The sequence below is a fragment of the Phyllostomus hastatus genome, unplaced genomic scaffold, assembly GCF_019186645.2.
Source record: "Phyllostomus hastatus isolate PE091 unplaced genomic scaffold, TTU_PhHast_1.1 phas_scaffold_114, whole genome shotgun sequence".
In the NCBI taxonomy this organism is placed as follows: domain Eukaryota; kingdom Metazoa; phylum Chordata; class Mammalia; order Chiroptera; family Phyllostomidae; genus Phyllostomus; species Phyllostomus hastatus.
The window spans coordinates 12,928,417-13,000,505 of NW_025334006.1; the positions used below are offsets into that span (position 1 = coordinate 12,928,417).

General features: G+C 36.2%; 1 long non-coding RNA gene across 1 annotated transcript; it reads right to left on the reverse strand.

Moving 5' to 3' along the window:
- Window positions 1–3,901: 3,901 nt before the first annotated feature.
- On the reverse strand, window positions 3,902–55,625 carry LOC123829845. The gene is made up of 3 exons (XR_006787654.1): window positions 55,502–55,625; window positions 55,294–55,355; window positions 3,902–4,195 (listed from the first exon to the last, which is right to left on the reverse strand). It is a non-coding gene; the product is annotated as an uncharacterized LOC123829845 (long non-coding RNA).
- Window positions 55,626–72,089: the final 16,464 nt, after the last annotated feature.

The window sequence follows — 72,089 nt, forward strand, 5'->3', positions numbered from 1 at the left end:
TTAATATGACTAAAGAACTCTCCCTCCACAGCTTGGTGCTTCTGGTTCCGATAGATGAGGAAGGCTGAGCCATCGCAGGGTCAAACAAAAATAAAAACATAGCTCTAACTCAGGAAGAAACAAAAGAATAAAGTTCTCCCTTCTCTTCTTTGCAATTTTAGAGCCAATTTACATGCTTTTCAGTGCCACAGTGATGTGAACAGTATTTGGCCTTTCTTATTAAAACAAGTACAGTCACTTTATAAAAGAGATGCATGCAGACTGGCTTTACCTTCTGGTGTCTCCTCTGTGGAAAGAGGAAAAAGTGTTATAAATCATCTCTCAACAGTCCTGTTGCACAGAAGTGGCAGGGCTTGGCAATGAGAGGGAGGTGGCTGGGAGAGCGCCAATGTTCTTGCTCACTCTTGTAGACAAAGGTGCCTACGTGTGAGCTGTGCAAGGGGAGGCATGTGCAGAAAGAGCTGTGATAGGGGGTCCGATGCAGAAAAAGAAAAATAAGTAACTGGCAGATGCTTTTAATGATATGTATATACTCAAAACTACAGATATTCCGACCAGATAAATATCTTATTTCTGAACTTATGAGGGTATTTCTTACTTAAAGGAAATAATGAAAGCTTTTGTTTTGCATACATATACATGTTTATATATGTACATTTATGGACATATGTATTTAAAATATTAAATACAAATGCACAGATATTATATATTCATTTGAATAAATTGTGACCATGGCATACATCCATGGAACCACTAAAAATATATACAAATACACTTCTTATTTCCAGTTCCCCATGTGTTCGGCTTGGGAGTTGCTCATCTAGACTAAAAACAAGTAAAAAGCTGAACAGGCTGAGAAATCAACATTTCTCTTCAGGTCCCTAAGAGAAGGGAAGACCCACAGCAAGCCACTGCCCCCAAGATTAGAGATACAGATTAAATCAGGGAATCACAATTTATCACAACAGAAACCTATGAGCTGAAACCACTGCGGAACCCAGTGCCAGGGCAGGAAAACCTCACTATAATTATTGAGTTGCTGGAGGCCCTGTGGAGGGTTCTGAGAATTAAAAGCTCCCGGAGGACCCAGTCATAAGGGAACTCACAAAAATATTGTGAGACTTACCAAGGCAAGCCCAATGAGGTTCCCATAGTAAATATCAGATAAAAATCCTCTGCTTCTGGCAGGAACAGGGAAAAATAACCATTTTGAAATGTGCCAGAGCACTCTGTTCTTAACAAGCCTGCCCACAGGGAAAACTAGTTACCCAGAGCCTAATGTGCTGAGGTATTATCAGAGTCTAACTGAGCTGGGGAAGGAAAATACCCAACTCCTGACCACTCTAACCATCCTCACCACCTAACAGGGAGAAAACAAAAACCCCAAGAAATGCTTGTGAAGTTCACAGTTCAGAGGCACAGGCTCAAGAAAGGGCTGAGACCTATCACAGGAGTGTAGAAGGCTTCCCCTGCCTCCACAGCTCTCCACCACAGAAAGGCTTGTTTACAGTGGTTCCTTTTAGCCAGTACATCATTTCAGGCTGTTGTGAAAATATTATAAGTGTACCAAAAGGCAAAAAAAAACACAATCTGAAGAGATAGCATTGGAATTTAAAATGGCAGGGCATTGGAATTATTAGACTGGGGATTTAAAACAACTACATGCTAAGAGTTCTAAAGGGTAAATTAGCATGGAAGACTAACTGCGCAATGTAAGCAGTGATGTAGAAGTACTGAGAAAGAAGCAAAAAGAAAAAACTAGGAGAAAAAAACATTGTAACATTTTTTAAAATGCCTTTAAATGGCTTATTAGGAGACTGCAAATGACTGAGGAAATCTCTTAGCTGGAAGATGTGAGGTCTGTCCAGAAGGTATCCAACCATGTAATATGAAAAATAGAGACATTTATTGAAGAAGATACAAGAAACACTGTACATAGGACAATGATGCCTCAGTCCCCCTCAAAGTAGGCACCTTGGGACTTCACACAGTTCTCCGAATCACCATCAGGTGCCCCATCGTATTTTCCTGAATCTCATTGACATTCTGAAATCTCTTCCCTTTAAAGGTGATTTTGGTTTTGGGAGATGCTAGGGGTCACAGGGTGCCAAATCTAGGCTGTAGGGGGGCTGAGTCACCTAGGCAATTTGATGTTTCACAGAAAAACTCTACATGAGATGTGCTGCATGAGTGGGAATAGTGTTGTGATGAAGCTGCCAATCACCAGTTGCCCATAAGTGTGGCCTTCTGAATCATCTGAATAGTTCAAGCTTAATGCAAAATTTGATGAAGAGTTGTTGCTCTACTGTCTGGGTCATTTTGAATGTGACAGCCACACAATAAATACACATGCTGACTCGATGGTGTCTACCACCACCACTGACTAGTACAGTGAAGTCGTCATTGTTCATGCTTACACATTACAGTCCATTGTTGTTGTCTGCCAGGTCACATCAATGTTGTGCAAATCATTCTCATCATAATAACAATGGCTGGACTTTTTCTGGACAGACCTTATATCAATAGAATCCTCAAAAAACAAAAAGAAAAGAGAAAAATTACTGGAAAAAAAAATCCAAGGACTGTGGGACAACTAAAGAAGAGGAACATGTAATGGGACTACCAGGGGAAGACAGAGAAAGAGACAGGAGGAATATATGAATCAATAATGATTAAGAATTTCCACAAGCTTAGAGAACACCAAACTGCATAAATGTAAAAACAAACAAACGAACCATATCCAGGCATATCATTTTACAACTATAGAGAATCAAAGATAAATAATCCTGAAAGAAGCCAGAGCTGAAAACAAACAAAAAACAGACAAATAAACCTAAAAAGTCACCTTCTAATGAGGAACACTGGATTACATTCTCAGAAACCATGCAAGCAAAATAAAATATTTAAAGTGTTGAGAAAAATCCTGCAAACTGAAAACTCTGTACCCTATGAAATTTTCTTTCAACAATGAAGAGATAAAGGCTTTCTCAGACAAACAAAAGCTGAGGGAATTTGTTACCAGTAGACCTGCCTTGCAAGAAAAGTTCTTTAAATAGAAGGACAATAATATAAGTCAGAAACTCAGATCTACATGAAGTAAGGAAAAGCATTGAAGAAAGACAAATAAAGGTAAAATAAAAACTTTTATTTTTTTTTAGTCTTCATTGCTCTAACAGGTAACAATTTTTTCAACCAGACATCCTCACCTTCAATTTGATTCTTTTGTAATTTACATGTGCTTGCTAAAATTTATCATTTCCTTCCTATTTTCCATCTTTTCCATTTTCATCTTAGTAATGTGAATGTCTTTGATGAATAATCTCAACATCTGGGCCATGCCTGTATTTGCTTCTATTGACTATTTTCTCTGTTGAGAATAGATTGCATCTTCATGCTTTTTCATGTGCGTCATAATCTTTGATTATATGCCTGCAGTTTTAACTAAAGGAACAGTAGACACTGAAGTAAATAACACTTACCTTTGGAAAGTGGCCCCACTCTCTGCCATAATGCTGGATTGGGTGCTGAGTCAGTCTTCACAGGATCTCTGGGCAGCAATAATTGGACTAACTGCACCACTGCCTTTACATTTTTTGTGGGCTGGATCATTGTGTTCCTTTCAGGGGAACCCGAAATCTAGTAATGGTGAGACTCCAGAAAACTTCCCTTGCTTCACAGCTGAGTAGCATGCTTTTGTGAGTGTGCGTACTCCTTGCTCTCCAGCTGTGCTTTGGAAATTTCTTTCAGCTGTTGCCCTTCCCACAACTTCCACTACCACCACTCTGTCAAATTTTAGAAGGCTTTGAAGTTGCTTATCTTAGCTGTCCTGCCTTGCCTGCAGTCTTTGGTAGCTGAAATTCCAAAGTGCCTCGGGGCAGGGTTTTTTCTGAGCTCTCTTACCCTCTCTGCACCAGAGACTGCAGACATTGGAATGAAAGGATCTCGGAGTGCATCTAATGAGTTCCTCTCACCTCTCTCATGCTGGCCTTGCCTTGGGAGAAGGAAGAAGCTTGCACTTGGGTGAAGCCCACATGCCCCATGGGAGGTCTTTCTCAGCTCTTTTTCTAACCCCTTTTGATATATTTCCACTGAAATTATATAATTACCCACGGGGAAGAGCTGCTGAGTGACTGCAGACTAGTTCTGTAAGAGGAGATCCTTGGATATCCAATCCGGCACACAGGTTCACAGGAGACTGTTAAAAGCAAACTTAAAATTACACTGGGTTTAAAATATTTTTAAACATCAAAATCTTTACTCTCTGGGGGTAAAATATTATGTATCATTCTCACACTTTGAAAGACGGTCTTGCAGGTACCATCCCCTTCCCTTCCCTCATATCATTCCCTGGGGATCTACTCTAGTAGATGCTTTCCCTGGTATTTATTTTCCCATCGCTACAGATTTCATTTCTGCTTCTTACAGGTACACATTTGTCAACATAAGAAATGTCCAAACCTGTAAAAATGTTTAGGAGTTTATTTGAACCAAACTGACAACAATTGCTGGGAAGCAAAATCTCAACAGATTGAGAAAATCCTCCAGAGAACGGCACTTAGGCATGTTATTTTCTACATTACAATCAAAGGAGGAGACATAAGGGGGTTACATGAAATCCATTGGTAAAAGATTCGGGAGGCAGGAAAAAGTGAAGCAAAGTGGGGGATGGGGGAAATCTCTGGGACAGGATAAAAAGTTAAATAAATAGACACATACTTTTTTGACATTTGTGGGTATAGGAGAGTTAACATTCAACAATTAACACTATAACATTAACAATAAGGCGATTTGTGTCTCTGCTCTCATGGGTGGTTTTGCTTTGAAGTGTCCCACAAAAGGAAATTACTTTGTTATTCCAAAGGTATGTTATCTTAGATGCAAAAAGACAACAGACAGGCTCAGTTAAGGTGAAGGTTAACCTTTGTTAGGGAAAAAATATCACTCTAGGACATGACTACCTCCCATAAACTTCTTTTAGTTGGAAAGTTTTAATTTCAGACCAACCTATGTGATTACTTTGGTCACTGTGTTTGTGAAATCACCATTCAGACTTCCTTGAGCTTATCAGGTTTAGTATGTGGTCCCTTTTTTTGTCCAGGGGTTACAGTACAAGGTTTGTGCACCCAATACTTGTAAAGAAAGGCCAATATTCAATACATCAGAGTTTGGTTAAGGAAAGGTTTACTGATTGAAGGCACATCTAGAGAAGATGGGAGTGCCTTATGAGTTCTCAAAATCTATCTTAAGATAACCTAGAATTCAGGCATCTTTCCTGTCAAGGCAAGGGGCAAATCAAGAAGTGTGTGAGGGCCATAAACAGTGAGATAGCAAGGTTTGCCTGATGAGATCCAAGGAAGAGGAAAAAAGAGCTCAGACTTTCTGAATCCCTTTGTCCCTGGAGGTTCATTGACACTTTCTCCACCCCTCTATCCCACCCCACTTCTTCCACTCACCCACTTGTCTGATTCCAGTTCTGGAGACTAAAGGGTCATTACTTTTGCCTACTTCCCCACCTCTTCTGGAAAGGCGCCCTCTGACAAGGGGCTGCTCAAGCTTTAGCAGAATTCCTCTAGTTAATTAGCATATCTGAGGCAGGAGCTATTAGCCCAAAAGCCTTGGGAGAAATACAGGCTAGAATTAAGACAGAGAAAGAGAGAGCTTTTCCCTGTTATAATTGTCCAAGCTCCCTCAGCTGCATATTTAGTTTGGATTGCTAACATGAAACTGGAATCATGACAGATGTAACCTCTTGGGTTTCCCTCAACTTGCTAATTTGTAGTGTACTTGTCACATACAAGATCAATGTCTGCTTCTTGCACATTAACTTGGGTTTAGAACCTTGTTATGAAAGCTTACAATCAACTCTGAATCTGCAGAAGACAAAAATAGTGCCCACAGGACACTACAGGGCCAAGATTGGAGATCACAGTGATAGCTTCTTCCTCTTCCTCCAGCTGTAATGGAGGGTAATGGAGAAATAATTGAATCTCGGAACCCAGCATTCTCATTTACCAACAGCAAATAACACAGATGTTAAATCACTTGGGAGCATTTATTAGAGACTCTGAGGCACCTGCCTTCTTTCTTCTATGTATGTGGGTTGTACCAGCAGACTCTAATTTCCAGGCTTCTACTGGAATGGGAAGAAGGTAATGCATGCCTCTCCCATGCATACCTAGTCTACTGTTAGGTGAAAATTTGGAATTTCCAGGAGCACTGACCAGTGCAATAAAACATCCACTCATGATATTCATTCAGAAAATCTGATAGATGAAAGAGACAACGAGCCATTGTAGGACACATTGCTTCATGTCCACAAAGCTATTCTGGAATTATGACACTGCAAACACCATTCTATAAAGAACTCTGAGAAAACTACATAATGCCCTGCTCAAATTTTCTGAATGTTCCAGCATTCTGGATTGGTTTATTTTACACTAATAATATAGTCATAACTGGTGTTTTATCTTCAACTGCTGCTTGGTATGCTAACACATGCAGCATCATGCATATTCCTGGAACTGGAATAGTGGCAAATATGCACCACCCATTGAAACCTACAAGAGCAACTTTTTCTTTTATAAAATATGCCATAGAATCCCATTCTGCAATAACAATATTCTACATAGATTCTCATTGTACAATGCTCAGTCCCGTGGAAACTTTGTTGGTCCTTACCTTAATTAAGCTGCACCATAACCACAGTGAGAGATACGTATATACTCTACACAGGTTAAATTCCAGGATTGGAGTATTAGAACCTAAAGCAGTGATAAGCTTGGGGACAATATTCTAATCCTAGCTCTTGATCTCACTCTAATGTATTTCTATTCAAAAGGACTTTGCAGATACAGCATTCTGCTAAAGAAATCAAAGAGAACAATTGTGTTGAAACTGCATAGAAGGAAAAACATTAACTCCCTGATGCTTAATCTCACAAGTATGCACACTTACTTGAAGAGGCTGTGTAGAAGGAGAAAGGAGATAAAAATTGAGAGGAAACAAAGGAGAAGACAGGGAAAGGTAAGTAGTAGGGAAGCAGGCAGAGGCCAAAGTTTTCAATAATTCAAAAACTTCCATCATGAGAATTAAGATTTAATGCAACAGCCTAACTAATAACATAGCCAGGGAAATAATGGAACATTTATAACAGTGAAAACTACCCACTTGCAAAACTAAATGTCATTTCAGGAAGAAAGAAATAGGGCTTAGGAATTAGGGCAACAGAGAAATCTTTAAAAAGAGAGAGAATGAGACCAAAAAATGCATGATCTGTCAGATGCACATAATCCATTAAGAGATAAGTGAACAAAATCCTGACTCCCAATTCCTTTATATTATCAGTCTGTTAACATTTAATAATTTAACCAGAAAACAGAAAATAGTATTTTGTCTAGCAGTTACTAAAGCTAAAGCAGATGGGAGCACCTTATACAGACATATTAAGACTATAACACACAACTTTAATGTTTCTTCACTTTTATATCATTTATAAAACTTATTTCCTGAGTACATGGATATTAAGTGAAATCAGCTATTAAAACACCATATGCTACACTCCTACTCATGTCCAAAATTATATTTTTCTCAACACAGATACTTTATTCCTTTGGAATTTAAATGGCTAAGGGTTATCCCTGTCAATCAAAGTCCTATTCTTTTATATGGATGACATGCTTAGCAAGAATGCCTCCAAGCATCTTTATTAATATGAAGAGTGTTTCTCTTTATCCCACACATAGTGAACAGAAATCTCTGATACTGATGACAGGGAATCTTTATTAAGTGATTTCCAAGAGACTTGAATGCAGCTATCCTGGCCCTGGTCCTCACACTGACATTTAGAATCACTCTTCAGAGCTCCATATTGCCCATGATAGTCATATACACATCATGTGTTTAGCTCCATCACTGCCTATCCTCTTTCCAGTTCCCACTGGGTTCACATTTTGACTGGGTCCCCCAGTGACCAAACTCAGTACTCACTAAACTCCATTTTTAATGTGTTAACCAGGGAGTTCATATAAATTATTTGTAATATGTAAGGACTTAATTCTTCACTCCAAGCCAAGGACCCCAAATGCCTAAAATGGCAAAGCCGAAATTTATTTCATATCTTTGGAGACTAATATTGGATTGATTTGCTATGATTAATACTCAAGAAAATAGTCTTTCTTCTATTGTTAAGCCTCAGTGGATGGAGTTTAGGTCCAACATACTGACAACCCAGAAGCTGATACTCTGAGACCATACTAACATCCTATGTAATTGAGTCAGTGTGGTCAGAGAAGAGAAGTGAACCCAAACATTTCAAAGGATTATTCTTTCTCAACCTACTTACAATAGTGCACGTGATGCCTTTTACCACTTTGAGAAGCTATTCCTACAATATGTGCCTCTAGCAGTCCACACAGAATAGCATAATTTAAAAAAGAGGTAAGTAGATGCTTCTATATTATGTTATAATCATTATATACTAGGACAATGAGAATTATCACAGTTAACTATTGCCAGGTTTGGTCTTCTGGTTGAATATTTTAGAAAGTTCAGTGCATTTTGAAGATGTTTAAAATTTTTAGACTTCTGTTAATAAAGCAAAACTTAGAGCTTAGTGTCGACTTTTTAAAAGAGAACAAATTCAAATCCTTAAAAAATATGTAGTTGAAAACCAGCATTGTTACTGCATTAGTGGAAAAATTTCATTAATTCATTCAAATCCTTATCAGTTGGGAAGGCCAAATGGAAGATTCATCAAAATATATGTGATCAATGTAGAAAACACACACATACACACACACACACACACACACACACACACGAAGTTTCAAGACACTCAAGGAACCATCACAGTGTCTTTTGGACATAAGATCAATATGTGTAATAGTTGGAGATTATATTAAGATTAAAGAATGCTATAAAACAAGAGATCAAATAGAAAAACACACTCCTGCTTTTCAGGTAAAATTTTCTAGGTAATCTAGAAGTATAACCATTTAGTCAAGCAAGTGTTTTCAAGAAATTGCCCTTCCTGTGGCAAGAACCATAATTAGTAATCCTGTCACTTGACTAAATAGATGAAAATTTAAGAAAAAGATAGGCTACGTCTAGATGACCATGTAAACTGCTTCCTTCTTTACTATTAAACATTAAGATGGCATCACATAACCACATGGGGTACTGTTAAATAGATTCAACAATGACTTTTAAATTAGAAATATATATTTTGTGCCATACAAGTAGAGGATGAAAATATGTAAGCACGTTTGATATGACCCAGTTAATTAATTGAAACTTTGGGAGTATATTAGGAAGACTAACAAAACTTTATCTGCCAATCACATGAATCAAATTGTTGCTGAGTGTAAAATAAAGTTTATTGCATTTGCCACTGTGATTTTGAAGTATATGTGTCCTCTACCTTAATAAAATTCCTATACCCCACTGAATGTTATTTGGAGTGCTTTCTAATCACTCTGGTTCAGCAGAGAGTTAACCAAATTTCCATCCTTGATTATTTCATGACATAAAAGATGGTTTTCTTAGAGATTAGATGAGTTTTAGCTAGAGAAGTATAGAAGTGAAGCAATGAATGTCGTTGCCTGGGAAATAAAGAAATGCAAGAGGTAATCGATTTCTTCCAATCTTTATTTTGTTCTCCCACTTGACTTGAAACCACATATTAACAGTTAAGGCATCCATCTTCTTGCAACTCAACCAGCATTATAGAGTACACTCAGTCTTGAGTATATTGAAAATCCCATCATAAAAGATCTTCTGAGGCATCTGTATTTAAAATAACAGCTTTTTCTAATTAAGCAAGCAGATTTAAACACATGGAAATAAAGAAAATACTGGAGAATTAGCCCTCTGGTGTAAACTATGCTTAACTATGTGTATATTTATTCATTTATTTTACACAATCTGCTCATTGCTTCAAAAGTAGACAGTTGGTTTCAATGTTCCTTGTAAGCTCTGTTCAGTTTCACTTCCTTACTGTGCCTTCTTGGCATCTGCTTTTATGGAAATAATAGCTGGTCATTAACACAGCATTGCATGCCTTACAACTGCGTTGTTTTCTTTGTAAAATAGGCATCTGTAAAATAATTACAGATGGGAAAGTATGCCCCATGGAATTTTTTCTTCATTACAAAATTACCCTGTTCCGATCATTTTATATCAACTTCATTATAAGTAGAAAATACAGGGAAAATAAAATATGTCAGTTAAAACAGCAATCATCAGGGTGTTTGTTCTTTCCAACTGAGAAGTAATGGATTATATATGAAAGAATTATCATGGAAATATTTACTTAATAAGGGAGTTCCAATCCCTCTTCTCTCAACATTCTCTCCATTCTATAAGAACAATCTCTCTCAGTCACATATGAGTCTCCTGTGAAAGCTTCCAAATGTTATAGTCATGGTGGACTTGGCAGCTAAAATCTAGAAGAGGAGGATTTGCCACACAGTATTGTTTAGTTATTATTGTATCCAGCTTCCCCTTCCATCTTTTAGTAGGATAACTCTGAGCTGAATGTTCTTCAGATGTTAGTTCAGATCAGTTTTCCACCTTCTCTGCCCTGCTGATTGCCTCAGAAAATTGACCCATGTAGACTACATCAACTGAAATCCCTTGTCTCCCAATTCCCTGTAAGGTTTCACCATTGGGAAGCAGTAGCAGGTGATTTCAGAGAAAGAGGAGGTCAAGGATGTGTTCTCCTGACTGTCACCACTAGGCTTCAGCTGGCAGTTATCTGTATCCACTCACTGAAGCCCAGAGCTCCCATTGGGCAGCTCTTCCTTACAGCTTTCAGTCCTCAGGGGTTCTGGTATCTGCTTCTTCTCTTTACAAGTCAAGCCTCATGGTGGCAACGTCTTCAAACTGGAGTTAGCTGTAGGCTTTGTCATCTTTTCTTGGTGTCCTTTGCTCACATATTGTTTACAATCCTTTTACTTAGTCCTCCCATTGCCTTTATTGAGAGTGCTATCTGTTTCTGGAACAGTACAAGCCCCTATTCATATTTTGTTTCTGTGGAAATAGAGACACAAGAGGACTGAGACCTCTCGAGTTACAGGACGACGGACTGTTAGAAGTGGAAAGAAGTTTCAAACACTTGACCATGTTGAAAACAGGACCCCAAAATATCTGGTATTCTGCTCAAGTCACATAGCTAATTGGTTGAAAAGACGAGGCCCAACCAGCCTTCTAACTCCCAGTTAAGGTTGTTTTTTCTTCCTTACCAAAATATGTATTTAATAATCTATAATCCAAACATGAGTTGAGTGAACAGGGATAATAATTTTGGTTATTTCTTTATCTTATTTTTGTTTGTTTTTTAATGTATTACTTGAGGAAGATTTGTATGAACTGTGAAATGAGGGAGATAAACACAATACAGAAAAAATGAAGAGGATAATAGTTAAGGAGCACATTGTAGGAACAGTGATAGTTGGCTTTTTAAATTTGAGTCATTAGCAAAATTCACTTTAGCATCCCCAGTTTATCTCTTCAGTTTATGCTGAGAATGAATAAACCATGCATGCAGAGTTAATTCTGTATCAAAATATATAATGCACAGCTGCCAACCTCACTTACAAGGTTTCATTATTTCATAAAATGGGCTCAAGAGAGTCTTCGAGATTGTATTTCAATGATAAAAAACATATTTTTATTAGATTATTAGCCTTCCAAAGATAGACATAAAACTCCCAGAAGCAAGTACTAATATAAAATTTTCACTTTTCTCATGTGTAAACTATCAATTGTTTTATGTCTTGTAGAAGTCTACAAATATTCCAAACACTCAGAAATAGTTCCTAAGGAGAAACCTTAGCACCTTTTATTATCCCTCATATTAAGCGACTTCTAAAAATAGAATTAAAATATATATTTTTTTTTTTGCTTTCCTATACGCAATGACATATGTGGGGAATGAAAATAATCTGGTTGGAGAAAGCTACCCTTTAATTTGCAACCATGATTGTATATGTGGAATTCAGTAATTCAACAACAACAACAACAACAAAACAGAAAAGACAATTTATAATGCATATACATGAAGTAGTCCTCCTTTATATAGTTATATCTTATTATCATTCTAATGAGATAATTCAACTGCTAAATGTTGTTTTGACTGAATTCATCAAGCATATGCCACACATACAATGTGAATCACAGAAAATGTTTTGCCATGGAATATAATTCAGGCGGTGACTTGAACAAAGATGTCAGTTGATTTTACATTTAAAGAAGGTTCACAGTAAAATAACCAATATCTGTAATGAATAACCTTGGGCCTTGAGTCTCATTAAAGCTCTACAGCATTGAATCTGGCTTTGATATAAGTTTAAACACAGGCTACATGAATATATACATCAAAAAGAAATTAAGTGGGAAAATACACAAATCAGCAATCCATCAATAATAAAACAGATACCAGAAAAAAACACATGAGACCGAGAAGAAAGACAACTCATTAGGGACCTGGCACATTTCTTCTAACAAATGAGACTACTATGATGGTGTTCATCAGGAGTTGGCTGATGGTGATACAGCCCTCACTTGCATTAATCTGGCCTACAGGATCCAAGATGCCCTTGAGCATCATGTACTGGTCCAGAGAAACCAGAAAGTGGCTGCAATCAATCTAACTGGTGTTTTCCCAAATCATGTGGTTTCATCATTATTACTCAACACAAGCTGAAAAGCAACATGAAAAATCGCAGCTAAGATTACATGTGTTTAGAGGGTTCATCTCATTTACCTCTCTATTGCTAATACCTAGTGTGGTGCCATTAAAACTGATATATACTTACAGTCAAGTCATTAAATGTTAGATTGCACTGAATAAATTAACTAGAGCCCTTTCATCGCTAGGATTCTGTTATATGTTATATGAACTATAACAAGTTGTTTCAACTCTCTCAGTTTCAACATCTGAAAATTGGGAATTATAATAGTACTATCTCCTAGGTTTTCCCCCCAAAATAATTAAATGAGATAATGTGCATGAACATACTTTTTATATATTAACATACCATTAAATATTTAATGTTTGTGTTTGTGCTGCTTTTTAAAAATATTTATAGATTAAAAAGGAGTGCTAATTTTGTCATTGGCATTCTTCTGTTTGATACATGATTAGATTTATCTAACAATTGTTAAGTTATATTTTGCTCAGGAAATTCAATAATATTTTCAATATAAATGAGAACTGATTTGCAAACACTTTTATTTTTAACATATTTGCCCTTAGCACTAAAAGATTGCTCATATTTTTCCAATATAAATGAGAGAGAGAGAGTTCCATAAAGTACAAAAAACAGAGAGCTATGATATCTGGCATTTCAGGACATATCTACACAGCTGATGTTTCCCACAAGGAAGGTCCTATTGACATGAAAGACCATTGAACTTTAACTGTGAGAAAATAAGTGAACACATTCATTCACACAGAAAGCTCCCATTGCCTGTGACAGCCAATCTGTGACAGGGCAAAAAAGGAAGTGGTTTATATAGTGCAAAGCAGTGCAGTCTTGGCAGCTGAAGGGAATTCTCAAATAGCTTAATAACTAAAAATTTCTAGAAGTGCTGTAAGCAAATTTATCTCTGAGAGAGAATGAAGTCCTTTGTCCTTACCTCTGGAAAAAATTGTAATGTCTTGTGAAACAAATCAGTGTTAGTGATCATAAAAAGAGCTACAAATTGGAAACAGAAAAGTAGCTATGGATGAGAAGTGAAGGCAGAGGTGACAAAAAATTAACAATTAAGTATTGTTGGTGACAATGGGAGAAAAGACACCTTGAGACAAAAAAAAAAAAAAAGACGATAGGGGTACCTTGAAATACATGTGAGTATTTCTATGTTTAAAACAGATATTCATCTCTGGGAACTGGGAACATGATGTGAGAATTCCCTAAATCTTAGGCTATTCATAAATTATCAATATTCTTCATACTCCTTATTATAGTTAAAAACTCACTACTTTGAAAATACTGTTTAATAGTATTTATAAAACTTTTAGCTCTAGCAAATATTCAAAAACTGGAAAACACAAGCAAATACTATTGTCTACTTTTCAAATAATAACATTAACATTAGCATCTCCTATCAAGGTTAAAAGTATTATTTCATTTCCAAACTGTATTACTTCTTGAAACACCTTAGAAGATCTGTAAAATGTATACTATGCATATAAACTTACTAATTTCAATTTTATTGGCAAGAATAACTTACCCTTGGCAGAAGACAGGACAACCACAAACATATACACAATACAGAAGGAGTTATGAGCAAGATGGGCTAATAAGGAATAAAGAAAGACAGGAGCAAGCAACATCCATGCAGAGATTAGGGAGACCAAGTAGCTCCTAAGAAATGACAAGAGAACGTTTCGTTTCCTACTTAGTTTTATTCCCAGTAAGACTGTCTCCTACCTTTAGATACAACTGCCTGTTATATATTTATAGGAAAATACACTTCCTCTTACTTTTTGCTGGAGTTAGCTGGGGAGGTCTCTCTTTCATGAAACTAAAAAGACTGAAACTGGAACAGTTCATGTTATTTGAGAAAGTCCTTGCATGTTTGTTTATAGGTGTGTGTGTGTTTATAGAGAGTCTGTTTTTTACCTCAAGGTATTAGTTTCTATTTTGTTTTAGATACACTTTTATCTGCTACCTCAGCTGGAGAAATGATAAATCTTGGCTGTGATCTCTTGCTTTTAGGAAAGGAAGAAATTAAAAAACATAATAAGAAATAATAGGAATCACCATTTATTTGTTACCTCCTCCTAAACTCAGTTATATAACCTGAAAACTCAGTTTTACAAATGAGAGCAACATCCACCACACAGCTACAATTACTGAAGAAATTTAATTTTGCAGAAACAAGCAATTAATGCAAATAACAGAAAATCAGAATCTCTTAAACATATATTTTATAACTTTTGTATTAAATATTTTATTGTTATGCTATTAGTGGTGTCCCAATTTTCCCACTTTGCTCTCCTCAGCCTAGCCCACATCCGCTTCCAGAGTCATCCCCCACCTTGCTGTCCATGCTAAGTCATTCTTACATGTTTCTTGATTAGTCGCTTTTCCTTTCTTTCCACTCTTCCCCTTTTCTCCTAATCCCTCTTGTCGCTGTCAGTCTGTTCCTTGTTTCCATGCCTCTGGTTCTGTTTTGCTCATTCATTTATTTTGTTCATTAGGTTCCTCATTTTGGTGAGGTCATATGGTATTTGTCTTTCAACCACTGCCTTATTTCACTCAGCATAATGTTCTCTAGTTCCATCCATGCTGATAAGAAAGGTAAGAGTTCTTTCTTTCTGCTGCATAGTATTCCTTTGTGTAAATGTACCATAGTTTTTTGATCCACTCATTTACTGATGGGCACTTAGGTTGCTTCCAACACTTGGCTATTGTAAATTGTGCTGCTATGAACATTGGGGTACATAGGTTCTTTTGGATTGGTATTCTTGGATTCTTAGGGTATAATCCCAGCAGTGGAATTGCTGGGTCAAAAGGCAGTTACATTTTTAGCTTTTTAAGGAAATTCCATACTGTTTTCCACAGTGGCTGCACCAGTCTGCATTCCCACCAACAGTGTACTAAAGTTCCCTTTTCTCTACATCCTCACCAGCATTTGTTTGTTGATTTAATGATGGTCATTCTAATTAATATGAAATGATATCTCATTGTGGTTTTAACTTGCATCTTTTTGATGGCTAGTGATGTGGAGAATCCTTTCATATGTGTATAGGCCTTCTGCATGTCTCTCTTGGAGAAGTGTCTATTCAGGTACTTTGCTCATTCTTAATTGGATTATTTGACTTCCTCGTGTTGAGTCATATGAGTTGGAATTTATATATATTTTGGAGAGCAAACCCTTGTTTGAGGTATCATTGGCAAATATGTTATTTCAAACAATCAGTTCCCTTTTCATTTTGTTGATGGCTTCTTTAGCCATGCAGAAGCTTTTAATTCAATAAAGTCTCTTTTGTTTATTATTTCTTTTATTTCCCTTGCCCTGGGAGATATATCAGCAAAAATATTGCTGCATGGGATATCTGAAATTTTAACACCTGTGTTTTCCTCTAGGACTTTCATGGTATCATGACTTAAGTCTTTTATCCATTTTAAGTTTATTCTGGTGTATGGTGTAACTGGCTGGTCAAGTTTCATTATTTTTGCATGTACCAGTCCAGTCTCCCAACACCATTTGTTGAAGAGGCTATTTTACTCTATTATACGTTTATGCCTATTTTTTCAAATATTAATTGACCATAGAGACTTGTGTTTATTTCTAGGCTCTCTATATTGTTCCACTGATCTATGTGTCTCTTCTTATGACAGTACCAGACTGTTTTGATTACAGTGGACTTGTAGTATAGTTTGATATCCTGTATTGAGATTGCTCCTACTTTGTTCTTTCTCAAGATTGCTGAGGCTATCTGGGGTTGTTTAGGATTCCATATAAATTTTTGAGGTATTTGTTCCAGATATGTGAAATATGTCAATGGTATTTTAATAATAATTGCATTGAATCTATAGATTGCTTTGGGTAGTATGGACATTTTAATGATGTTAACTCTTCCAGTCCATGAACATGATGCTTTCATTTATTTTTAACTTCCTTAAGTTCTTTCTGCAATTTTCTGTAGTTTTCTGAGTACAGTTTACCTCCCTGGTTAAGTTTATTCCTATGTCCATTATTTTTCTTGTTACATAGTAAATGATGATTTTTCCTATTTTCTGTTTTTAAAAATGCACTGTTGGTATATAGAAATGACCTCAACTTCTTAATAGTGACTTTGTATCCCACTAATTTGCCAAATTCATTTGTTAAATTGAATAGTTTTTTGGTGGAGACTCTAGGGCTTTCTATGAACACTATCATGCTGTTGGCAAATAATGATAGTTTTATTTCCTCCTTTCCAATTTGTATGCCTCTTATGTCTTTTTCTTGTCTAATCACTGTGGCTAGAACTTCCAGTACTATGTAAGTTCACCATAAGAATGGTGAAAGCTGACACCCTTGTCTTGTTCCTAATTTTAGGGGGAAAGCTTTTAGATTTTGCCCACTGAGTATGATGTTTGCTATAGGTTTATCATATATGGCCTTTAATATGTTGAGGTATGCGCTCTCTACTCCCACTTTACTGGGTGTTTTTTTATTAACAATTGGTTTTGGATTTTATCAAATGCTTTTTCAGCATTTGTTGATATAATCATGTGATGTTTTTCTTTCATTTTGTTTATGTGATATATTACATTTATTGATTTGCAAATTTTGTACCATCCTTGCATTCCTGGGACAAATCCCACTTAATCACAGTGTGTGGTATTTTTTAATGTATTGCTGAATGCAGTTTGCCAATATTTTGTTGAGGATTTTAGCATCTATGTTCATCAGAGATATTGGCCTGAAGTTTTCTTTTTCTGTTGTATCTTTACCAGGTTTTGGAATGAAGATAATACTGGCCTTGTAAAAAGAGTTTGGGAGTGTTCCCTCTTCTTAAATTTTGGGGAATCGTTTGAGAAGGATAGAAGTTAGTTGTTTTTTAAGCATTTGGTAAAATTTTTCTGTGAAGCCTTCCATTTCAGGAATTTTGTGTTCTGGGAGTTTTTTGATTACTTCTTCAATTTCACTAGTTGTTATTGGTCTATTTAGGCTTTCTACTTTTCTTGATTCTGTTTGGGAAGATTGTACATTCTCATAAATTGTCCATTTCACCCAGGTTGTCCAAATTCTTAGCCTATAGTGGTCCATAGTAATTTCTTACAATCCTTTGTATTTCTGTGATACTGGTTTTAACCTCTCTTCTTTCATTTCTGATTTTATTTATTTGAGTCTTCTCTCCTGTTTTCTTGATGAGGCTGGTTAAAGGTTTGTCAATTATGTTATCTTTTCAAAGAACAAGCTCCTGGATTTATTGATTGTTTGTTTTTTTTTTATCTCTATGTCATTTGACTCTCCTCTAATCTGATTGTTTCCTTCCTTCTACTCAGTCTAGGCTTTGTTGTTCCTCTAGTTATTGTAGATGTAGGGTTACATTGTTTATCTGAGATTTTCCTCTGCTCTAGGTAGGCCTGCGCTGTTATGAACTAGCCTCAGTTCCTTGTAGCTTCTGTAGAGCTCCTTGTAGTTTTCACTGAGCTCCTTGAACATCCTTTTAACCATTATTTTGAACTCTATGTCTAATAGATTGCTTGCCTCAGTTTTATTCAACATTCTTTCTGGGGATTCTTCCTTCCCTTTCTTTTTGATTGGGGGTTATTTCTTTGTCTCCCCATGTTAGGTGACTCTTCTTGTTTGTTTCTGTGTATTAGATTGATTGGCTTTGACACTCTGTCTTCATGGGGTGACCTACTGCAGTAGGAGACCTGTGGGACTCAGTGGGTCAGTCTCTTTGTTCTTCTGGAGCTGGATAGTCTTGGAATGCCTTTTATGCTGTTTATGTGGTTCTGTTGTTATAATTGGATTTTGGTTGTTGTTGGGTCATTCTTTGGTGGGTTCCTCCCTCTGCTTGGCTAACTGAGAGTCATATAGCCCACCATGTCTTGTATGATATTGTAAAGGTGCTGCCAGAACAAAACAAATCATCCCAGGAAACAAAACCCACACTTTCAATAATAACCCTCATCCATAACCATATTATCAACAGCAAATGAGCAAATATTAATAAAGTGTAAAGAGATTAAGACTACTATAAGAAATGAAAAAGGAATATGAGATGACTAACTAAAAGAAAAATGATTTTGAGAGGGTAAAGGAGAAATAATAAGAGTAGGGGATAGAAACAAGGCAAAGAAAGAAAGAAAATCAAATTTACATCATAAATAAAAAAGGGGGAAGAAGGTAAAATGAAGAAAAGGGAATAATATAGTATGAGGTTTAAAGAATAACTTTTTTAAAATAGTGAAAAAATAGGAACCAAATTGGAGGAAAAAAATCACCACAGCAATATCAATGACAAATAAGCTAAGATTAATATAAGTGGAATGAGACTAAGAAAGAAAAAAGAAAGGAAAAGAAAAGCTTATGAGATGTTTAAAGGAAAGAAAAGGATTTTGAGAGGACAGAGGGAGAAGAAATAATATGAGTGAGGGGTGAAAACCAAACTAAGAGAAGGAAAAAGTAAAATTTATAACAAACAAAAAGAAAGAAAGTAAGGGCTGGAGGAAGGCAAAATAGAATAGAGGGGAATAGTATAATTTGAGGTTTGAAATACAAAAATAGTGAAGATCTATAAATAAAATTGAAGAAATGAAACAACATCCACCATATCAACAACCAATGAGCAAAGACTAATAGAGGTGGAGAGAAAATAAGAGTATTTTAAGAATAGGAAAAAGAATGTATGATAACTAATGACAAGAAAAATGGTTTTCAGAGGCTGGAGAGGGGGAAAATAGTAAGTGTCAGGATGGGCAGGGTAGGACAAGTGGGAATCTAGTTACAATTAGCATTTTGGACTACAAATATGGCCACCATTTGGACTACAAGTAATATGGCAACTGAACTCTGACCCAGAAGAGGTGACTGACATCAGACCAGGAGCCACCAATGCTAAGTTGCTTCTTTGTTCACCAAGAACCAATCCTTGGCTCCCGTGCGAAGTCCAGCCATATAAAACTCCCAGCCTTTCCCTTCTCCCGCATGGTCTTTTCTTAGCCCCTTCTCTGGGCGGGGAAAACGTCGCCCGGGAGCACAAACTTCCAAAATAAAGCTCATCTGCCTGTTTCCATGGCTAATTGGCTGTTTATTTCCTTGGCGGGGTCTAAGAAAACCTTATAGTAAGAGTGTGGAAGAGAAAGAAGTCATAACAAGAGAAAAAATAAAATATAAAACAAAAATGAGAAGAAGGAAGAAGGCAAAAATATGAATTTGACATAAATTAAATTTAAAAAACTAATGAAATATTAGGAACAAACTTGAAGGAAAATGAATGAATGATGAAAAGCTATGCAGGAGAGAAAGTAACTCAAATAATGAAGAAGATTGTGGTGGAATTTATCTTACCATAGTTCAGTATTTGCCACTGTCTTCTTTCTCTATCTGTCCCTGGTAATGTCAGATGGTGTCCTGTGTGAGACTCCAAGTGATCCACAGTCTATGGCTGTCTCCTTCAGGTTTGGCTGGTCCTCATGGTTCTGCCCTGCCAGCTTTCCATCAGCCCAGTGGCAGTGGTGGTTCATTTAATGACCCAAGAGGACTGCCAATACCTCCTCCACCTGCCTCCAGAAGGTGCCTCTGGTACAACTGAGAGGGTGTGAACCCTGGGTCACCCCCACGGGTGCTGTTTAGTCTTTAGGGGAGGTGGTGGGAGTGTTTCCTCACCCCCTTACCACACATGTTGATCTGTCCCAGATCCTTTCCATAATATATGGGTTCTGGTGAGTTAGCTGTCTGTTTCCTATGAGCGGCCAAATGATATAAAAGAGGAAGCTCTACTTAAGCACCAAGGTTGGGTGGGGCCCTGAGTACCTCTTGTTGTACCTCTTGTCTCTAATCTCTCTGTTCTGCTGGTTTCAGTGAATCAGGCCGTGAGGAACAGTGTGACTGGTGGTATCTGGTAGAAAGGGCCCTTTCAGAGCTTTTCCTTCTTTCCCCTGCAGATATGTGCCCAGCAGGGGACTCCTGAGCCTGGCTTCACTGACCTGCAAAGCCTGTAATACCCCAGTTGGGGGTTGGGTATGCCTGCCTGTAAGGGGACCTCCCCAGCTGCAACAAATCTCAGGCATTCAGCTCCTGGCCAACCAGTCCCCAGCTTGCTACTCTCACAGGATGTTTGAGCCTGAACTCTCTCCTCTTCCTGATACCTTGCTCACTAGCCATGTTAGATGGGTCTCACAGTCCCTTCAGCATGTTGCTATCACTTTGGTCTTTGTTGGCAGGGCCATTGCGTACTTGTGTGCCCACAAGCATAGGGTCACTGCTGAGTCTCCAGTCTTGTCTCATCTCCTCTTTTAAAAGAGTTTCTATGTGTCCCCCACACTGCAGCACCAAGTCCTGTGGGGCTTGTTCTCCAAGCACTCCCCTTCTCCAAAAAGCACAAAGATTTTCTTGGTCAGGGCTGACCACAGCTTGCCAGAGTCTCTGACAGTTTTACATAAAGTTTCTCTCTGGATCTCTCTCTTGATGGTGCTGGGAAGAGTCCAGCAGCAATACTATAGCAACGGGTCATAGCTGGGTGTTCTCGCCACTCCCTCCAGTGTGTCTCAGACTTGCTGGGGTCTGCTCCTGATAGGGGACTCAAGACTTGGAAAACTTTAGCTTAAGGTAAAATGCTGTAAGTCTAGCAAGTAATGTGTATGTTAAGCTTTTGTTTCAGAAACTACAGATAAGGCCCATCCTGGCTCCTGAGAAAAGCAGCTGACCTCCTGGGGCACTGGTAGAGATTACTGCCTGGGGTCATGTTGGAGGCATCCTGGCCTTTTGTGTGACCATCACCCCCTTTAGGAACAGCTAACTGCTGAGAACAGGAAGGCTGCAGTTTCCTCACTTAATTCTCCCTGAATTTCAAAGCCCTTGCCACACCTTGTTTGTCCCCCGCCCACCCCCCTTATAAAAGATCTGGCCAGGAAAGAGAAGGGAAGATGGTTTGTTAGAGTATGAACCCGCCATCTTCTCAGATCGCCAGCCATCTGAATAAAACGCCCATAAAAGATTCAATCTCTGTCATTACTTATTGGATCTGGCAGTGACAGGCAACCCGAACGCCGGTGTCTTTTCCAGTTATACTCCCACTGCCCTGTCTCTGCAGCCAGCACCACCCCAGCTGTCTCTGATCCTGGAGCTTGCAGCTCCTGAGCCAGTCCACAGCCTCCTCAGTCAGACTCTGTCCCAGTCACTGTTCCTGTGGCACCCAGGGCCAGGGAAGTGAGAGCCCACTCCCCAATAAGTACTGCAGTCCCTGGATACTGGCTCCTGGTGGTAGAGGGGCATGCAGAGGCCTGCCCGGGGCCAGAGGCCACAAAGACACGTCTGGGTGCTGAGGTGTGGGCATTCCAGAGGCTTCTTCCCAAGGAGGATATTTTAAATTCCTCAAAATGGCTCTGACCCCTAATATGGGCAGCCAGAAGTGCCAGGCTGAGGCAGCTGCTCTGACAGGAGAGCCCGAGCCACCTGCTCCCGAGTGCCCTGCAGGCAGGCAGGCTCTTGCCCACTCACACACACTCCCCTCATACTTGTACGAGCACACAGTCACTCACACACACTCTTACTCACTCTCAGCTGGACTGTTCTGTGGTTTAGCTGTAAGACTGGTTTGGGTCTGAGAGCAAGTGGATGGAGCTTCCAGCTACTCTGCAGCATCTTGGATCTCCCTCTTAAACATATTGTGAAGAATGCATTTCTCCATGTCATTTAATGCAAGTTTTTGCTGCAATTACTAGTGTTTCCTTGATTTAAGTTAAGAACTTTTATTCAAAATGAAAGTTGCACAAACTAATGTCAGTTTGTAACCTCTGATCCTGATTGCAGAAGTTAAGTTTGTATGGAAAATATCTTCATGCAATTGTAACCAGAAAAGACACCGGCATTCAGGCTGCCTGTCACTACCAAATCCAATAAGCAATGACAGTGATTGAATCTTTTATAGGCACTTTATTCAGATGGCCGGTGATCCAAGAAGATGGCGGGTTCATACCCTAACAAACCATCTTGCTCTTTCTTTCCCAGCCAGATCTTTTACAAGGGGGTTGGGGGAGGGCAAACAAGGTGTCAGCGAAAGCCTTTGAAATTCAACAGTTGCCTCCAAGGGAGGAAGGGTAGTCACTTGCTTCTTCCTGGTACAGATATCTCCAGGCAAGGTAGTCTCCAGCCAATGCCCCAGGAGGTCAGCTGCTTATTTTCAGGCACCAGGATGGGACTTATCTGTAGTTACTGAAACAAAAACAACATACACATTACTTGCCAGATTTATGACTATTTACCTTAAGCTAAATTTTCCCAAGTCTTAAGCCCCTATCACAATGGAAATGTACATAAAAGGCAAATATGAGCAATGACTGACATTAAACAGAAGGATATTGTGAATATCAGACTTGAACTGGACACTGGCCCTGGTGCTGAGTGGTTCTGCCTAGGGCCAGCTGGCAGTGTGTGGGTTCTTGACTTCATGTTGGAAATGTTTCACAAGTCCAGGTGACTAGGAGGACACATTTATTAAAACTGGGGCTTAGCACAGAAGCAGCAACAGGAGAGCCTGGATGGGGCTGCCCTTAGCATACTAGAAAGTCAGAGAAAAGGGGCTCTTGGGGACAGGTTCAGGGGATCAGCCTGGGAGAGGCTGCCACTGTCCATTGCTTTAGAATTTAGGCGTCTTGTGCCTGTTGAGAAAGGAGTGGGGGAAGAAGAAGGGAAAGGGAATGGTGTAAGCTGCTCCCAAAAGGGAGAGCTCTGTGCTCTAGGTCCTTTGTCTTCTAACTCTCTCTTGTAGGTAGGAAGCTTAGGGGAGGTCTCAGGAGTGGGTTTCAGTAGAAAGATTTCCAGGTGCTTCTTTTCAAGGTTGTGGTCTTCACCTATTAGTCAGTGACAGGTCAGGGGGTCGTTAGTTATTGAAGCTGATCCTGGTGTTGCCCACTTCATTTTGCTGGTTTTTGGGGCGTGGAGCTGAAATCCAACTGAGCCCGACGTGTTATTTCTAGGAAGGTGGCCTTCTGTATCTGGCTGTAAACTGCTCGCCCATTTTGTTCAGCTGTGTGTCTTCGTTTCCCTATTTCACTTGCCATGGAATTGTCTTAGATTTTTACTATTCTGTCTCAAGACTAACCTAGAAAAATTTTGCTAATTAAATGCCGTGAATCTAAAGGATTAAGATTAATATCTTTATGTGATTTAATAAACCCAATTTAATTATTTTATATTCATACTACTAGAACTCTGACCAAATTATAAAGTGTTGTTATTCTGGCTAATGAAAAGCAAAGACAGGTTTTTCTGATTCTGAGTGTTTTTAGGCATGGAAATATAGATGGTAGCTGGGTTTCTGGATAATATGGACAGAGGGAATAAAATATGCAATATAGGTTTACGTGTTCAAGCAGGAGGAGCCAAAAATGCAAACCATTAACTCAGTCCCCACCCAGGGGTAAAGTCACTTCGACAGGTTATTCATAGAGACATTCAGTCAACAGTCACCCGTTTGCCAAGGGCAGGACCTTAGTTTTCCTGTTAGGACTTTCTGTAAATACAAACTGCGGACTGTGTTCCCATAGACCATTTACTTCAGCAGTTATCCTCTGGTCCCCCTGCTCTGTTGTCTCCTACTGTTCCATTAATCTCTTCATGGATCTTGATGAGATCCTGCAGGTCACCCCCAGAAGCCCAAAGCTGTTGTCAAGATCAATGCTAGTCCCTCTCACAGTCTATACTCCTTGGCTGATGGCCCCCTGAAAGAAATGCAGAAGCACAGCCGTATTCTCTGGGCTGTCTTGGTCAGAATGGCTTCTCCTTTTACTACTAGATCTCCTGTGTTGGTTTCTATCTTTAGCCAGAGAGAAGCATTTTCATTAATTTGTGAAGTGAAAGGGAGGGAATGGTCAGCCTTGTCCTGGAGGCATTGTTTACTGTGCCCTTGGGAGCATCAGCTGAGAAGAGCCTACCCTACCAGGCTTTTTCCTCATCACTTGTGGCAATATTTTCTTAGGAGCGTCACTGACTCTTCTTTCATTTTGACTTTTTCCGTAGAATCCTGCGTCTGTTAAGCTGGTTTCCCTTATTCCGCATCTGGGTATGTTCTAGGATCTGGCCCATGATGCTGTCCAATCCACACAAATAATGAGCCTTGGGATAATTAAAGAGATTCCCAAGAATACAATCACTGTTAAAGATGCTGCCTGCCTATAACAAACAAAAGACATGCAGAATGAGGGTAAGTGTTATAAAGAGAAGGATATTAGGTGTTACCTAATTTTTCATGCACACAAGAACTAGAGTTTCTGGTAGAAATTTCTGGATAGAAATTGTAATTATAAAACACTTTAGTAACCTCGTAACTCCATGTAAAATATTGCTACTTCCATTCCATTGGAGTTGATATAATGTGAATTTAAATCTTTGAGGCTTCAAGGTCAAGAGATAACAACACTGAAGATGAATCTATTGGTAAGAATTAAACATAGGAATTCAATTTCTTCTTAACTTCACCATTCTTGTTTTCTCCACCTACAACTCTGTCAGAACCTGTGTTTATGCTGAAGATAATTTTAAGCTCTAGTAGTGGATCAAGGCATATAATAGCTTAGCAAGTACTTCTAATGAGCAATTTACACAAAAAAATAATGGTCCTTTTTTCATGACTTAGATATTGGCATTAACCAATGTGTGTGTGTGTGTATGTGTGTGTGTGTGTGTGTAAATTTTATTAGAAACTAATTAGGAAGTATTAACTAAGTTTAAAAGTAAAATAATCTCTCCCATCATACAAAGAATCTTTAGATATAAATTAAATATTTAACACCAGCTTCTTATATCAATAATGTAAAATGTCCTTTCCTTCTTTTCTTAAAAATACTGCTTTTCACAGACCAGTTTATTATAATGTATTCATTATCTTCTTTCCCAAAATGTTTTTCTCTTTCAAGTTCCTTTTCATCTTTATCACCACTACCACCCCACCAATCCCAATTTTGTACATCTACATTATATTTGATTACTCTCCCTTCCTATTCAATAAAATACCAAGTCATTTTTTAAAGCCAGCTCAAAAACATCTTACATTTACCTATTTACCTCTTTTTTTCTTTATCCCTGCCTTCATTTTAATTGGGACTCATTATTTCAAATTTAGGGTATCTACGCTGTACACTGGTTTTCCCTGCTGGTACACTGTGTGATTGCCTGCAGCACAAAATACGGTGCTTTACATTTAGCAGATCCTCAGTTTAAAAAAAATATTAACTGGTCTTTCCACTTCCATTTTCTTCCTTGTTTTCTTTTCTCCTGCACATTTAGATGCTGGATGGTATTGCCAAGCTCTATTGTGTTTTCATCACATCATTTCTTTCTTAAACAACTTCCAGTTGTTTCCTACTGCCCGTTGAAACTTCTCTGCTTAATCTGTTGCCTTGCCAAAGTCAGGACCTACCAAACCAATTAAAATTCTTTTTCTTTTTTTTAAATTTATATAACACCCATCAGCAGACAGCAGAGAAGTTTGAGGGACTGCCTGTATCTTGTATTAAAGTATTTAACAGCTTCCCAGCATAAATTGTGCTTTAGCAAAGCCAGCCCTAACACAGCCCTTTCAAGATGGCATGTTTATGCCCGATTCCATTACTTCTGCTCCATTAAGTAGTGCACTTAATTGTGCATTACTACTTCATGGGAGTTTTCATTATTTGCTTCATCAGTGAGAAAGTAAGCATCTCGGTGGCTACATACTTACTATAAGTTTTACAGAAACTTATGGCTGGAAATGACCCTGGAAACCAACTAGGTCAATCCTTGCATTTTAAAGCTGATAAATCTGGGGTTCAAAGTAGTTAGCTGACTTTTAAAAGGCCATAGAGCCTTTAGTGACAGAGTTAGTAATAACATCCAATTTAGCTCAGTACATCGCACAACATATATACTATGCATAAACATACATACATGCTTCTTTATACACATATATAGCACATAAGTGCTATATGTACTGTATTATGATAAAAATATATAAATATAAAATCACTATTCTTGATTTACATTCAATTGATTCTTTATAGTTAAAAAATGGTGGTTATTTTCCCAATGAAATAGCCTTCAAAGCTGACAGTTTTCAAAGTGTCCTGCTGTGACAAGAAATGAAAAAAATTAAAGTAGAATGTTATTTATTTACAAATAGCTATTGTTTTATGAAGAGAATAGAAATGCAGATATCTTTACTGAGTAAGAGGATATACATAAACAATCAAATTTGAAAACTAAAAAAAAAAGCTATGAAACAAGAGAATTAAAAAGCAAGAAGAGATGGGGAACAGAATGAAATATTTGTAGTAAAATATTAGATGCTGTGTGTAATGTCCCTTACTTTGTAAATATTCCACAAAACTTTAACAAATTAGTCATATCACTCACTAAATTTTAATAATGTATGAAAGTGCTGATGCACTGTTTCAAGGTGAGTGAAAAGGAAAAAGCCTAAGGTTTCAGGCACATGCATTGCTCTGCAATAATCAGCTACCTTTTACATTTTAAAGTATTTGTCTTATTTTTAATACCTAAAAGACCCTAGTCTAATTAAAATAAGATAATTTACAAAGATTTAACATTTTTAGATATTTTATGGATGATCTTATATATACACACCAAAGAAATGTTTCAATGATTACACAAAACTTCTCATTCGGGTAAAAAAAAAGCTATAAATAAAATTGACAACTTTTCTGAAAAAAAAACTGAACTGGTAAAATTTTAAAATGAAAACTGATTTTAGAACAGTGTTTTCCTACAGTTTTGATAAGTCATCAGGTGGTACATTAGTTGATGAGTATAATTTAGACATAGCAGAAACATTTAAAAATGTTAATTATAGATGAAAATTTTTAGCTCAGTTAATTATAATATATTCCTCACCTAATAAGTACAAAATGTACACATAACTATTGATATCATATTTTACTTGATTGGTGATTTATATAGTTTTGTGCAGTTCATTTATAACTGAAACTAAATGGAAACTTTTGGCATGATGCTTACCCCTTTCCACACACCAGAAATATCTGCAATAATATTTTCAGAATGTCATGCATGTTGACCATTTAAACTTACATTAATGTTCATAATCTCAGATAAACTAACACCATAAAATGTGCTGTTCTGTGAATTATTCTTTTACATAAATTTAGTTGATTATTTGAAAAAAATAAACTCTCAAATTTTTAGACTTTGTTTATAATTGAAATTAATTTAGTCAATATGCCAACACACTGTGTTACTTTTTAATTGTTGCTTTAACCATTTACCACAAACTTAGTGGTTTAAAACACTTCCAATTTGTTATTTTAAATTTTTGGAGGTCAGAAGTCTAAAATGGGCTAAAATCAAAGGGCTGTAATCCTTTGCAGATTCTATGAAGAATTGCCTCCTTGCCTTTCCTAACTTCAAGAGTCTGCCTGCATTCCTTGACTTACCGCCTCTTCCACCATTTTCAAAGCATCATCAAGCATTTTTGATTCTCTGTCTTATGCCTCCTTCTTCCACTCAAGGGAAAAAAACATTTACTTCCCATCCACTAAAATAATCCAGGATAACCTCACATCAGGAGCAGTCAATTAGCAGTCTAATTCCACCTGCAACTTTAATTCCCTTTTGCCATGTAGCCAAACATATTTACAGAGTCCAGAGATTATGACATGGATGTCTTTGCGAAACCACCTGCAGTCACTGAGAAAATTGAAGTTGTTTTATTTTACAATTTCTATAGCTCTGATTTTCAAGCATGTGTAGTTCATTTTTAGATTGATATCTTACCATAAACTATTATCCCTACAGACCTGTAAGACAAATTTTTATGTTTGAATGGAATTGATCTATTTTTGTATTAAAGATTCTCCACTATCTTTCAAAATTGGGAAGACACTAAACAATATACCAAATCTTGGATTTGTGTGCATTGCTAACTTAATAAAGATTGACTACGACCTTACTATAAAATTTCATAGCAAATAAATGTCCAGAGAGAGAGAGAGAGATTTTTTTCCTACCTCTCCTCTACCACTCTTTGGCTCTACAAGTTATGCTATAAATGTTGGAATCTGCTTTCTATAATTCAGTTTTTGAAGTTTCTGTAGTAACTGAAATTTAACAAAGGGTGAGCTAAACCATACACCTAAACCTTACAGGCAAAATGTGATTTCAAAATAATGGAAATTTAGTATTGACTTAATAAAACACCACTATATTGCAGAAAGTTTTTATGCTGTTTATTGTAATACTGTATTTCATACTTGGCATTTACAATTATAAAAACAAATTTAAGTTTCAGTCCACATGAAATTTATATAGTTCAATTATGCTTAATACTGGACATTACTCTCTAAACACATGTCTTTATAAGATCTAGAAGATAAGTACTTTGGAATGAATTATTGTTATAGAATAACTTTGTAATAGTTCTCCTTTAGTTTAATATTCTGAATGTTCCACAAATGAAAATTGAGGAATGACTATGGTTAAAAATATTTTTGTAAACACTGATTAACCTGACTTGGGTATATTGATTCTAAGGGGATCACAATAATTTCCCTGTGGTCTTCTGACTTAATAAATATAGTCCCATAGTAAGATATCCAGTATTTGACCTCGATAAAATGTAGAAGTTTATCTAGTGGCAGAAGATGCCTACATTGGAGAATACTATAACGGTAATAATTGTTGACAATTTTTTGCAGTTTATAGACATGGAAATATATGAACTTTCACTCAGGCAGACCTGGATTTACATCCCAGATATGCCATTAATTACATGTGTGGCTTTTCACCTCAGTTTTCTCATATGAAGCTATCAAGAATAATGTGACCCTTCTAAGAGTGAAGATGAACTATAATGTAAATAAAATATGAGTGCTTAGCATATGCACATGCATTTTACTTAACTCAATAAATGATAGCAACTTATGAAATTAAAAAACCTGCCCCTATATTCTGTTGGTTAGTGGAAAACTGGTAACAAGTATGGATAATGAATATATCTGGTCTTTCAATCTAATTATGATAGAGAAATTAGTCCATAACTAGTCATAAACAAATATAAAATAAAAAAGAACATACAACTTTATCTAGAATTTATTAATCAGTGGATTATCTGTTTAGTATTTAATCATATTTGGAAAAAAGTTTATTATTTTCAAATATTTTCCCATTCTCTAATTCCTTTCTTCTGTTTTTTTTTGTTTTTGTTTGCTTTTTTGTTTAATATTAGGCCATAACACATTGAGAATAAATTTATTTTATCTCAACCTCTATTCTCAAAATGAATTTTAATATCATAATACTGTATGTCAATTTTTTGCTCAGTGCATTTGATTTCACTTTTGTCATTTTAGTCAGTACAATTTTTATAGACTTTCCTACTATGTCTGATCTGTAAAGCTCACCAAGTAAATTATTTTTATTTCAAATATCATATATTTTATTTCTCAGTTCCCATTTCTTTTAGAGGTTTTATACCCTTGTAATATTTACATATTCTTATCTATATCTCATTATATATATATATTTCCACCATAGAAACATATTTTACAGTTTTTTTATAGCTTTTGTCTCTCAACTTCAACATCTGTGTCATTTGCTTGTCCTTTTTTCCTTACTTTTTAATCCCTCTTCATTATAGCTTTATTTTCTTGCTTATGTGTACTATTTTATTTTATTCTGGGTATTGCAAAACTACATTGTAAAGATTCAGAATTCTTTTACACTCCTCTGAAGATTACTGAACATTGTCCAGCAGAGATTTTGTTTTCCATTTTGCTGTGGTGCATTTATTCTGGTTTTGCATTTAGGTCTGGGCAAAAATAACTTCCTGGGTGTATGGTTTTTATTCTTAAAATGGAATCATTCTATGGTTTTGCTAAAAGCCTGAGTGTTAAAATGTGCTTTCTATTTTGACAAAACTTCAACTTGAACTCTGTATTCCCAGAAACTGAAAGCTTCTAAAGAGTCTACTCAGTTTCTTAGTTTTTTATATGTTCCTTTTTTTTCTGTCTTCCCTGAAGCTGTGCTTTACTTTGCTCCCCTTTTATTCAAATCTTGTACCACCACTAGCATGTACTACGAGCAAATGTTTATAGCAATTTTATTTACAACTACCAAAAACTAGAAGTAAATAAGATGGTCATCAATAGATGAATGAATAAACACGGAGTGGTACATCTACCCAAGGAAATCTCATTCAGTAAAAGAGAAGAAATGAGCTATCGAACTATAAAAATACAGGGGTGAACCATAAGTGAATATATTGCTAGTGAAAGAAATCAGTTGTAAAGACTAAATACTGTATGATTCCAATGAATGATTCTAGATAATGATATGAATTCTAGAAAAAAGCAAAATGGAAGTTATAGTAAAAAGATCACTGGTTTACAGGAGTTTGTCAGGGGAAGGGGAGAGGGTGTAATAGGTGAAGTACAGGAGATAATGTAGGATGATGGTGAAGCTATTCTGTGTGAGAATGTAATGATGCATGCAAAACATTGCATATGTCAAAATTCATAGAACTTTACTGCACAGAGAGTAAACCTTAATACATGCATATTTTAAAAAATCATTTAGGTCAGGGGATCCCAGAACAAAATGTGGAATGTAGCAAAACCATCTAACTGTTACAAATGTAGGAAAAGACTTGATTGAGGAGGGGGTGCTGAACTAAGTAACTTTGGAAATGCATACAGTGTCCAAGACTATAGACAAAACCAACTGTGTGTAAGTGCCATCTCTAATTGATACAGCTGTTCCCCATCAAGGTATGGATAAGTAATCAACACTGCTGCATATATTTTACAGGAAGTGATGATTAAGTAAATGTTCTGTAGATGGCAGGTAACGGGTTTCTCACTGTTGGTGAGGGAAGTTACAGATAAGCAAAGAGGAAAGTCTACAATAATCCATGTGGTTATGCATCAGAGTTGGAGACACATATGACCTCATGTTTGGCCTAATATAGAGATGGTTATATAGAGAAATATTTGTAGATTTATGTATATACATGTTAGTACATACACATATATCTGTTTGCTCTGTCAGCTAAGTGAGCAAGTGACCACATTCCTGTAACATTGAACACACCTGGCATAGAGTTCTTGTTTTCTAATATTTTCTCAAATTTTAAAACCAGTGTTCTTTGTAAAAGCCCATAATGTACAAGATGGGCTTGGAGCATTTTGTTGTGCCAGAAGGTAAGGAAGTACTAAAACAAAGCAAAATAGAAATAGAAAAAAATAAAAAATAAATTTCAAAAAAATACATGATGTGGGTATGTTAAAGGGACACAGCAGCCAATTGAAAGTGCTTCCAATGGTTAAAGCCGGATCCATTTGAGAAGACAGGAAGATAGAGAGAGACAGAGAGAAAGGCAGACTGAATTATACTCCAAAGTACAAAGTTAGTATCAATGAGTTCATAATGGTATAGATGATTATCTAAATAAACAAATGTGGAGAACAGATTGCTATTACCTTTTCCCCTCTTTTCTTCCTCACAGAAAAGCAAGAGTGATGGATAAAAAACAAATCAGAAAAAAAAATTTCTTTTTAATTTGACCATGACTTACTCTGTTTATACTATCCTTTTTCACATATAGGGATGGGAATTGGGAGAAATAGGTTATCAACAGTTAACTTTTATTATGACTATATAATGAATTTCCTCCTTAAACATAGTTAAATATGCAATGTTTTTTTTTCTTATGCCAAGAAACCTATTCAGACAAGAAGTATTTCAGACAAGAGACTAGGAATGCCAATAGTGGCCATCAGAATAAGCCCCGAAGAGGGAAAGGGGTTAAGGCATCTTCAGTGGAAGGGGAAGAATGCACATCTGGTTGGAAAATGGAGGGATTGCACCTAGAGACAGGGCTACAGACAACTTTTTCAAAATGTTCTGCCATCAACTGGGACAACTCCAGTGAAAAGATTTCAGATTAATGTAGGTTTGTTTGTTATTGTAATAACAAAAGATACTTGAGCATGTATTTGGTCTCCGACACTAAAGCTGAAATACTGACCATGCTTTTTAATACAAATTGCATATTACCAATTAAAAAAATACTTCATCTGGGACTGAGATAGTTTATGTAGCAGAACAGCTGCAATCGATAAAAGCTACAGGAGCTGTCAAAAAGAAGGTAGGCCACCCCTTACCAGGTTTACACCTTAAGTGTAGGAGACCAGCTCAACCCAACACGGCCAGTACTTTCAACTGACCGTACCCCTAACCTTGTTACATGCTCACTGTAATACATCGGCATGCTGGATGACACACACCCTGCTGCTATGATGGGGAACAAAAAGCCCATATAAGGACATAAGGTGGCCAACGGAGCTCCTTTAAAAAATCTCCACCTTTCCCAGGGAGATCCAGAATGCTCCTCCCCTTATTAAATATCCCATCCCCTGATTAAATGAATCTCAATAGAGGAAGCTAATTCTGCTAAAGGGATGCTGCTCTGCCTGTGGGGTAGCCCACTCTCCATCTCATTGCTTCACTAATAAATCATTTTCACTTTAAAAATCTCTGCTGTCTCAGGTTTGAATTCTTTCCTGCACAAAGCCAAGAACCCACAGAGGGTTGCAGACTGTGGAGAAGTTTGCGTCAGAGTTATCCTGGATGGATAATGCCACATGGAAACTGTTTACTTTATCTGTCCACTCCTTCATTTCTTCATTTGAGGGACAGGGATGCAGTTTGCTGTTGCTCAATATAGTCCCCACTCTGATGGCTGTCATAAAGTATAGTGTCAAAAATTACCTTTTGTTTTTACTAGTAAAAGATACCAACATGGTGAGAGAGAAAAATCTGGAAATGAAAAGTACTCAGCCACTATTGTATGTGTGATCAGTGAGGTCAGAACCTAATTACTCTAAACTGCAGGTCTAAGAGAAGTCTGAGCTAAGACAGATTCTGTTGATAGGTACCCGAAGCCTGAGGCTCAAGTTTATAAAACATAGGAGAGGCCACAAGCTTGACAGTCAAGAAATAGAATGAGTCAACTAGTGGAGGGTAGACCTAAGCTTAAAACACGGGCTGTCAGTGAGAGGACTGAATCCTAACCGCTTGACCATTAGACTGGTACATATGTAAAGTGCAAGACTCCTCAGCCTTAAGGAAAGACAAAATACTGCCACTTGCAACAACGTGGATGGGCCTTGAGGATATCACGCTGAGCATAGTAAGTCAGCCAGAAAAAGCTAAGATCCATATGATGGCACACATTTGTGGGATATAAAACTGAAACTCACAGACATAGACAACAGTATAGTGGTTACCAAAGGGAAGGTGGTTTGGGGACAGTAAAGGGTAAAGGGGGCCAAATATATGGTGACAGAAGATTATTTGACTTGGGGTGGTGGGCACACAATGCAATACACAGATTGTGTATCATTGAATTGTTCACATGAAATTTATATAATCTTATTTACCAACATCACCCCAATATACATAATAAAAAGTGGGCTCTCAAGAAATACAATGAAATTGAGGGGAGACCTAAACAGAGGGAATTTTTCTTTCCTTGAATCTCTATCCTGTAGTAATTAGGAACAAAGAATGAGTCAGCAACATTAGTATTTAATGAGCAAGGATTTTAGTCAAAGGGGCTGGTGCTTCCCAGGATATTTTATTCTATGTATGTAGAAGCCTGATTCTAATCTAATTTTTTTACTGTTAGTGATGAAATGTTTCATGAAATGTAGAAGATGTTGTCTCTGCTCTCCCAGAGGATACAATTCAGTCAGGACTAACATCAGACAATGAAGAGATATTTCTGTCATTTATTGTTTTAGTTATAAAAGTAAAAGGCCAACCTCAGCTGTTCAGAGATACCCAAGTGCTGAAGGGAGTTGTTAGAGGGATGGCAGCAGCTGAGATGGGCTTAGTCTGGGAACGCTCCGTATTTCTAATTCCCTGGGTGATTTATCCTCTCCTTACAACAACCTTGAGTTTCCTGCTTTCTTTTTGAAATTTAACCTCAGAGTTTATTCCCTCTGGTTCTTTAAAATACACACTTTTCAGTGTGGAAAAAAAAATCAGCTTATCTAAAGTTGACAGAGAAAAACTTTGGAACAATTTCTAAACAATGTTTAGAAAAAACGATTTATCTAAATTTGTTAGCGATTTCAATTATATTGTCTTACTTTCCTGATTCACTGGGGTTAGTCCAATTTACTGATTACCCTTTTCACACACTTTATTTCTCTTTAAAATTGGAGAAGGGCTTATTTGAATATCAGTGACAGAGGGTGGAAAGAAAGTACGAATACATTCTGGAGAGGAGGAAATAAAGTAGAGAAGATTGAGTACTAGATCTCCAGCTTTGGTGTTGCTATGGCAACACCAATGGCAGAGCTCTGAGTGTGCCTGTGAGAGAAACCCCAAGGGCATCACAAGGAAAGGAGAATAAAAACTGCGAAAGAGAGAAAAGAATGGAAAATACAATGTAAGGGTTTGCAGTGGTGTGGTAAGAGGTGAGACATTCAGTTTTTCCAAGTCTGACCCTAAAATAACTAGTATATACCACCCATTGTTTATCAGTTCAACAAAAATATTAACTCTTTTTCATGTGGTAGGCACAATGCTGAAGTGAGAAAACTGATTTTCAAGTATGTTTTTCTTTCACAGTAGTAATAACTTAGCCAAGAAACACATGACTAATATCAATTTATCAATTTTCAGTCACTGCTAGTTTTGTTTTGGAAGTCTCTTTTTCTTAAGTTGCTTACTATGTATCGTCTGCTAAGTGTGTTCCCTACTGGTTTTGTTACAGAACCCCGCCAATGCTGTTCTGGAACAGCTGTGGGGTTTGATCACCTGCCGCCCAGAAGCATGACTCCCAGTGCAAAAGTTTGGTGAAAAATGAAAGGGGGCGTTTATTTAAAGGTTATATAGATTTAGAATAATGGTGGATTTCTGCTGTTAAGCCCCACTCCCTTTAAAACAACCCAAAATACATAGTTCTGCTTCCCTTTGCCAAACCAGGCCAGTTTCAGAATATGCCAGTCACAGGTAGAATCTTTCAGAAAAGCAGAAGTCTGCAGATCAGCATTCCTGGTCACATTTTGGCTCTAAGCATCTCTCAGGAATCCAGGTGGCTAGGCAGGGCCCCGCAGCTCCTCCAACTCTGCTGCCATCTTCTCCAGGCCAGCCTCCCAGTGGGCCTCCTTTCTTACCAGAGACCTTGTACCATGTTCTTACTCTAAACCACATGGCATTTCCCACCCCAAACCACATGGCATCCCCTTACACACCAGACCTTATGGCAAAGTGGCCCCTTTCTCTTTCAGCCCTCCCTTATTTTGAATGTTTATCCTGAACTTCCTATGTGACCTCGTATTCGGCCCCTCCTATGATGGGCCACTTTTGCCAGTTCTCCCCTATCTGTTTTCTTCTTTTGGCTACCATCTTTAGTCAGGGCAAGAGTTCCCAGCAACTTCCAAGATGGGCATCTGCCCCGACTCTGGCGAAGGTGCTATATAAGCATCCCTGGCTACCTCAAGAGTCACTATACCTGCTAGAGCCCTGGGGGCAGCCCTCTCCATTCAAGAAAGGTAAGGCTATTAACTTGCCATTCTTATACAAAGTATCTTAAATGCCATATCATCCACTCCCCCTTCCTCCAACCAAAGGTTTGGGGATTTTTTCTTATTTTCAGGGACCCCGCTCTGCACTCCCTTATAGTATTAGTCTACCCAACCTGTTTTATTTGCACATCCATTCATCTAGCCATAAATTTATTTAATTTCTATTCATTTATTTATTGATGCCATCTATGTACCAACTAGTGAAGATTCAACAGTAAATGAAACAGACAGTTTCCACATTATTTTACATAGTCTCTATATAGTCCTGTTATTTACAATAATATAGAAAAACTGACATTTAAAAATGGTTACAAAAATAAATAACTTATACTCTACCCATGGTTGTAAGTTTCTCCTTTCTGCTTTTCACATGACTATCACTCTTTACCTCTGAGGTGGTGGTGTAAGTGGTGTGTATATGTGTGTAGGGGGGTGTTATATGTGTATGATAGGTGGGCCTTGGGGACTCAAGAGGTCTTTTTGGCTTGAGGATTATAATACCTAAAAGAAAGAGACACCCCTTTCAAGAAATCTTGGTGGGAAATTGGTGGGTATTCAGTGCTAACCCAGTAATTTCTGTGTCTTGAAATCTGCCTCAGGTTTCTTCTTTCTATCTCTAAATGATATCAGACATGACTTCGTCTCCAAGTCAAATTTACTTTAAGTAATTCACTTCTATATTCCCTTTCATTCAATCAATGTGCATTTAGTGTCTGCTCTATGTAATTATACAACCCATGGTAGGTGTTCCAGGACAGAATAATAATGTAGGCTAAGCCATCTCACTCTGGAACTTATATTCTTGTTGCAGGGCGAGGGACGAGGCAGGCATTAAATTATCAATAAAGGTATTAATTACCTAAATTGTGATAAATTACTCAAAGGAAAAGACATATGGCCAATGCATATTGCAATGGGGGAAACTGACCTAGTGTGGAAAGAAAGGTAACAAAAGTATTTCTTGAGAAAGTGATATTAAGTAAAGATCATAAGGTAGCTAGATAAAGATGTAAGCTTTGAAATAGAAAGAAACTAGTGCTGTGAATAAAAACCTTATATTATAAATTCAAATGGAAAAGAAATATCACTTTCATATTTCCCTTCAAAGTAAATTACCAATGAGTCCAATTGCGCAAGTTGACGGGGCATTCAATCTCTGTCATTCCCCTGCCTTCCTGCTGCATTTCTCACAGAGGCAATTGAAGGCCCAGATCGTAGCCTGAAGCAGAATACTCAGGAAATCCTAATTTTCAGTTCACTGTAGTCACAAAAGAGATGTTGCTAGTCTGGTTTTAGGAGACTTTAAACCCAGCTGCTTTGCTATTTCTGTGCAATCTTGGTTATGGGAAGCAATTCTTGGAAAAAGATCCTGTTACCTTAGATGTGTCAGATATCCTACCTGGGTGCTTGTGACAGAACCAACCAAGGAACACTGCTGTTAGTACAGCTCTCTACCAGCCGCCCACTTCCCAACAGTGAAGGTGACTGCTCCCCTCATTCACTCGGCATAAGCCTCTCAGCGAACTTGGGCTACTGAAAAAGAGCAAGTGGCTTGTGACTTTTGTTTTTTGTACTCTTAAGGCAAGGGAACGTAAATCTTGAGTATTTGGTGAATTCAATGAGAACTTCAAGAAAAATAAAATTTAGCAATTTAAATTATGATGCTGCACATAGCATGTTTAAAATTTTTTTTAAAAAAATGCCACAGTGACCATACAGAAAAATAGGGGGAGGGAATTTACTTATTTACAGAGGAATAAAATAATACAAGGTCTTGAGCATCACCTAAAAATCAATACCTACTGTCATATTGTAACAGGGTGCAGCCCAGAGGAGGGCCCCAAATAGGGATTGGTAATGGGGTCCAGAACTCAAGGTGTCAAGGAAATATTAGAAAAATATACAGGATGTCTTCACCCCACCACAAGGCTAAGCTGGGGGCTGGGACACATGGAACAAGGCCATTGGGAGCTGTGTTGTGTAGCAACAGCTTCGCAGCTAACCTCTGGCATGGTCATTTAACACATCTATAATCTTTCATTGGTTTCATAGATATGTTAAATAGCTGTGGCCATGCTTTGAGCCAGGCAGATGAGCCAGGCAAGATGTAACTGGGAGACAATTCTCCCTGGTTACAGCACCTGCATGAGAGCTCGGAGAAGATTGGCTCCATCCATGGGGCCACGCCTGCCCAGACTCACTATGGCAGCCCAGGAAAGATGGAGGAATACAAGAATCCTGGCAGGTGTAACTGATTGTAGGAGTCGGAAATGGGGCTGCAGAGGAAGATTGGTGCAGGGATTTAACCCTGGTGTGGGAGTCACATGGGGGGAGAACCACGCAGCTTTGGCAGAGTGGGGACCCTGCAGCTTAGGCGAGAGTGAGGACCACTAGGCTTTGGGTTGCTCCCTTTTGCCACATGGCTTAGGAAGCAGGAGAGACTTTGCCTGGAAGAAAAGGGGTGAAAGGACTCTCGCTGGTGGGCCATAAGAAGGTGCCACATGGTTTTGGATTAACAGGAGATTGCAGCGGCGACACAGCTGATGGTGCCAGGAGGCCAAATCACAGACTTCTACTCCTTTTCCTGAGATACGGTACCCCAGATTAGGGCAGAGGGAGAAGGAAGGACTGTGCATCTGTGGGTATCCTAAAGAACTTTAATATTTTAATGAAGACATTAAGTCACTACTCTAAGCCTGTAGAGCTTTACATAAATAATTCCTTTCCTTTTCACAAATCTCTGGCATTGAGAGATGTCTTTTCTCTGGCAGTGGGCATAGCAAACCTAGTGGGGGGTCCTTTCGGTAATAGTATATTGTAAACCCCCCCTTGGGTCTGTCCTGTAACAATATGAAATAATATAATGTTAATAATATTAGCATATTACTACCTGTTAATATGCTGATGCTAATATTAATGTAAATAACATTTTACCAAAATATGTATTGTGTACAAACACACATTAATATACATATATATGGGTATGCTTACCTTTTCTGAAGGGCAATAGTAGAGATTATTATACTACTAATAATAATAGAGGTATGTATTACAATCATTTACTAAGAATCCAAAAAATGTCTAATTACTAGAGGGTCCTCTATCCTTCAGAACTACATAAAAACCACACACACACAGAAAACATGGTGTTAAATCTACTGCTGTGTGATGTGCCCATCTTCCTCACTTTACAGAGTATATTTTTAAATCTCTCATTAGCTACTCATCACAGAGCAAAGGAAATGAAAAAGATCTAATCAGTCAAACTGTCAGTTTTCTGGATATTACAGTTCAAAATGCAGAATATTTCTCATGCAGTTGAGAAATCATAAGGTTTATGTTTTTTTTCTTCTTGTTTCTAAGGCTTTTCAAAAATATCTATTTTTATCATGACAAAGGACATAGGCAGAAAATGGTGTAGAGAACACGATATATATTACACCTGGGACTTGATGAAAAAGACCGAGCTAGAAATGATAGATCTTGTTCTAACGTATTTTATTTTCACACAGACATACACTTGGGCTTATCTGTTGGAGAAACAAGGGGGTGTCTGTGAAAGGGGAGAAAGATTCGAAGGCCCTAACAACACAGAAGTGGATAATGTAAATTTGAAGTTATGGGGCTTGGCACTTATGCATGTGAATCAGAGATTGAGTCACTGAGCAATGAAGGAATTGTGGATTGTTTGGATAGGAAGAGAATTGCACTAATGTTAGTGAGGGGGAGAGTCACCCACGGGGACAATCATGAAGCACATGAGGCTTAGTCACTCTGGCCATATCTACTTGACTACTTATGAAGGATGGCACAGTGACAAATTAATGTTCATTTAGTCTATATACAAGAGATTTACGTAGTGCCTACCATAAACCAGAAATAGAATTAAGTCCCGAGGTTGTGGACAAATAACAGATTAATAGTAACATTTTGATGGTTCCAGTAGAGCAACTATTGTGACAGTTTTCCTCACAATGCATCAGATTTATACCAGAATTACTACTATACTTCTGAAAGCAATCTTTAGGATGATAAATGTGTCCCTGAATTATATTTGCTATTTTCATTAAATATATTACATGCATTTTCAACCATGTTTTGATTAATCTTTTAGTAAATGTTAATCAGGGTTAATGATGAGTTCCACTTTCCAATATTCCTTTGAACAAAAAGTTGAATGTGTATTTAGAGTGATGTCTAAGCCAAAAAAGAAAGAGAGGTTTCTTCACATGGTAATTATAGGGAGTAAAATTTTGGGAAGTTATGAGGTCAAAGCTCTGTTAACATGAGACATACCTTGTATGAACTAGTTTCTGTCATCTCTGATAAAAGGCAGTTCTACTTTTGAAAAAAATGTCTCTGCACTAGACTGAAAGAGGGGCTGAAATGAAGAAGGAATGAGGCAAATACTTAGGCATGAGGGGTAGAGAAACAATCTTCGAGCAGAGCACTGCCTCTTTAGCTGTTCCTCAGAACAAATGAGTTACTTGAAAAAGGTAGGCTCTCCAAATCAATTCTCAGTTCTTCTCAATTCATATTCTTCCCTCAACATCTACTTGTCACTATACTGAAGACATATGAGAATACATCTCCAACCTATTCTGGTACATGTTTTTGACTGGCAAAAAAGTACTTCAGAAAACTATAATCACCTTCTCCCATCATCTTATAGAGAAAGAATAAAACAATGCTAGAAAAACATCTGACCACTCTAATTGTGCTGCAGATCAAGACTAGGTATCCGCAACGCTGGAAAGATCCATGAGCCAGTAGCAGCTACAGCAGCCAGAGAAATCACAGTAGCCCAGAAAAGATTCCCTCAGATCCCCATTGCAAGATATTCAGGCTGAATTTCCTGGTTAGGCACTGCAGAAGATAAGGACGGAAATAAGTAATGGATGCCAACTAATAAAGTTTTCTAAAATTACCATATCATATCAGCCTCTTCCCCTCAATTTATCCTGCCTTTATTTTTCAGTTTATGCCTAAAATAAAATCCTTGATTATCTCAAAATGAATGTTTTGGTGAAATATTTCAAGTTTAATTGTTGCCAATCACACCTTAGCTTACATGTGGTTAATTTAATGAACATAAAAATAATTTTGAGTACAAAAAATAAAGTGAATTGAATCACAAGGATTGTAAGCATGCAAGACATGTAGTTAGTGGCTAAAAATCAATTGAAGAAATTATACACAAGAACATACAAAAAGAATACTTGTGTAAGTTGCCACCATTTAGCTAAGTAAAGCCATTAATTTTGCAATTTTTTATTTCTTCACTAGGGAATTTATAAAGAATAGAACATAATGACTCTCTGAAGAGCGAAACAGAGGAACAATAAAATAAGGCAAAATTTGAAAGTGTTAACATGTTAGAATGGATTTATTGACTATAGATATTAAGATATATATGGAGTCAGAAAGGTAATAACAATATATAAATTGTGTTATGATTTCTGAAAACTGGTTTCAACAGAATGACAAATGGAATACATCACAGCCACTAACACAAAAATTTAAAGGGAAATAATAGCCAATATCTTACGTCATTGAACATAATTATAATCATAAATAATGAAGAATATAATTTTATTCAACAAAATATGCCTCAAAATGTTCCACTTCTGGTAATTGCAGGAAAGTCATATAATGCATTATCCCCAAGCAGATATTAATTTTGAACTCTGGCCAAACATATACATATATATAATTTTATATTTAAATATATTGAAATATTTCAATTTACATAAGTATACAAATATATTTATTTATATCATAACTTAGAGCAACCAAAGCAGCCAGAGATCGGCAGGAACTATTCTGTCCTTCCCTGGCTGGTGTGGCTCAGTGTTTTGAGTGCCATCCTGCAAACAAAAGGGTTGCCAGTTAGATTCCCAGTCAGGGCACATGCCTGGGTTGCAGGTCAGATTCCCCAGTATGGGGTGTGTGAGAGGCAACCATACATTGATGTCTCTCTCCTTCTCTTTCTTCTTCCCTTCCCCTCTCTAAAAAAATAAATAAATAAAATCTTTTTTTTTTTTAAGTAAGGGACTTTTGAAAGAATGGCAATGTTTATGTCTTTTCCTCTGAGGGTCTTTTCAAAAATGACCTCCGATGATCCCTGCCTCCTGGTATTCATGCTATTGTGTAATCCTCTCCCCTTGAATGTGGGCTGAATCTAGAGACAACTCCTACCAAACTGAATATGGCAAAAGTACAGTGTTAATTCTGAGATTAGATTACAGAAAGGCTGTCTTCCATCTTGCTCACTTTCCCTGGAGGAAGCAAGCTTCCAGGTTGCGAGCAACCTTAAGGAGAGGCCATGTGGCAAGGCACTGATATCTCCAACCAAATACAGAGAGAAGTTAAGGTTGCCAATATCCACCTGTGTGATCTTGAAAATAACCTTCTGAGGCCTGCCAAGATCCACATGAGTGGGCTTGGGAGCAGATTTTTCCTCAGTTGAACCTTAAGCTGACTCTAGTTTTGCTCATTCCCTGACTGGCAGCTTTGTGAGAGATCATGAGCTGAAGGACCCAGCGAAGATGCACCTGGTTTTCTGTCCCTCAGAAACTGTGAAATAATAAATCCTTGTTGATTTAAGTTTTAGATAAGTTTGTTATGCAGCAACAGATAACTGTACATATATAATGAGAACTCTAATTTTTCTCACCAAAGAGATTCCTCAAAAGAGGTTTAGCTACTTGCAGTTGCAGAGTTTTTTGACTGTCCCACAGACATTAATTATAAATTCTAGTTAAAATATATTTCTAATAAAAATATTAAATTTTAGAGAGTGATTACAGTAGGCAGAGACTGGCAGCTATTTGATCCTTGAAAGAGAAAAACCATTGAAATAGAAGTGAGATGTGTGTTTACGGTTCTTTTTCTAAGAACCCTCTCCAGACCATCTGAAAGACCACGGCTAGTGCTCAGTCAGAAGTGTTGATCTTAATTATCATTAAGTAATAGAGGGTGGAGATTAAGGCTATCAGAATGGTTGAGAATCAAGGTAGGAAACTGCCTTGATTTTCAAGGCAGGAAGGAGTCACAAGGCAGGGAGTCTCTAAATGTACAGGGAAACTCTCAAATTCTTAGCTGATCTGTGAACACCACGTGTACGGGACAGAAGATTAAAAACTGAGCATGGATTTCAGCCTCTGTGACAGTAAAGAACAGAGAGTTTAGTATTTGGATCCCACTAAAATAGAGGGTATCAGTTAACAACTTATGCCTTAAATTGAAACCACAGCAGGTTTATGCTTTCTGAGTAAATACTATGTGGCAGGAATGAGGATTCGCTATAGTCACTGTAAGAGTAAGAGGAAATGACACATATCTGCTGTAACCAAATTTTAATCATACTCCACTAGTTTACACAGTTTTTCTGAGGTAATCAAAAACCTGGGAAAAAAAAAAAAGAAAATCACTTTTCAGGGAGTTCAGGAAAAATAATAGACACTAGATTCTGTAAAAGGTATTACTGAAAACTCTTAGTACACAGTAGCAAAAGTATTAAATTAATATTGGTATTTAAAAATTTTTTTAAAGATTTTATTTATTTATTTTTAGAGAAGGAAAAGGAGGGAGAAAGAGAGGGAGAGAAACATCAATGTGTGGTTGCCTCTCACCTGCCCCCTACTGGGGGACCTGGCCTGCAACCCAGGCATGTGCCCTAGACTAGGAATTGAATCGGCAACCCTTTGGTTCATAGGCTGGCACTCAATCCACTGAGCCACACCAGCCAGGGCTTAAATTACTACTAAGTTAGTTAAATTAATAAGTATTAAAAATACAAAGACACTAAAATGTGACCCAAATAAAGATAAATATCAGTCATGAAAAATGGACCCCATGATGATTCAGCATTTGGAATTAGCAAGACAGAACTTTTAAAGAGGCAATTAGAAATACGTTCAATGACATATAAGTAAAGAAGGCTGCAATGAATAAACAAGTGAAGAAACTCGGACTCTTAGAAAGTGGAATTTCTAGATTGCAGTAGTAAATATCTGAATTTAGAAATAAACTTGTATTATTTAACAGCAAATTAGATGGGAGAAGAGAAAATTGGCAATACTGAAGAGAGATGAACAGAAAGTACTCGTTATGAACAAGTGGAGAAAAAAAAAGACTTAAACTTTAAAATAGCCTCAGGTCCCTGCTGGAAAATAATTAAGCAGTCTGGCATACATAAAACTGAAATAACAAAAGAAGAGGATAGCTAGAAGGAACAGAATAATGTTTAAAACAGTAATGACCAAAATATGCAAAGTAGTGTAAAAACATTAACTTATTGACTTAAGAAACTTATTAAACCTCAAGAAGGTCAATCAATTCAGAAAAAAACACACCAAAGTACATCATCAAACTGATTAAAATTAAAAATAAAGAAAAGCGTAAAAATAGCCAGAGGGGGAAAAATACACAAACTATCAATCCAGAATTTTAAATCCTGGAAAAGAAATGCAAATATTCTTTGGATAAAGTTTTCAAGACCAGTAAAACTGCAGTAATGAACATACTACAGTATAGGTATAAGATTAATATATAAATAAAATGATAATGAGTCCAGAAATAGACCAACACATATATGGTCAATTGATTTTCCACAATATTGTCAAGGTAATTTATTGATGAAACAATAGTTTTTCAACAAATATTTTAGGAACATTTGGGTATCTATATGTAAAAATTAAAGGCACAACTCTATTTTAGCACCATACAGAAAATTAAGTTGAAATGGATCAGAAAACAAAATGTGTTAAAACTATAAATTTATAGAAGAAAGCAGATTTTAAAATCTTATTTTAAGCAAAAATATATTAATTGGATATGTAAGGCACTAATTTTAAAGGGGAAAAAGATTAATTTGACTTCAAAATTTAATACCTCTGGTCTTCAAAATAAAATGTTATAAAAAAAAATCCAGAGTGGAAGAAAATATTGGCAATACACTATCTATTACACGTTTTTTTTTAATCAGGAGCATATCAGTGTTTTATAACTCAATATTAAGACAACTTAAAAATGCAAAATACTTGACATTCATCACAATTATATAGATGCTCAATAAGAACTGCAAACAACACACATTGCCACTCAACATCAGACATCAGGGAAGTGTAAGTGTAAACAACAATGAGAAAGGACTTTGCTGAAATAATCATTAAAATAAAAAGATAGACTCTGTCTGGTTGTCCTATGCCATGTTCTGAAGCCAGCAACGGGGTACAGTGGTCTGGGGTCTCTTGGCAGGAGCTCCAGTGCTGGTCAGTGGTGGATGTCAGTTGCTGCCTGTGACTGGCCCTGGGCTACCTGTCAGGAGGAGCTACAAAGCGATCCGTGGTTGAGCTAGTGCTTGGCCTGGGTGAGCGTGTCCAAGCTAAACTCTGAGGCTGGCTGCCACCAGTACCAGTCCTGGGGCAAGTCAGCAAAAAGCCCAAGCACCTCAGAAAGGAGGGCAGTTGGGGAGCTAGATGGAAAAGGTAAAGGGATTAAACTACAAATTGGTAGCTAAAAATAGTCACGGGGTTGTGAATTACAGCACAGGGAATATAGCTAATAATATTGTAATGACTATAAATGCTTCCAAGTAAGTACTTGAAATATCAGGGAAAATATCTGTAAATTATATGATTGTCAGGGTGTCAAACTCATTTTTGCTGGGGCCTACATTAGCCTTGCAGTTGCCTTCAAAGGGCTGAATGTAATTTTAGGGCTGTATAAATGTAACCACTCCTTAACTAGGGGCAAGGAGCTTAGTGCTGCCTCAGGGTAGAAACAGGGTGCCAGGCTGAGTAAAACAAAGTGGAGGGCTGGATGCAGTCTGCAGGCCTTGTGTTTGCCACCTGTGGTCTAACTACTATGCTGAACACCTAAAACTGAGATAAAATACTATTAAATGTCAACTGTAGTTGACAATAAAATTTTAAAAATAAAAAATAAAATGATGGCCTTGTCTGGTGTGGCTCAGTGGACTGAGTGCCAGCTTACAAACCAAAGAGTCGCTGATTCCATTCCCAGTCAGGGTATGGGTCTGGGTTGCGGGCTAGGCCCCAGTAGGGGGCACTCAAGAGGAAACTATATATTGATACTTCTCTCCCTCTCTTTCTCCCTCCCTTCACCTCTCTAAAAATAAATGAATAAAATCTTAAAAAAGTAAAATAAAATGATGGACAATACCAAATTACAAATATAAGCAGAAATATTGGCAGGAAATTATAAGCATTTTGATGGAAATGAAAAATTTTATCACCACCTTGGAAACAATTTGTGAGTTTTACATAAAATTAAACATATATTACCATAAAATGTAGCAATCCTTCTTTCAAGTTACCCAATGAAATGAAAACACATGTGCACACAAAGACCTGCACATGGATTTCTATCGCAACTTTATAATAGCTCAGAACAGGAAACATCCCACATATCCAAAACACAGACAGATTAAATATAGGAGAGTTAATAGAGATATATGTTGTGGCTGACTGAGGATGGATAGGAATCACTCACTGCAAGGGGACAATGGAAATGTTCTTCTCTTGATGTCTGGTGTTTATATGACAGAAGTAATTTGTTGTAAGTCATTGAACTATATGAAATGACTTAATTTTACCACATATAAATTATAAGTCAATAAACCCAACCCATTTGAATGTGAATTCAATTTGAAAAATGAGGATCATTTAAATAACTCAACAAATGAGCATTTGATTGAGTAATAAGATATTTATCTTAGAAATTTGAGGATTTACTTTCCTTTATTTATTTATTTTTTTTTAGATTTTATTTGTTTATTTTTAGAGAGGGAAGGGAGGGAGATAGAGAGAGAGAGAGAGAAACATCAATGTGAGGTTGCTGGGGGTTATGGCCTGCAACCCAGGCATGTACCCTGGCTGGGAATCGAACCTGCAACACTTTGGTTCGCAGCCCACACTCTATCCACTGAGCTATGCCAGCCAGGGCTACTTTCCTTTAAATAATTGGATTATTACTCACAGAAATTGAACACTCCCTAACTAAGCTCCACATGAATAAACTAAGATCAGTAAATAGAAGTTGCAGAAAGAGATTTTATCTCTATATAAGGAAAAATCCCATCGAAATCAGAATAGCTTATTCTATGAGCTGGTGAGTGTTTTATTACTCAGTTGAGGAGAAACCAGAGGTTCACATATTTAAAATAATGCAGAAGAGTTCATTACATTATCTGATTGGGTTTTATTAATGATCCATTCCAATTTTAAGGGTCACTGGTTTTATGCTAGAAATCTACAAGACAGAAATAGAAAACACAAAAGATGGTATTTTCATTTTTGTGATGAACAAGAAAAGTAATCATCACAGTTTTATCTCTATCTTATATTTTATAAGATCTGTAAGTTTTGATACTATATCATTAAAAATTAAATTATTCTTTATAATTAACTTATTCTTTCAGATTTAGGAGAAAAACAATTCAATCTGCTGTTTGCTTAAAATATATCAAGGTATGAACAATTTCTTCAGTAGTGAATGCCTGCCACATGACACTGCTTAGAAGAACAGAAATCCAAAACTGAATAGCAAATTTGTTTAATAAAATGTTTTCTATAAAAAAATTAAAGAAGTTGATAAAGAAATTATACAGAAACAGGTTTTATTAACTGAAAATACATAAAAATATATATTCAGAAGTGAAATAAGAAAAATATTTTAATTTTTAGCAACATTTTAAAGTTTCAAATTATGAGTATGCTAACTTTAAAAATTTATTAGAACACATGCCATCTAGCTCTGAAGAATATTCGTGTTTGGATACCTCAGATAACATGGTGTTTCAGAAACAGTGATCAGGAAGCTCAAGTTGACAGCACAGAATGGAAAGATATATTTGAGCTATAAAAAGAGGGGGCAGGAAAACAAACTTCCTAAGACAGAAAATCAAAATACAGTATACTTTGAAGACTGAGAGAGTTAAAGTGGCAATTGGCTATGTCTGAAAAAGAAATGAACTAATGAAGACCAATGGATGGAAGTCTCAGAAAGGGCTGCTTGTTCCAAAGATAAATAGACACAAAGGCAAGGTAAGAAGAGATGGGGTGCACAGAATGAGCGATAACGCCTGAAGAGGCACCATGTGTGCTGGGGAAATAGTTCATGGCACAATAGATAAAAACCAAAAGTGCATTAAATCGCTTGCTATGAATCATGGAAGAAGCCCCATTACTATAGTATGTTGTTACATAAAACCACGTTCCAGAAAAGATTTCCATGGTCATCTGCAACCTTCCTCAGGGAATTATCAGTTTGGAATTCTCTCATGTGAACTAGGTCAAACATTAAATGCCTCTCAGAGGAGTGACAAATCTTATTTTTCAGAATGGTGCAATAAAATTCAGTCACTCACAGACACACTGATTAATCACTGGTTGTGTTAAGTCTTATAAAGTCGAACTTGTGAGATGACATCAAACTTTAGATGATAAATACTTCCCCCCCAGATGTTATGGCTTTGAAGAATTAAATGTAATTACTGAATCACAGAAAAGTATTTGAAAACAACTTTTTATATTTTTCAAATCTAAAATAAGACATATGTAATGGGAATATCTTTAAATTTTTAAAATAAGCATTCACATATGAGTATATTGAATAGTATACATAGCAACTAACCTAATGCAGAGGAATAGAAACTAATTACATATTGAGTATACCTTAGTATCATTGGAAATGGTGATTTAGCTAAATAAAGACCATAACATGGATTTAGGATTTCAAATTTAGATTTTTGGCTTTTAAATTAAAAAAATACAAATTCATATGCTTCATGCATTTGAAACCAAGAATAAAAAGTTAAATTTTGATAAATATAGGCATTATTTACCTACTAGAAACTAATGCTGATACATACAAAAAGGATCAATCATAGGATTAAACAACAGAGCCATTGGATTACTTGTCATCTTATTTCTATCAAGTAATCAGTAAATCAACAAATATTGAGTAACCAGTAATATATTTCTAGTAGTGAACCTGACAATGAAGGAGATACACTGAAAGAAAGATGTGCAATTCATATAAGGAAAACCTGAGTTGCTTGGTGATCACCATGACTTACATGTGAGTTTCAAATTTTATAACACAGATAAAAATGTGAAGTATATTGTAATTAAATTAGATGATGTGTTCTTCTAAACAAAGCAAAACAGCTAGTATATTTTTGTAGCCTTACAATTTGTCTTTTAGCAATCAGAATGAGAACTTGAACAATATTGTTGGCTAAAAGTTTGTACTGAACAAGACTGTTCTATTCTTTTTTCCAAGTGCAACCCTAAGTATTCATTTATTATAGTTCAAAACATGTTAAATAAAGCTGTTAAACTGAAGGGAAGAAATGGGACCCTGATAATCGTATTTCTGATAACATTTCTAAGTCTCTGCATGGATTGTTTGTAAAGAAACAAATATAATTTAGACTTTTTTCATATAATTTTTTTTTTACATCTTATGGATTTTACAGAAACCTGTAAGTGGAATGTTTGGTATTCCAACTAAGCTATTTTTAGATATTTGGGTCATATTAGTTAAAAATATTCTGGAGCAATGCATATATTGATAACTTACTCCCTCCTCATGTTTGAGGTAATCTCAAAATAAGTAATAATCTCAAGATATCTTGAAAATTTTACTTTGTCACATTAGATTCAGATGTGTTTTAAATAAAATGACACTAATACACTAAAGTCCCTTGTTAAACTTTCCCCAATATTGTTATCAAACCAAAGTGGAGGTTTGGCTGCCTGCCATGACCAATACACAAATTCTGGAGGCAGAGGTTGGTGAGAAGGGAAAGAGGTCTTTATTCAAATGCTGCACAATCTGGAAGAATGGCAGACTTCTTATCTCAAATCCCATCTCCTCCGGGAAACTCAAAGAAAACCCCAGCCATCCTCAGCCAGACAAAAACCAAAGAGAGTGTGGAGAGTTAGTTCCCTCTCCCATTTAAAATACCATCTCTTGGCAACTGCAGACAGCCACTGAATGGTCGTCCAGGCAGCGTAGCTTTTCTTCCAGTCACCCTGAAGCCTCAAACTTCCTCCTTGGAACCCATGTGTGGGGCTGGTACCACCATTGGCCACGTGGCTTCCAGGGCCAGAAGGTCCCGCAAACACACAGCTCAGTACATTCATGAGGTGGGCAAGACAGCCGTCCCTTCCTTTCCCAGGGTTTATACTCATTGGACCAGGTGCTTTTTTAGCCCCAGCTTTCACGGAAGATCCATATCCCTTAACCAATCCCTTTTCCACACTCCCTCCCCCACTAGACTGACTGGTTTCTTCTATACGCTTGCCACCACTCTGACTGACCTCAATGGTGCATGTGCCCACCTTCCCCTGGTCCCATCCCAGCCTTGCACGTGCTCAGTGCCATGGTTCCTCCTTGTCATCTTGCCCAGGGGAGGAAACCTGAAGCCAGGCTATTGGTATTGATATTATTTTTCTCCCTCTCTCTCCATCTCATCTGAGTTAACCAGTGTCATAAATTTAGATGTGTATCATTCTTCTCTAAGTGTGTATTTATGAGCTATAAATAATTAAAATGCCTATATTAATAATATCTCTTTATCAGCCTAGAAACAATTTTAAATTCTATCTACTCTATTTGAGGGCAATATTAAATTCTATAAAAAGTGTCAAATATTTTTCCTCAAAGTTTCTAAAATTCAAAATAATTTTCTAAGTGCATATATCATATTTTTCAGACTATAAGACACATACCCCCAAATTTGGGAGGGAAATGGGGGCGCATCTGAAAGTCCGAATGTAGCTTACCTGGCTCGCTGTTGCGGGGAGCAGTGGAGCAGGGTCATAGGTTAGTAAATATTTTACCACATTTTTTGCTTCAAAATTTTTTCCCTATTTTCCTCCTCTAAAACCTAGGTGTGTCTTATGGTGCAGTGTGTTTTCCAGTCCTAAAATATGGTACTTGTCAAGAAATACATCTCCATTATTTTCAGAGCTCAGGACTTGATTTCTAAATATATTTTGTAGGAAAGATAAATGATCTTTCTAAACTTGTATACACCATTTATTTCACTTGTGATATCCTATCAAAATATTAAAAAGCCAAATTTTGTTCTTGCTATAATTTTAATCACTTAGCTTTAAAATGCATAGGTCATATTTCAAGCTAATCTTTTGTGTTATATTATTTTTTGCCCTTAGAATCTAAATTTCCTCCTGGAATTTCTTAGGTATAGTATTTTCTTACATAGGGTGGTTAAGCAATGTTCAATAGAGGTGTTTACAAAGAAAGAAAAAGAGGATTTTGCTACATTTTGGGGTAAAATAACAGGAATGAAATCATAATATCATTTACCCTATCATCTGAAATGACAACAGTAGCACAAATTCATTAAAAAAGTAAAAAACAGATAAGCTGAGGAGTTGTATATCTATTAATAATATTGAATTTACTTTTAAAAACCCTTCCCATAAAATAATCCCAAGCACAAATTATTTTAATGGTAAATTTTACAAATATTACTTAGTGAAGTAATAATACAAATTCTATGCATACTCTTCCAGATAATTGAAGAGGATGAAAGATTTTCTAACCCATTCAAAGACACTATGATTTCTCTATATATTTTAAGAAAACAAAATATCAGTAAAGTAAATCCAAAAGCACATATAATAGTATCGTGTGACCCTTTGGGGTTTATCTCAGAAATGTAAGTTTGGTTTAATATCTGGAAGTCACTCAATCAAATTCAGAATATAACAATTAAAAAAATATGATACTCCCAAATGCACTCAGAAAAATGCTTACTCCTCATTATAGAAATAAAAAAATCAACAAAACAACAATAAATATCTGCAAACAAACAATACAAGGATACTTCCTTAAACTCATAAAGGGCACTTAAGAGAAAAACCTGAGTTTACCCTTACACATAACAGTAAAAATTAAATGCTTTCCACACAAAACAGCAACACAAGGAAATCCATTAGCACCATTTATACTCAACATTGCACTAGAGCTTCAGACAATTCAAAAGAAATAAAAGACTGAAATTACAAAGGAAGAAGTAAAATTGTCTTTTTTCATATAGAATGTGATTGTTTATGTTGATGGAATCCACCAAAAAAGCTGCTAGTATTCATGTGAGTTTATCCAGATTGCAGCATACAAGATTCATCCAAGAAATTACATTTCTACAGGCACAGACAAAAGAAACTCCAAGAAAAGCCTGCTCACTCTAGCCAAAGGATCAGGAAAAGAGAGGCCTAAAAGGTAACCTTTCTAACAATGTACACTCTCTGCCCACCAAGGAGCAAAGGAAAATTTGTTCCTTCCTCAGCTGCAGAGTTGAGCATGAATCTGAACTTCCACCGTCAGCCAGCTATCACATGGTATGGTGGGCCCCTGGTTCCCACCATGCAACCTCGACTTCTCCAGCTGAAAGATCAGAGGAAAGGGAGGGCAAGGGTGGTAATAAAGGGTAAAGAGGGTTAAATATATGGAAATGGAAAAATATTTGACTTTGGGTAGTGGGCACTAATGCATTATACAGATGATGTATCATAGAATTGCACACTTAAACCTATATAATTTTATTAACCAAGACCACCCCAATAATTTCAATTTAAAAAAAAGAACAAGAAACAGGGCCCTACATAAGGAGAGCAAGGGAAACCAAAAAAGAGGTAGGCCACTCCAGAATGGTAGGTGGCAGGTAAAAAAAAGCAAGGAAAATTACAAGGCTTATCTTCAGCAGCCACTGGGAAAGATCTCCACATTGCGCACCAGGATCTTAAGAGTGTATATAGAAGCCTTAACTGGGTACAGTTCTGAATGTGCCCAGATGGTCTCAATCACAAATTAATCTCTCAAAGCTGTGTCCTTGAAGGGGTTTCTAGTACCATGGGTGGGGCATACATTCTGAGGAGCGTAGGAAGGGCAAGAAACTTTCAAGTGCCCAGAACTCCTTGACAGGTCAACTGGTGATTGCATCCTCTCCATGACCTCCTCCAACATGCCCTCCCTGTGAATCTGTACTCATTTCAAAATATATTTTTTATAAGTAAGCCACAATGATTGCCTAGGGCCAGGGGAGAGAAGGGGAATAGTTTATAAAAGCAAATGAGAACCATTTTTACAGATATAAAATGATAGAATGTTCTTTCTCTTGATGGTGGTAGTGATTATATGAAGAGATACATTTATCAAAGCTCATCCATAGGTATATTTAAAAATGGGTGCATTTTACATTCCAATAAGGTTAATTTATAGTAAATGTACTTAAACATGGAACATTTCATAGTAAACAGTGTGGGAAATATAAAAGTTTTTCCTTTAAAAATCACATTTTAAAATATTAAGTAGGAAGTTTTAGTTTGTTTTTAAACTTTACAATATTTGTGAGAAAAAATTAAAATTGATCAGATATTGATTTTATATCATGTTTGTGATGAAATGGTATGATGTTATAATACAGCATTCTTCATCTCATATTTGATTTGTGTATTGAAACATTTTTTTCCAAAATATAAAGTGTTTTATCAATTTTCCTATGGAGCTCTCAAAATAATTGGAAATTCATTCTTTTTAACACATTCTTTCACTCTCCTTATCAATTTTTTTCTTTTGCAGGTGTTAACATCTACCTTATTGACACTTTAAAAATTTGACACCTTAACATACTCTTTGACTTCACCAATTCTTCAGTTGCTTTATCATTATACTGCAAATGGATTAATATGTAGGTAATGAGTCTGACGTAGCAAGAAAAAAAGCCAGTTTTAAGCAGAATTTTATAATGTTCAGTTTATTAATGAATATTTTCACACTTATTGAGTTTTTCTTTCCTGGCCAACATCATAGCTACAGGAATATGAATTCTGGGAAAACAAGAATTCTAAATATCTTAAAGTCCAATGTAAAGGACTATTTTTAGTAGGAGACAGAGCACAGGTTCTAATACTAATGACACTGCACGACCTCAAGTAAATACAACAATCCTGGTCTCTCTGTTTTCTCACAAATACACAGGTATATCTGAAGTTTCCTTCCAGTGTTAAAAATAACAACAAAGTGCATGACAAAGACATATTATGAATATGGACGCTTCCCCATTTAAATAAGCAATGTGTTTCCCCTAGAGCTAATTTTTTCTCGTCTCCATTACTTCGTGAAAAAGTATGCCTTGGACTCACTTTCACAGGCCTCCTTTATACTGTAGTCTTTCCTCAGTCCTTAAAACATATTTAAATTGTGAAACAATTGATAAACTAATTTTTATAAGAATTGATAACAGGCTTGCATTAACACAATACTAAAGGGACTAATCCATACAAATTAGCATTATTGACTGTAAACCTGACACAAGGAAACCACTGTGGAGACACTAGTCACCGCCTTATGTAGTGCATAGCTTAACACTCACTTCAGAGACACAAATCTATCTTTCAAATAAGTAACAATTTATAGTTCCATTAGAATTGTAAGGAATACAAATAGATAAACAAAACAAATTCATAAATAAATGGTATTCACCTGAGGCATCTGCCTCAGTTGCACAAGAAAATACAACTTTGCCAAGCATTTAGTCATCAAACTGTTACACATAGAGCATGGGTGCAAGCTCATATAATGATGAGAAAGGAAGCTTTTTAGAATTATATTCCATTCAAAAGCTTGGAATTTGGAGAGTTTTTGCCAGCTTTTTAACTTAAAATTAGAAAAAGATCTACCTGCGAACTGAGCAAAATAAATGAAGATGATAGGCTTGATTTCAGTTTCTAATTTAAATATTTTCAAAATATTTTTTGGTATGTTATAGAAGAAAAAGTAGGAACAGCCTAGGGAGTTAAAAAATTTAATATTTAATTCAGAAGACTAGATTAAAAAAACTCCTCTTTTACCTAAGAAATATTAAAGTTTTCCCATCCTAACCAATCTTCTATTTCTTATTGAGGGAAGAAGCTCAATTAAAAAGTGAAATACAAATAAATTTAATACATACCTTAAGCATCTTAGAAAAGAGAGCAGTTACATACAAGGGCTTCCTGGTTTGCTAGCTGGAGGCTAAACAGAGAAACGCATTGTGGTCATGCTGCCTTACAACAGATTGCATCAGTATGCTAAGAATTGTTCTGTCAGCTTTCTAGTAGGCATTTAATTAGATTTGTCTTATAAAACCTTAAGTGACAGGAAGACAGCTGCATACTTACCTTGAAAATGACATTCTGTGTTTTCCCTGTAAGCTGAACTGCGGCAGCTGTCTGGTAGTTTTCACTCTTTTAGGGAAATGATTTGTAAGAACTAGACAAGTGTTCAGCTGTGGGCCCACACCGGCTTTTATAGGATTTTGGAAAGGCTGGGCAAGAGAACAAAGGGAAATGTGTATCAGTGCTGAAAACCGGTCACGAGCTTGTGATTCTGCTGCTTTGCTTGGACTTCTTCATTATGATATTATTCTGTCTCTTTCTGGAAAAGAAAAACAGATATTGAGTTAAATTTTGTAGTGTGAAGAGTACAGACAGAGCAATAGATTCAATCCTGCCTATGTGGTAATTTAAAATTGGCACACTCTATTTCTGACATTTCATTCCTTCCCAGTAATGTTGTGTTCTCATTCAAGTTTATGAGTTACTCTGGAGGCACTGGAATATTCATTTATCTTTGGTAACTTTCCAAAGTCTGTTATCTTAGAGAAATACATTGATGCTACTGGGAAATATATTACTGGGGAGATAAACAGTGACAGAGAAATGAAATATTTCAAAAAAATCACATTGTTAAATGAAAAATATATTACTTGTTAAGTCATTTTGGTATTGAAAGTTCCAAAGTTTAGCCTGGGAGTTTTATTCAAAACATTTAAATCAGATGTATGTTATTTGTATAAACCACGGGCTCTAGTAGACTCAGAAAGGGACATAGGGAGCTGGCGGTATTGGCTGCCTCGGAAGCAAGTTGTGTGGGAACAGTGATTTAGCAGAAACCTATGGTACGTGGAAATAGAAAAGGCTTTAATTTTCTGGGAAGACATAGCAGAGGTGAATGTGAAAGTTTACCAATAAGATAGATCGAACACAGGGGGGTCATACACATGCTGATGTAATGATTTAAAAAAAAAAAAACACATAGAAGCCTGTAGCTAAGTCACAGGTGGCAAACACAAGGCCCGAGGGCCAAATCCAGCCCTCCATCTTGTTTTATCCAGCCCAGCACTTGTTGCTACCCAGTGGTAGTGCCAAGCTCTCGCTTAACTGTTAAGGAGTAGTTACATGTATACAGTCCTAAAATTACATTCGGCCCTTTGAAGGCAACTGTAAGGCTGATGTGGCCCCAAGTGAAAATGAGTTTGACACCCCTGATCTAAGCTCTTTATAGGAAAATGCTCAAGGAGGTGCCCAAAACACCCTATCAGTTTACTGAGAAGTAGCTTGTTTGTAATTATGGTATAGGTCCCAAGCCAGGTTGCAGGATTGCCTGGCTATATTTAGTGTATTCCAAGAACTAGCAACAAAACACCTGTGGGAATATTTTACAAGTTTATGATTTAAATACATCCTTATGTATAATCAGTGATGATTCTTTTTAAAAAAATCTTTTTATTTCTTTCTTTTTAGTTGTTTATAAATTTATTTTTAGAGAGGGGGAGGGAGGGAGAGAGGGAGAGAAACAGCAATGTGTGATGGCCTCTCATACACCTCCTACTGGGGACCTGCCCCCTGCAACTCAGGCATGTACCCTGACTGGGAATCAAACCGGTGACTCTTTGGTTCACAGGCCAGCACTCAATCCACTGAGACACACCAGCCAGAGCTCAGTGATGTTTCTTATACTCTCTGAATTCAAAGAAGTTTAAGTAGCAGATGAAGGGAAGCTGTCAGTGAGTTTACTGCATCATGTGAAGAGAACTGAGCAATTTCAGAAAAACGCCATCGTGAGATGAAGCCAGAGCTGAGCTGGGAATTCTCCCTCAGTTCCATTTCAGTTTCCCAGTTCAATCAATCACTACTCCTTCAGGAATTACTTTTCTTTAGGGAGCAGTCGGGGCTGGAGGGTGGGGCACAGGGAGCAAGGGCAGATATATTTTTCCCATACTTTCCCCCGCTGGAGATGGGTTTAGGTGCTCCTTTCCACAACTCTCCCCATCGTCCTTCTTTCTTTCCCCACTGGGCTTAACAATAATGCTACAGTCAACCAAAGGCAGGCTGGTCAACTATATCCTATTTTAGAAATATAGGATACAAATCAATGCTTCATTGTTGAATGTAATGTTACAGAGAAAGTATATAGAATCTTGTGTCTAATAAAAGTGAATTACACCTGTCCAGGGACCAGCCATCTAAGTTGAACATCATCTTACATCTTCATTTGTCACAGCTGCCACAATCCACAACAACGCCGCTGTATGTGTTCTTTTAGCTACTGCATTGGTTAAACTTTGCCATTATTTTGTTTTTAAAAAGCAACACACTATGAGGAAAGTAAGATTTTTCACCTTCATGGAGCTGCTCTCCTATCTCCAGTTATGTAGCTCCATGGTGAGTATGCCCAGTACTACTAATAGGCAACTCAGCTTTTATCCATGAGCCTGAAGCCTCTGGAAGGCATGCCAGGCAAAAATATTCACTAAACGAATTCTAGTCTAATTCACCTAGCTTACATGTTATAGGAAATATATCCAGCCATGTGTTCTGAGATGGCTCGTGGATGTTATGCAATAACTCCAAATGCCAATAGAAAATTACTCCAAATATTTAAATGTCAGTATTACTAAAATATGCTAAATTTGAACCAATATTTATTCCCTCCCATTATAGTATTCCAGTTAAAAATAAAGGCCATAAATCAGATAACTTGCTCCTTTAAATTAAATTTTAATCAAATCAAAAGCTAAAATTCTTAAATCTAAAGAAATTAAAGCCTAAAATACCACATTGCTATTTTTTATTATGCCTAGTTTTAGCTAGATGAATCTCAATTTGATGCCAGAATATTATTGTGATTCCTTTACCAAGTGTAATCTAGGCTGTGATCCAGTGGAAATGATATAGCCAACCACAGAAATTAAATTATTTCAGTAAACATCCTCTTACTCTAAAGGTATGGACTTAGCCAAAAGCCTCAAACTTCCTACCTAGTATTTAAGGATTTCATTATTAGTATTTCTCAAAATTTCTAAATAACAAAATGTATGTTGGGATTTTAAGGGTTTGTCCCAAGTTCAGAAATAAGACCCAGGCTTCAGACAAATGAGAATCAAATTGAGTATTATTACTGATAAAGGTTGCATATCAGTATACCACTTAATGTGAAGTCCAGTGAGTTTCTATTATGTTCCCCTTACAATGAATCACTGAATGAAAGGAAAAAAAAACTGGAACAAAAGAGCCTAGATCATCACAATGGGAAACAGAAAATCCAAGCTCGGTGCCTATGAAAAACAGAGGGCAGCACTGCGTACAGCATGCTTACTATTTTTTAGCCAATCTTACCAAATGGATCAATGCACTCTATATACCCACCCATGTGTTGATTTGGTCCTCTCATGCCTTCTCCTTCCTGGAGAGTAAAGTGGAGTTTGCCTTTATGGAAATTTCAGGATGGAAATAGGTTTCTTCCAAGGTACGATAAATATACCAAAAAAAATCTAATTAAAAGAAAGATGGGCTCATAATATTAATACTAAACATGATTTAAACACATACTTTTTAAAGGGCAAAGCACTTTGTTTGGATAAAGTATACCACTTAAGATGACATATTAGTGCTGTGCTAGATATGCACAGAGTTTTCCTTCTCAGCACTTTTTTCCTTGTTGGGGAAGAACTCCTTTTTTTTTGGCACAAATGGGCCTAACCCCACCTGCCAGCCCTACGTAGGCTCAAACATGGGATGGAGGCCTACTTTCATGACTTTGGATGTCAGAAGCAGCTCAACAGTAGGTCAGAAAACTACACAAAGAGAATAAAAATCCTCTCTAATTTCTTGCTTGAATTACTTAGGAACAATTTCTCTTTCCAATAGGAAATATCTAGTGAGAGAAGCCAGTGGCTTACAGCTAATATCATGTTCCCAGCATGAGGACAGGATGACTTGTTCTAGAAGTAAAGTCACAGGGCTGACCTGATGGCATCCTTAAATAACTGATGCAGTTAGGCCTAAAATCAGAAATGTTTAGAATTTTCCATTACCTTATTCAGGAAATTCACCTTCTGCTTAAATCAATTTGACCAAGTTTCAGTCTCAAACACTAACAGCCCAGAGTGGAGGCGATCTATAAAAGAACAACTAGTAAGATTTAGCCAGGATCCAAGTTCAAGGATATTTATCAGAGTAAATCTGGAAAATACACCAACTGCTGTACTGTAGTTTCACAAACTAGTGAAAAAAACCATGTATTTGATATGAAACAATGTTCAAATTATATTAAGGGGAATAAAACATGGTATAAAATTATATATATAGTATAATTAATTTTATATAAATTAAAAATACATATCAAGATATAAGTATATACTTATATATCTGCATGTGTGTAAAATTCTAGAATCATAAATGTAACTTTTAAATAGTTATATCTGAGCAGAGGAAATAGAGACTGAAAAAAGGGATGAGAGATTTGCTAATAACTGTATAACTTCTTCACCTGGATGTTTTAATTATGCATATATATTAATTTAAAAGATACAAAAAGAGATTACCTTTTAGTGAACTTGTGAGCCAATTTTATTCTTTTTTATAATTCCCACTTGAATTTACAAATAAATATTGTGTATTTTGAAGTGTTTATGAAGCTGAAGTTGGCACAGAGCTGTGAACAGTGTATCACACTCAGACAGTGTATCTAATCTCAGTAAGGTGGCTTCTTGAAGAGAAGGATCATGATTTTTTTTCTTCCCTCCTCCGTGTTTGTATATGATGAGTTCTGCCTACGCTGATTTGATAAAAGATGAGCAATATGGTTTGAAGACATGTGTTAATTGACAAGCTGTTTCATCTTCTCTCAGGAAAACTGCTAACTATTTGAAAACATATTCTTCCATCAAATAATCTGAAAAATTACAAAATTTAAAATGAAATATCATTTGATTTATCATAGGTTGAATTCACATAGAAAAATAAATTTAAAAGCAAAAGGAATTCTGTGATTTTGCAAAATGTCAAAGACTTTCTCTCTTTAATCATCTTCTGGTGATTGAATTTCTTAGGCTTTCGGACCAATCACAGAATTCTCCCAACCTTAAAATTCAGTTCACTTTCATTTTCTTTTAAAGAAATCATGGGTTTGCTGCTTAAATAGCTGGTAGTCACACATGATTATGGGGAACATAACCTCAGTGGTGAATCTCAAATTTTGCTTATTGCTATCTCTGTAGTTAATGAACACTGTAAGTGAAATTTTCCAAATCTTCTATGTAACACATGCCTTTTTATTCCTGCTCTTTTATTTGTAAATATTTGTGCCAGCTTGCAATTTTGTATCAGTACAAGTGAAAATGAAAGGTAATTGTAATATTGTTACAAAATATGCCATAGTAACATTTTAGATGATCTTCTAATATTTAGAATTTAATGTTATTTAGGTACCCAAATCTTGTTTTTATAGTTCAGTTTTTTTAAGAGTAAGATTGATCTCTAATTTAATAGTAATTTTGGTTCAATGGTTTATTTTTACTCTGTACTTCTAAACATAACAACGCATTAAATAAATGCTTGTAAAATAAACACAACGAGAAATATGGTCAGGTTTGTCCTATTGCATGCAGGCATGTACATAGGCAAAGGCCCGAGGGAAAGAGGGGGCGGGGCGGGGTACAGGTGGGCAAAGGGGTGGGCGAAATGGGGGCATCTATAATAGTGTCAACAATAAAAATAAAGTTAAAAACGCAGTGTCCTTTAACCTCAGTGTTTCAAGGATTTGATGAGTTTAAATACCATTCCACTGACTGTGACATTAGAATTGAGGTTCTCCCAGGGAATTGTCTCCTTTTTGTATCTGAAATAACCATCAATGTTCTCCACTCTTGAAGCTCCAATATCTGTGGTCTACACTGTCCCCCGCCTTCCAGCCCCTGTAAAAGTAAGCATAGGAAATGATGCAAATAAACAAGGTATTCTCTCAAAAGATCAGGGATAGCAAATGTTTACATTGCAGAGACAAACAACCAGAGAGTTAGGAGCAATGATCCCTTTTGTTACTTAAAAAAATCACATGGCTCATCTTTCTCCTGGGACAGTTCAGAAGCTGATATAATCCCTGCAGCTGTGAGTGTAGAAGTAGGAGGATTGCGTATTAGAAGCTGTAGTGCTGTCTGAGCGTCCTGTTTGTTATCTTAAACATTTTAATGTTTTAGGTGACTTGATTTTTAATGGAATAGCAGCCCTCTATTGTTTACAATCCTTTATTTAGAAGGGTCTGCCTCTATTTTTAACTTCGTAAGGAATTACAATAAAGTGTATTTTCTTTAATTTTTTTTAAATAGAGGATTTAGAATTATCCCAAGGATAATACCTAGCATCTCTCTCAGTGGCTTGATCAGAATTATATCAGCTTAATGGTAACTCTCACATATGATAAAACATTTTATATTTGGATTTATCCCCCCAAAGACAGGGGGAACAGTATTCTCCAGTAGGAAAAAAAAAAGACAAAAACCCGTTATGTATATTAAAGGGAGCATCCTTTATCTTTCTTCTTCAAATTAGTCACTGTTGATTTGACCTTTCTCATTGAACCTGCTGTGCTGAAGTGTGCCGGTGTACTACAATAATTAATTAGTATTATTAAAGAAACCCCAAGTATAAGTGACTAATTCTATGCAAATAGGTACTTCAGCTCATTCAAAGATCAGTTTTCCTTTAATTTTAAAATACAAGGTCTTAGGAGCTATGCTTTTAAGGTAGCTTAGAAATGCTGATGAATGGGATGATTTTCAGGTATCTTAAGTAAACCTATGTTTTTCTGAGAAGTACATTCTGACAAATGTCCAAGTGATTTCAGGGAAAGCTACTATTTTGAAAGGAGTTTCAGAACAAAGGAAATATTATGGGAGTATAGAAGAGCAAATTGTTTGGACTAATAGTCAAATTAATTTTCCTTGACCATGGTTTATAATGTTAAAGCTGCAATTAGTGTTAAATTAATTAAAATATTAGATAGTATATCTAGATACCGATGATTTCTAAGTAACTATAGAATTAACAATAAGAATTTGAATGTGCTTAGTAAATTTTAATCTTCAGATATATTTGTGTAGATTTTATCTTATTTTATCACTATATAAATAAAATTTAAATTCTACCTTATTTACTTATTTATAATTCTTTTATTTTTAACTTTTTTAATATTAATAAGTCATTGACAGAACAAGTATATTGCAACCTATTAATCAGGTTAACTTCTGTGTGTTCTGTGTATTTAATCTCTCTACAACATTTTAAAATAATCTCTTAGCCCAAGGATTAATTACAGTCACAAGAATAGAACTGGAAACCAAGGTTCACTAACACCTACAACAAGATCTGACCCATCACCTCAAACTGCTTCAGTGAAGATGGTTGCTACTCAGTATTGTTAATAATGGTCTAGAGCAGAGGTGTCCACTTTCTGGTGTCTCTATGCCACAACAGGAGAATTGTCGTCTTGGGCCACACATTAAATGCATTGTGCTACATAGTCACAAAAAATCTCATAATGTTTTAAGTGAATTTATGATTTTGTGTTGGGCAGCATTTATAGCCATCCCGAGCTGCATGCAGCCCATGGAATGCAGGTTGGATACCCCCGGTCTAGAGTATGGTAATGCTTAAACAGAAAGATATGGGTAAATGTTTTCAAATATTTTGAATAGATCCTGAGAAGAGGGAAGATATATGCAATCCTGTGTTCACTGCAGCAATATTAACCGTGGCCAATACGCTGAAACGATGTTCTTGGATAAATGGTCAGGTAAAAATGTGATACATACATACACTGGATACACTACTCAGCCCTGAGAAAAGATGACACTGCCATTTGTGACAACACGGATGGACCTTGAGAATATTATGCTAAGCAAAATAAGTCAGTAAGAAAAAAAACTAAGAACCATATGATTTCACTCATATGTGAGATATAAAACTGAAGCTCATAGACACAGACAATGTGTGGTGGTTACCAGGGGGAAGGGGGATGGGGAGGAATTGAAGGGTGAAGGGGGCCAAATATATGGCGACAGAAGATGATATGGTTTTGGATGGTGGGAACACAATGCAATAGACAGATCATATATCATAGAAATGTACACTCGAAACCTATATGATCCAATTGACCAATGTCACCTTAGTAAATTTGATAAAAAAGAAGGTTATAGGTACCAGGGCTGTACTTCAAACCAAAAACCTTCTTACAAACTGGCATGTATTTAGCAAAGGTAGACTCCAAAAATGATTTTTAAAATATTGTAATAACAACAAAGAAAAAAATAGAGTCATATCACAATGTTCTTTTAAAATGATAAGGTACAACTTACAGCAGCATTTGATTTTAGTAAATTAGATTATCACTTAAATTGGAGCTTCATTGTCAAAACCATCTTAAAAAGCATCCCCAAGTAGAATTAATGGTACCAAAAGAGAAGTTTAAAAGTGTCAGAGATGCAAGGATATGGTATTTAGAAATTATTGATATGTATTTATATATTTACATATGTACTTATATGTATTATATATCCACTTACATGTATTTATATATACACACATATATAAAGGTAAATTGACATGCTATGTATATGTTTATATAAATACATACAGAAAATAATATACAAGAATGCATTACAAACATGTTAAATAAACATACTCATGCATGCATATATATTAAAGGTATGTTTATTTGTATGTTAGTACATAGAGCAAAAAATCTAGAAGGCATGCCAAACAATTACATATGGAAAGGGACACTGGGCTTGGAATATGGTGAAGTGGCACCACCAATTTTTGCTTCAATGCATGTGAACTTTAAAGAAAATGTGCAAGGTGCATGTCTTTATGGGTCACTTATTATACTAAAAAATAAAAATTTAAAAAGTGAAAATCCTGACACTTCTTTGCAGTAGCCTGTTCTGTGTTAGCATTCCAGAATATGGGGCCACTTTAGTTGTAATTTTCCAGTTATAATATTTATTCTTTACAAATTATCTTTTGGAGTACTTAAATCATAAAATTTTGTTATAAGTTTAAAATTTGCTAAAATATGGATTGACTAATAATTTTGCAAGGTATTTTCACAACACAAATGGATATGCGTTAATTTATTTTTGCTCAAAAATGTATGCTGGTTCAATTGTTTTTATTTATTGCTGTTGTCCACTCACTTCTATTATTTCCTGAGTCACTAAGCTAAGAGAATATAAACATTTGCCTGAAGCAAATATTCTCAGATTGTCTCTACCGAAAAGATCTCCTGAAAATGGAGAACAAAGGTAGTAAAATAAAGAGAAATCTAAATGTAAAATTGACTTCACTTATTAATTTCCACTAAACCTTTTCTAATTTCTGATTATGGGTCAATATTTGTCATTATTTCCCTTTTTTTAGCTAATATAGCATTAGTAAATAATATTTTAACATTGTAAATACATTTTTAAAATTCAATAGATAAAGGTAAATGTTACTGGCCATTCCTATTTCAATGTGTATTATCAAAATTATACAAGGAGGGAAAACCACAGTGGTAATGATATTCTTTAAAAGTTCTAATTTAATATTTTTGTGAGCTTTACAAAGAATTTACATTTTCCTCTGCTTTCCATTATATTTTCTGCTGATAAAAGTTTTGAATCTCAAGTAGGGTTTTAATATCTGTTAGTAGATGTAAGCAGAGATAAACTAATTTCTCAAGCACCAAAAAGTAATTAACATGCTCTGATTACAGAGAAAATTGCAGGAAGTAAAATATTTTTAAATGCAGTTTTTAATGAAAATATTAACAACAATAAAAACAATCATCATCAAGGAAAAGGTTATATGTTTTACTATTTAAATTCATATTTTACAGATCATCAGTATTCTGAACATTAATGGCCAAACATCCAAAAGGAGTATTTTTTGTAATTTCCTGACAAAGACATCTAAGTTCAAGTATAAAAAGAAGTTCATAACTTCAATTACACATAAATTAGACCTGAAACAAAATGTGAAAATATGTCATGGACACCTTTACCCAGAATAAAATGACAAGAAACATATATAAAATGCAATTTCATTTTAAAAAATAGAAATATTTGACAAACCAGAGATTAAATGAACAAAAATGGTGACAGACTTATATAATGCCATAGATCTATGCTGCATAATGGAACATGAAATAGTCTATTTTTTTTCAAGTCAGGAGTTGTGCAATAATTGTTTTTGAGATTTAATATAAATTTTAAATGTGACAGGTCTGTCAGGTTTAAGGGATATAATCCCAGCATAGCAATAGGCTGTAGAATCCTGTATGACAGCAATTCAAGCCAATATTTAACCCTTTCTTAGGCTAATGAGAAAATATTTAAATGGCAAGAACTGTAGTCTAGTTTACTTCCGAGGTGATATATATATATTAAAGATCATTCTAAAGGTTTACAGGTTACGAAGAAAGCTTAAATAAAAGTCATGACAGAATTAGTTCAATCTACATAAAATAGTATTCATGGGAGACACCCAGCAAATTATAATTTTTAGATCTATGCAAGTGAAAACCCTGCTGAATAGATTTCTTAAGCCTCTTTTTCATCTATTTATGTTTTTTCTTTAGTGCAGTACTTATTTTCCCTCCATGTCCTAGGGTTGTTTTTCCTGCTGAAGGAAACGTAACTTGTCAGAAAGAAAGTAGTGATGAGGCAATATATTCATTTAAATTTCTATGGAAATGGTAAGTTATATTTATATGTGTGGGCATGTATATGGGTATATGTACTCTTCATTTGTGTACAATGAGACTTGACAATAATATATACTTATTGTGTAACCATAATTTTGGATTTAGCTAACACATAGCATAGAAGTGAATGAAAGAAGACTTCAAAGGTTCTAAAAATAGAAGTTAACAACCTGAGGATAGAAACATTTTCCCCAAATTAAAACAAAATAGACAATATGGATGAACGGACCACAGCAATGTTAAGGATATTTTAAATGGTTATTCCTTTAAACTTTACAAACATATTTTTCTTTGTTAAATTTATTGGGGTGACATTGGTTGATAAAATTATATAATTTTCAGATGTACAATTCTACAACACATCATCTGTATACTGATTTATCTGTTCACCACTCCAAGTCAAGTCTCTTCCTATCACCATCGATCCCCCCTTTAAACACTTCTACCTCCCTCACACCACCGTTTCCCTTTGGTAATCACCACACTTTTGTGTGTGTCTATGAGTTTTTTGTTTGTTTATTTGTTTGATTTTTACTTAATCTCTTTGCCTTTTCACCCAGCCCTTCTCCCCTCTCCCCTATCTCATCTGTCAGTCTCTTCTCTGTCTATGAGTCTGTTTCTATTTTGTTAGTTTATTTTGCTCATTAGATTCCAATATGAGTAAAATCATGTGATGCTTGTCTTTCTCCAACTGGCTTATTTCACTTAGCATAATATTCATTGGGTCCACCCATGTTGTAGCAAAGGGAATTCGTGTTTTGGGTTTTTTAGTATATTCCCAGAAGAGAAATTTCAGGGTTATAAGGCAGCTTTATTTTTAAGTTTTTGAGGTAACTCTATACTGCTTTCAACAGTGGCTACACCACTCTGCATTCCCACCAGCATTGCATGGGGGTCCCTTTTCTCCACATCCTTGGCAATATTTGTTGTTTGTTGATTTATTGATGATAGCCATTGTGACACACGTGAGGTGATATCTAAGTGAGGTTTTAATTTGCATTTCTCTAATGATTAGTGATGCTGAGCATATTTTCATGTGTATTAGCCATCTCTATGTTTTTTTTTTTATTGATGGTTTCCTTTGCTGTGCAAAGCCTTTTTAGTATGATGTAGTCCCATTTGATTATTTTTTTCCCTTGCCCAAGAAGATATATCAGAAAAAAAATTGCTTCAAGAAATATCTGAAATTTTACTGCCCATACTTTCTCCCAAGAATTTTAATGTTTTGAGTCTACCATTTAAGTCTTTAATTTATTTTTAGTTTACTCTTGCTTATGGAGTGAGAAGGTAGTCTAGTTTCATTTTTTTCATGTACCTGTCAACTTTCTTTACACCATTTATTGGATAGACTATCTTCACCAATTGTATATTCTTTTCTCCTTTGTTAAATATTAATTGACCATAAAGATGTGGTTTAACTTTGGGGCTCTCTATTCTTTTCCATTGATTTATATGTCTGCTTTTATGCCAGTACCATTCTATTTTAAATACAGTAGCCTTGTAGTATGGTAGCATGGTTTCTCCAACTTGGTTCTTCTTTCTCAAGATTGCTGTGGCTAGTTGGGGTGTTTTGTGGTTCTGTATACATTTTTGGATATTTGTTCCATCTGTGAAATATGCCATTGGTATCTTGAAAGAAATTGTGTTGAATCTATAGATTGCTTTGGGTAGTATGAATACTTTAATCATGTTAATTCTTCCTATCCAAGAACATGGTATATGCTTCCACTTATTTTTATCTTCCTCAATTTCTTTCTTTATCATACTTTTTAAAGTACTGTTCTTTTATACCTTTTGTCAAATTCATTCTTAGGGATTTCATTATTTGTGAAGAAATTGTGAAGATGATTGTTTTCTTAGTTTCATTTTCCGATAGTTCATTATTTATAAAAGTACAACTAATTCCTGGATATTTATTTTGTATCCTGCTACATTACTAAATTCATATATCAGTTTTAGCAGTACATAGGGGCCTCTATATACACTATCAAAACATTTGCAAATAATGACAATTTCACTTGTTCTTTTCCAATTTGGACACCTTTTATGTCTCATTTTTGTCTGATGGCTTTGGATAGGACTTCCAGTACTACATTGAAGAAGAGTGGTGAAAGTGGACATACTTGTCTTGTTAAGGGAAATGCTTGTAGTTTTTTCCCATTGAGAATGATGTTGACTACGTGTTTGTCATATGTTACCTTTATAACTTTGAGGTGCATTTTCTTTATTCTCACTTTCCAGAGAGCTTTTATTATAAAGTGGTGCTGAATTTTATCAAATGCTTTTTCTGCATCTACTGATAAGAGCATGTGTTTTTTATCCTTCATTTTTTATGTAGTGTATTAGGTTTACTGATTTGCAGATACTTTTACCAACCTTGCATCTCCAAAATAAATTCCACTTGGTCAAGTGTATGATATTTTCCATATATTGCTGCCTCCATTTTCCTAATATTGTGTTGCAGATTTTAGTATCTATGTTCATCAAGGATATTGGCCTATAATTTTGTTTTTTTGTAGTGTCTTTATATGGTTTTGGAATTAGAATAATTCTGTGCTCATAAAATGAATTTTGGTGTCATCCCTCCTGTACAATTATTTGGAATAGTTTGAGAAGGATAAGTGTCATTTCTTCTTTGAATGTTTGGTAAACTTTACCTCTGAAAACACCTGGCCCAGAACTTCTGTTTGTTGAGAGTTTTTTCACTAATGCTTTGATTTCACTAGTTGTAATCTGTCTATTCTGATACACTGATTTTTCCTAATTCAGTTTTGGAAGATTGTATTTTTCTAGGAATTTATCCATTTCATCCAGATTATCCAATTTGTTGGCACATAGTTGTTCATCATGTTTTCTTACAATCCTTTGTAATTTTTTGGTGTAAGTTGTTACTTTTCCTCTTTCATTTCTGCTTTCATATATTTTGGTGCTCATTTTTTCTTGATGAGTCTTGTTAAAGATTTTCAATCTGCCCTGGCTGGCGTAGTTCAGTGGATTGAGCACAGACCGTGAACCAAAGCATTGCAGGTTTGTTTCCCAGTCAGGGCAAATGCCTGGGTTGCAGTCCACAGCCCCCAGCAACCACACATTGGTGTTTTTCTCTCTCTCTCTCTTTCTCCCTCCCTTCCCTCTCTAAAAATAAATAAATAAAATCTTAAAAAATATTTTCAATTTTACTTATCTTTTTTTAAAAACAGCTTTTGGTTCCATTAATCTTTTGTATTGTGTTATTTTCAACTCTATTTAATTCTTCTCTGACATTTATTATTTTCTTTCTTCTACTCATATTGGGCTTTGTTGTTCTTTGTTAGGTTCCTTTAAGTGTAAAGTTAAATTGTTTAATTGAAACTTTTATTGTTTTTTGAGGCAGGACTGTAATGCTATGAATTTCCCTTTTATGACTGTTTTTGCTGTATCCCATAGATTTTGATTCGTTGTGTTTTCATTTTCATTTCTTTCAAGGTATCTTTTGGGGTTTTTTTTCCTGATTTTATTGTTCACTCATTCATTGTTTAATAACATGTTATTTACCCTCCATATTCTTGTGTGTTTTTTTCTTGTGATTGATTTCTACTTTTATATCATTGTGGTCAGAGCTTCATATTATTTTAATCTTCTAAATTTATTGAAACTTGTTTTGTGTCCTAACGTGTGGTCTATCATGAAAAATGTTCCATGTGGACTTGAAGAGAATGTATATTCTGCTGCTTTAAGGTGAAATGCTCTGAAGATATCAATTAAATCCATGTGATCTAATGTTCATTTAAGGCTGCTGTTTCCATGTTGATCTTCTGTCTGGAAGATCTATCCACTAGTGTCAATGACCTGTTAACATCATCTGTTATGACTCTAGTACTATCAATCTCTCCCTTTATGTCCATCAACATTTGCTTTACATATTCAAGCTCCTATGTTGGGTGCATAAATGTTTACAGGGGTTATATCCTCTTGTTGGATTTCTTCCTTTATCATTATGTAGTGTCCATCTTTGTCTCTTACTGTAGCCTTTGTTTTAAAGTCTATTTTGTCAGATACAAGTTTTGCTGCCCAAGCTATTTTTTCCTTTCTATTTATATAAAATATATTCCCCATCACTTTACTTTTAGTCTGTATGTATTTTTTCTTTTGATGTGGGTCTCTTGTATATAGTACAAATACGGGTCTTGTTTTCTTATCCATTCAACTACCCTATGACTTTTGTTTGGATCATTTAATCCATTTACATTTAAAGTGATTATTGACAGGTACATATTTTATTGCCTTTTTATTCTTTGAACCATGTTCCTCTGTTTTTTTTCTTCTTCTTCTAAAAGAAGGTCCTTTTACAATTTTTGTAATATTAGTTTGGTGGTAAAAAAAATCCTTTAGTTTTCCCTTGTTGGGAAGCTCTTTATTTGTTATTCAATTTTAAACAATAGACTAGCTTGGTAAGGTAGCCTTGTTTGTAGGTCCTTGCTTTTCATCACTTTAAATATTTCATGCTAATCCCTTCTGGCATGAAATGTTTCTGTCGACAAATCAGTTGACAGTGTTATGGGAGCTCCCTTGTAGTTAACTGGTTTTCTCTTGAAGCTTTTAATGTTTTCTTTTGGCTCTCTGATTGGGTGTTTTTTTCTAACTTGTCTGTCAAATCACTTACTCAGTTCTCTGCTCCATCCAATCTACTGTTTATTCCTTCCAATGTATTCTTCATTTCAGATATTATATTCCTTATTTCTGACTGGTCCTTTTTTATAATTTCTATATCTTTTTCATGATGTTGTACATTCATATAACCATTACTTTAAGCCTATATCTGATAAATCCCTTGCCTACATTTCATTTAGCTTTTTTTGGAGAGTTTTCTTGTTCTTTTATTTATTGTGTTTCTTTGTTTCTTCAATTTGGCTTCCTTTTTTCTGATTGTTTCTATGTATTCGGTCTACTATGACTCCCAGTCTTCATGGAATGGTCTTATGTTATAGGTGTCCTGTGTGACTCAGTGACATAGTCTCCTTGATCACCTGAGCTGGGCGCTCCAGGAATGTGTGGGTTATGTGGGATCCTTTATTATAATTGAGCCTTGATTGTTATTAGCCCATTCATGCCTGGGATCAACCCTCAGGATGACTGAATGTGAAGGCAACCCTGACCAGTGTGCAAGCTGCTGTGCAGGTACTGATCACATGAAGCAGAATTCGCCTCAGCAGGTTCTGGTGTCTGCCAAGATCTCCCTTTGGATATGCCACTTGTGAAGCCTATTGGATCCTGCTCTTATGTTGCCTGAAGCTGGCCACTGGGTGTGTTGTTTCTAGGCCTCTTGTGAGAGACTCTGGTGTATGCCAATATAAGATGCTGCACCTGAACAATCTGTTTAGAGCTACAGGCTATCTACACTTTCTGGCTGTTTCTGCTGGACCCGAGCATATTTGGGAAGGACTAAGCTGTGCAACAATTTGGCTTTTATAAGCATCCAGCCCAGGGACAGGTCAGCAAAAGCCCTGAGGCACCCTGACATCTGCCTTCACCTGTCTTGTCCTGCTGGTTTTCTGACAGGTTCAGTCTTTGAAAAAAGCCTCTGGCAGTATTCAAGTGGCATGGGGTAGGTTCACAGTGAATTACCAGGTAAGAGCGTGTTATTTTCACCAGATTGATACTGGTTCGAATGTGGTGCCAATGCTGTGTCTGAGACTAGTTAGCAAATGTCCCTGGGTGTACCAAGTCTAGTGGCCACCTGTTGGGTGCTCACATACCTCTGTATTAGCATGGAGTTTCAGGGAGTCATCAGGGTGAGGCCATCTGAAGTTTATCAGGCCCAAACAGACCAAGATTTGCTCATGTGAAGAGAGGGCTCTGTTATGATCAGGTTTGCAGGGGGGGAAAATGGCCCTATCCTAGAGCTACACAACTCATTCTGTGCCA